Source organism: Pseudopodoces humilis, chromosome 1, assembly GCF_049639895.1.
Source record: "Pseudopodoces humilis isolate 2021_Gansu_Grassland_sample_001 chromosome 1, ASM4963989v1, whole genome shotgun sequence".
Taxonomy (NCBI): domain Eukaryota; kingdom Metazoa; phylum Chordata; class Aves; order Passeriformes; family Paridae; genus Pseudopodoces; species Pseudopodoces humilis.
In genome coordinates, this window is record NC_142200.1 from 113,129,521 (window position 1) to 113,190,468 (window position 60,948).

At 39.1% G+C, this 60,948-nt stretch overlaps 1 long non-coding RNA gene across 1 annotated transcript; it reads right to left on the bottom strand.

Annotated features, from left to right (window-relative positions):
* Nucleotides 1-6,559: 6,559 nt before the first annotated feature.
* On the bottom strand, nt 6,560-58,937 carry LOC148185199 (uncharacterized). The gene is made up of 2 exons (XR_015773602.1): nt 58,709-58,937; nt 6,560-7,423 (listed from the first exon to the last, which is right to left on the bottom strand). It is a non-coding gene; the product is annotated as an uncharacterized LOC148185199 (long non-coding RNA).
* Nucleotides 58,938-60,948: the final 2,011 nt, after the last annotated feature.

Consider the following 60,948-nt stretch of genomic DNA (forward strand, 5'->3'; position numbering starts at 1 on the left):
TTCTGCTTTGTCTGTCTCTCTCCTCTCTTTCTGTTTCTTTCTATCACTCTTCCTCACATTCAATGCTAAATTAAATCCATATTACTGACTTCAACATATGCCCACATTTGCACCTTAATTTGGGCAGAGGCAGCTCTCAATAACCAGGTCATAAGATCTCTCCCCACAGAGGACAACATCCCCATAAGGAAAGCTGAGAAGCACATTCGCCTGCTCCAAATCAAAATCATGTGCCAGTCCAAAAAGTGTGGTCATCCTTTATCTAGTTGTTCTCCATCTCTGCATCACATTTTTTGTTAATTTTTATAATTTGCTTGATCTTTAATTCACTGTAGCAGGCAATGGTAATATCACCTTCCACAGACCAACAGCAACCTGCTCCAGAAGGTCTGTAACACTCCTGCAGATCAATATCACAAAAGCAGAACTGAGAAAACAGATCTTGAATGACCTGAGTTATACCCATATGTGTATTTGTCCTTCTTCTCACACTCACTTGAGGTTGCACAGCCCCTGCCGTGGCACCTCCATCTCCATCTGGTGTCCTCAGAGAAACCATTTCTCTGGAGCAGAGGATCTTGGGTTACCTATTTTGCTGCCAGCTGTATGAACGTACTTGTCCTGCTGCTCTTTTTGAAGTATCCAAATTGGTGTGTAGTTTCTGGTCCCCATCCTTTATATGTTGGCTACTTCTCTAGCTCAGTTAAATGCTGCTTTTCATGTCTAGAGAGAGCACATACTTAAAAAAAAAGCCCTTTGAGGAGCAGTAGTTTAAATGCAACTCTTTTTTATTTCTACTTTGATATCATTCCCCTATTCTTAGGCATTTCTACTCTCTCCATTACATAGTTAATCCAGAATTCAAACATGTAAGACAGCCCATGAAATTAAAAGCAATTTTCATGCATCAACCAACAGAAGTGGCTTTTTTTTATTTTTTCTAACATTTTGAGCTGAAAACAGCTAGAATGTAGGACCCTGATCAAATGGTGTTAAAAAATAATCCTCAAACCTCTGCTGAGGTATGGAGAAAAAACAAGAAAAGAAGACTTCAAAGACTAATAAACAAAAGATATCAGTGTAGCAGGAGCCATGTTTCCCTCTCCTGAGGTCAAATCTCATCTTAGTAAAGTTAATGGAAAAATCAGCATCAACTTCAATAGAATTTCTCCCCTGACTTGGCATGCTGTGGATGTGCCATGATATCAAGGCAGGATTAGACCCTTAGCACCAGCTCTTCTGTTGGCAGCCCTCAGCACTGCAGGTTACTGCAGCTACAGGAGATTATACTTTTCATTTTTTAGACTTTTAAAAATGCAAAATAAGTACAGTCCCAGCTGAAAAATTCACATGTGTGTATTGTGCTACATCCTGCGCTGTTTAATCACTCCTTAAGTATACTCTACAAGGAGCTGGAAACCACTAGCAAGATTTACTTTCTAACACAGGCTCTCTTTGAAAGCTTCCACCAGCTGACCATGGCACTTTTCCATTTCACCACTCATCATCAAGATAGTGTCAGAGAGCAAGTATCCCAGGATGTATCACAGAAGGACTATTTTTTCACGCTAGATCTCATTTTGAATCAGCATCTTTACCATGTAAGCCCTAAAGGAAAATAAATTTAATAAGAGCCATCTGTGACATAAAACTGCAGAAGAAATAATTAAGATTAGTAACAGACTTGGCTTCTGAATGAAGATATACAGTGCATAATGCAGGTTTGTGAAGCCACTTTATCTAAATGATTAGTAGCTCACTTTTTTGTTGATGGCATTTAGGGCATGAAAAATCATGCTGGTGTATTAACCATTTGATTAACAACTTGTGTGATTACAAAAGTAAAAAAAAGAAAGTACTATTAAGTTCTCTGCCTTAGAGAAAGACTATAAATTTCAGGCACAAAAGTACATTTAAGAGTTTTGATGTGATAAATGGACAGAGGCACATTTTCACATTCATGGAGTTTATCTAAATCTTGTTCTCTGGAGTCTAGAGAGACTCCAAAGTATATTTAGCTTTTCATTTTCCTTCCAGAAATTTCATTTCAGAAGCACCTTAGAACACCTATTTTTGGTCTTCACATATCATTGTAGGAATGCCAGTGATAATCTACTGACAAAGCCACTCAAGGATGCCCTGAAACTAAACTCAGCAGATGAGAAAGGGCGTACAAAGTTTCTTTTAGATCCTCATCCTCTGTAAAGCATAAGTCTCTGCTTTACAGTGAGTGCTTTCAAAGAGTTCATACCACCTTCACCAGTTCCAAAATATTTTATTATGAATAATTTTCTATGTGTATTGAGATATATTTTAGCGTTTATTAAGTTATACTTTCCACATGTTAAGCTGCCAATGAAATTCAATAGATGACATGGACTTCAGAAGTTGATAAGGGTCTGCAAGTTTTTGCTTACAGATCTTCTCCATTCTTTGGGAAGGTTCAGAAAGTGTCTGCCCTTCAAATGTCCTGTTATCAGACAATAATATACTCCATAATTTTATGCTCCAGAAACTTCTGGAAGCAGTATTGAACAAAAAACCTTGCAATTGACTTTTAAGAATTATAGAATTACAGTATTGTTTTACACAAGAAAAATGAAGGTTATTCTTCAAGGCCATGTAATTTCATCCTACACTGTATGAAAATACTGTAATCAACATTGGCACCCCAAAAAGAATGGATGAACATTTTTTTCTGTTGCATAAAGCATCTCACTCAAATTGATCAAACATTACAAGCTACACATGGATTTCATGCTACTTAAGAAGCTCAATTATTTAAACAGCTCCAAATCCAATAGCCTACTAGGTGCCTGCAGGTTCTCATTCATATTTGTATTAACTCATATTTAGAGCTGGGATGAAATACAAACTGTTCAAATCCAGGAAAGTCATTCCAGAATAACTCCTCTATATTCAAATAATGTTCAAATAATGTTCAAATAATGTTCATCTGAAAGTAACACAAAACTTCTCCTCTGCTTTATTTTATCATTTACACTTGTACCTTAAGTATCTAAAGGTTTTAACTCAAGGCTGGTGCTGTTGCCTAGTATCAGTAAAACCAGGAGGGAAAGAAGTTGATGCAGACTCTGTAGGATGGCAGATACATAAATTAAGCTACATTTCAGCAGTTCTGTACTTTGGAATGATCACCTGCCATGCGAATGAAGTACTGCTAAAGCAAACTTGAAAGATCACATGGCAAATATTTATGCCTAATGAATATGTAACTAAGGAGAAATATCTAAACTTGATACCCAACAAGATTATCCTGAAAAGCATCTCCTTCAATAAAATTTTAAAAATCACTATCATATCAATTTCAATATTCTGTTATGCCATCACCCAGCATTAGCAACAGGAAAAAAAATATAAGGCAATTACAGATTCAGTATTACATTTTCTCTGAGGGTTTTTTTTTCTTATTTTGTTATTGCAATATTTTCACTGTATGTCTAGTAATCAGCCTCTTTTGCAGCAGTTTTGTTTGGATGAACAGTATTTATGTAGTGCTCTGAGTTCTCTTTTAGACACACAGTGTCATCCAAGACAAAGTACTCCAGGCTGTATCTTAGGAGACCATGGGTTTTACCACTGACCATTGTCTCTCTCTGTCCCCATTTTCCTTGTCTCCATGGTCAGAAGGTCAAAATATTTGGAGAGAAGCTGTCACATTTTGTGTGTCCTCCTCTCACTAGGCTCTGCAGTAATAGCAATCTATGTAGTAAAAACTTGTTCTTTCCCCTGAATTACTAGCACCTGAGTGCAAGATTGTGTTTCCAGGGAGCAGCCAATTCAAGATTAAGCTTTTAAGAATTAAAAAGGGCTTTTTATGTCACTACTCTATAAAGTATGAACACTTGCGCTCTGTCAAGGTGTAAGTGCAGTATATGGCATCCTGCTCTTATTTAATCACTTTTAGATTCATTCTCTTTTAACATACCCTTACCAACTATATCACGTTTTATTTTCCATGGTGTAACAGTTTGCACAATCTCTCACAACAGCACCTGCCTTGCACCTATCCCAGTAGAGCATTTACACCTGGTTTCCCCAAGATGGTTTATAGCACCCTTATTTCAAAATGAATCACCCAAGCTGGTTTTTGCAAAAGAGATTGACAAGACAGAAAAATTCATTAGGTGAAGATCTATGAGCTTTGAACTGCAGTTGCCCAACTCAAAAGCACGACAGCTGTGTATTTGCACTGAAGCCTGTGGCACTTCTAGGAAGTTTGTCCTTGGCATTAGTCATTCTCTTGTTGATCCTTAGGCAGGATCCTTGTTAGACCAGCTAATCTGTGCTATCCTTTTACCTCATCTCCCTGGAAACACACAGACTGAAAATGAAGGGAAATACCCCAACTGCAGATGAAGGCAGGTTTGAATAATATTGCCTCAGAATATGTCTGTCAATATATGGACTGTTTTGAGATACCAGATACCCTGAGCACTCTTTGGTTTTAAAGGAGCCTGGGTGCTTGATAATTCTCAAGATCATAGCAAAAAATTAGATTTGTTTTAATTTGTCCACTCTATGCATTAACATCTACCTGTTCACTCCCTCTGCCTTCATGCAGAGTATAGAATTAGAGTATAAAGTAGAATATCTTGAGTTGAAAGAGACCCACAAAGATCACTGAAGTCCAACTCCTGGCCCTGCACAGGATATCCCTAACAATCACACCACGTACCTGAGAGCATTGTCCAAATGCTTCTTGAACTCAGACAGGTTTGGTTCTGTGACCACTTCCCCAGGGAGCCTGTTCCAGTGCCCGCTCACCCTCTGGGTGAAGAATCACTTCCTAACATCCAACCTGAACCTCTCCTGACACAGCTTATTTCCACAGCAAATGGAATTTCATCTGGTCCCAGCTTTGAAAAACACTACCATGTTCTCTGACAGAATGGCACCAAGAAGAATCCCAATGAAAACCACAACTTTGAGCAGCTCTTGATATTTTGTCCTCTTAGAATCTGGGATTGATCTTAACCATGCTAGTTCCTCAACAGTATTAATAATTTTCATTCCCATTCCATTCCAATAACACAAGCTTAAAAAAAAATCCAATACTTGAACCTCTGCATTCCTACCATTCCAAGAACTAGCAACAGAGAATATAAATACACTGAAATCAAAAGGATTTTACCTACAGCAGAGGTCAGGGTTGGGGGATATTACGATTTTGGCTTTTTTTAAGCTCTATTTCTCATCACCCAAAGGTGTGTATCTGTATCCAGCAGACATACCTACCCCTTTTTGCAGATCTTAATCCTCCTCTCTTTTCGCACTGGTCAGCTGGTGCTTCCTCTTGTGCAATTGAATTTGGCAGGTGTAAGGGCACTTGTTTATGCTGTGCACAAGCTGGGGAATGCTATTTTGACAGCTGATAGTCCAGCAGCATCTATGGAGGTTTTTAAAAGCACATAGAAAGCTTCATTATTTACAAAGTTTTACAGCTGGGATGCACAAATCACCCATGGCCAATTTGTCAAAAGGATATTTGACTGCACTTTTAGGTATCCACCTTGTGTAGACTTTGCACAGAGAAAGGTATTTTGTCTCATCTTGCTATTTTGGGAACTTTAAAGTTCATGTTCTTTCATTACCCTTCTGTGCTTGATTTTCTTTTTCATTGGGTGGTTTGAGGAAGGGGGTGTAGATTGTTGGGGGTTTTGTTTTGTTTGGCCATTTCATATGCTTTGGTCACTGCAGTGGATGCAAGATGAAATCTGGGTTTTCCTCAGCTCTATTTGGCATCAGAAGACAGTCACAGAGAGGCCATGATCCTCTGAACATGTCAAGGATGTTGCGTATTATTTCAGCCTTTCTTTTTGTTTTTGCAAACCCACAGTTTTTCCAAGGTTCTAGCAGCACAGTATAATTTATATTACGTTTAAGGTGTCTTTCCCCTTGATCATTATCATTTCAGATGATGCTACTTCTTTCTCTTCTTCCTCCTTCCCAGTCAAATGGTATTTTATGTTGAGATATGTGCAGCTGCTCATGTTTTCACTTTCCCAACATCTCCATTTCTCTCACCTCCCTTAGCTTAGAGAAACATTAGGGCCTGATTTTTATCCAACACCCACAGCCTATATACAAATTTTCAGGATGCAAGGGCTGTTCAGCTGCTCTGAACCATCAGGCCCTACCTGCATATTTATGTTGGGCTCACTGATTGAGGAGCAGAACACCTGCACCAGGCTGGTGGTGTCAATTCTGATTCTTTTATTTCCAGTCTGAGATTATGTGATGGTTTTAATCAGTGTTTCTGGGAACCTCAGTAGTCATCGTGGAACTCTGTCCCTCATGAATCCAGAGAGAAACTCAAAAATACCATGCAGGTGTCAAGGCAGGTCAAAAATCTATTCCAAAATTCTTTGTTTGATGAAGTATTAATTTAAGCCGTTTCTTTGCATACGGAGGACACAACCCATGGTGCTTAAGACTCGCAGTAATGCAAAACTTCAAAGTGATTTTTCACTTTGTTCTCCATGCCAGTGGAAAGTATACAAGGTCTCTATTATAGAAACTGGGAAAATATTCATACTGAGTGGTGACTTAGTTTATTTAATGTTCACTTAAAATAAGCCCATAATACTTATGTAATCAAGTGTTCCATAAATACTCAGGCAAGCTAAGAATCTGACAAGAATGTTCACTGGCTTCTTCTGAAGGGTCTATTATTTCTCATTCACATAAATCCTCCCCAGAAGCCTGATACGCATCCAACCAGGAAACTGAAGCATGCTGTCTAATGCACAGAACCATCTGAAATGTTGAGTATGGTATATTCATAACAAATTAGGCATATATTTTGTACAAACACACAATATAAACCTAATACTATTCACATAAATTACTTGGAAATTAATTTTGGGCAGAGAAGATGTCAGGTTTGTAATATGTTTGCAGACAACTTGTAAACAGAAAGTTCATCAGATATTTAGTTGCTCAGTTCAGTTTTGTCTTAAAGAAAATATCATATTTTCTTCTCTGTAGGGCTCTTACTGGATACAAATAGGTCTCACAAGTTTGATCTAACAGCAAAATAAACCATGGGAGAATGAAGGACCTTCAGCAGTTACCTTAACAACATGATAATGGCACAAACACAGCAGTGATGTTTCTGGCATTTGTTATTTTGTGAGGTTTTCATCTTCCTTGAAATGAAGAACCCAGTGGGAAACAATAAGCAAAGGTTTCTTGTGGACAAACAATCACTGCTGCCAGTGGAGAGGAGCCTCACTGTGCCTCGCAGAGGTGTGCATCGGTCTCGCGCATTCCAGCCTTGTGATCTGTCTTGCCCTGGTCCTTCCATTCTTCCATTCTCTCAGCCTCTTCTCCTGGGGCTTCTGCTGCCAAAAAACAGCTTTTGGGAGTTGCCAGAGTAGTCATCCCTCATTACCTGGGGCTGCACTCAGGGAAGAGAAAAAAAGTGTTTTATTGCATCCTCCTTCTTCATTGGGAAGGCAGGAGGTAGGAGAGCTGGGAAGGGCTGCTCTCCTAGAGTGTTGCAAAGTTGTGCTGAGACCTGGCCCATGTCTAATGTTTGCTTACATCTGTTGTGCTGGGGCTAGGAACATCTTCAGCCAAATATTTCAAATGTAAATGTTTAGACTATGGACCATAAACCATATTATATGGAAATGTTTGTTCTCTAGATTTATTTATTTTTGCTGCTGCTAATTAAAATGCGAAGAATATGATGTTTTAGAGGGATGGGGGGGGTTTATCCTGTTTTGTAGTACAGAAGGCCATTTTTCTCTAATTCTCTGTTTGATCTGTAGATAATGGATTGTATGTGTGACTGTATATGTTCTGGCTCAGTTGTGTGTTCCGAACCACATCTGGTTTAAATCATAATTCTTGTAAAAAAAAAAAATTAAAAAAATTAATTTTTTTATTCTCTGAGCTTATGTTATATAAACTTCAACCTATGGCTTTATACATCCAGGAACTCAATTTATTTCCTCCCTGTGTCTCATGTGAGGAACAGACCTGCAGAAATAAATGCAGATTGAGTGGGAGGTAAATGCAATCATTCAACAACCATCCCACCACGATGGAAGAGAAGCTACATATTGGCAAAATATAACATCTTTCTTTCTTCCTATTTTTCTAAGTCAAACAGACACTATTCCCCACTCACAAATAGTGAGACTGACTCTCTGACTTCTCTTGGGGTGGGAACTGCTTCATTGATCATGATGCTCCTGATTATCTCCATCCTAGCTGTGCTGGGAGGACTCCAGAGACAGGCAGGGCAGAAGTGCAAACTCCTCATCCTGCCTCAGTAATATTATACTTTTTGTACTACTATGTGTAAAGAATAAATTTTAAAAAAAGAAATTAGTAAACAAATTACATTCCTGTGGAAGAAGCAATTATTTTTTCAGTTGATTTAAGCTAAGATGGGACTTCATTGTGAACACTGCCATTCCTATTTCAGTTGCTGTTTCTTTTTGTATTGATTTTTTGTAGACTTTTTGATTATTAGCAATTAGTGACACTTGCCTGGCAGCAATGAACATTAAAACAGGTATTTTTTAAAATAAGGTGGGTGGGTACAAATTGTAAAAATCATCCATGAAGAACCCAGGCCAGGTTTTAATGGAGTATAGAAAGACTTCTGAAAATCTGTATAAATCAACTGAGTTTGATCACAGCAGTAAATGTTATTTATTTTTCTGTCCCCCAATATGAAATTCATGAGCAGCCAAGGGCCTCATGGGAAGAAACACTCTCCTCCAAGGAGTGTTCTACCAGGTCATGTCATTTGCCTGAGCGACATCTCCAGGCAAAGCCTTTCCTGCAAATTGGCTCCGTGTTACACTGGGCTGGATATCAAGCTCTGAGATTTTCAAAACAGGGAAAGTAACCTGGATATGGCTGTAGAAACATTTCTAGGTACAGAAAACCTGATAAATCCTACAGGGAGAAAATCCCATGGAATCCCAGTGATAAGTGAGCTGGATTGAGACCAGGATTTAGATGTCTACATGTGACCAGACACCAGTTCAGACCTCTTAATCTGTTTACCAGATCAGAACCCTGATCCACCTCCCTCAGCTCCTACCTCTTGAGAGGGACTAAAATTGAGTAACCAACTCCATGGAATACAAGAATAAATTTGCTTAATGTGCTTTAGAAAGCCACAAATGCATTTACCACTGCACAGGAGATTTAGATAAAATATCCCTTGAAGGTATTTTTGAGAATGGATGTTAATACTCCAGCACATTTTAGACTTGTGGTCACTTAAGTTATACAGAAAAGTTTGTTTATGCAGAAGGAAGAGGCTTGTGAAGGAAATGGAGTATCTAACTGTGATGATAGCTAGAGGAAGGAGCCTGCAGCACAGCTGATTGTCACCGTGCAGTGCAATACTCTGCTACCTGATTAGATGGGCAAGGTAGCCATCAGCAGCCTTTTGCTGCACTGTGCCACTGATTGCAAATGGAACAACTCAAAACCTCAAACTGCTCCAACTTGCCACTGATTATCTGTTATCTGCTGTTAAGAGGGGGTTGATTGTTATCACGTACGCTGAAAGAGGCACATAAACAGTAGGTTGACCTGCATATGGTGTTTTTTCTGCTGCATCACAGAATATCCTGAGTTTGAAAGGACTCACCAGGATCATTGAAGTCCAGCTCCTGGGCCTGCACAGGACAACCCCAAGAGTCACACCATGTGCCTGAAAACGTTGTCCAAACACTTCTTGAATTCTGTCAGGCTTGGTGCTGTGACCACTTCCCTGGGAGCCTGTTCCAATGCCCAAATATCCTCTGGGTGAAAAAACTTCCTCTAATAACCAGCCTAAACCTCTCCTTACACAGTGCTATGCCATTCCTTCAGGGTCTGTCACTGGTCATGAGAGAGATCAGTGCCTGCTCCTCTTCTTACCATCATGAGGAAGCTATAGACTGTGATGACTCCCTTCAGTCTCACTTTTCTCCAGGCTGAACATATCAAGTGACCCCAGCTGTTCCTCATAAGGCTTCTTCTTTAGATCCTTCACCACCTTCATAGATCTCTTTTGGATACCCTCTAGTAGCTTAATATCTTTTTTGTATTATAGCTCCCAGAACTGCCCCCAGCACTTGAGGTGAGGCTGCTCCAGAGCAGAGCAGAGCAGAGCGGGACAATCCCCTCCATTGCCCAGCTGGTGCTGCTGTACCTGATGCCCCCCAGGACAGGATTGGCCCTCCTGGCTGCCAGGGCACTGCTGGCTCATGTTCATCCTTTTGTCAACCAGGACCCTCAGGTCCCTTTCTGCAGCTTTACTCTCCAGCCTCTCATTCTCCAGTCTGTACATACACCCAGGGTTGACCTGTTCCAGGTGCAGAATTCTCCACTTGCCTTTGTTGAACTTCATACTGTTCATGTTCACGATTGCCCAGCCCTCTAATTTGCCAAGGCCTTTTTCTGGCTTTGAGGGAGTCAACAGCTCCTGCCAATTTAGTACTGTCAAACTTGCTTAGAATCCCTTCCAGCCCTGCTTCCAAGTCATCTATGAAGATGTAGAGGAACAAAGGGTTGAGGATGGAGCCCTGTGGAGCACCGCTAGTGACAGGTTACCAGTCTGATGTCACCCCACTGACTACAATCCCACCTGTGAGCCAGTTTCTCACCTGAGATTTATCTGTAGCACACTTGTTCATTCTGCCTCACCAGGAGTCCTGTGAAGCATCAGGAGAAACACATGACCCTTCTGCCAGGGAAACTTCACTTGCCAGGTGAGGAACCTTTCCTTGGCATCTTACTGGAAGATAGAGGTGAGCTCAGGAGATCCATAGGACAGGAGAGCACAACAGGGCACAGGAGAAGGCATCAGCAACTCTTGGAGCTTGCAGAGAATGTTCCATGACAGGCTCCAGGGTAGCTTGAATGCTTGGCTGCCTTTTGACAGCTTGGGGACATGCCTGAGTATGCAGGGAAAGACCCACAGGATTCATAGAATACAGATGAACTGAACTTGTTATGCCTTTTGGTGGCTTGCAGGCTGAAGCAGTCCTGCTGAAAGCATTTGTTTTTATCCTTTATCTCTAGTCAGGGGGCTTTGAGAAATGCTCAGAGCAAAGTGCATCCAATTCTCTTCCCAATTCCTCACCCTAGCCCTAGAGCTTCTGCACCATGTTGCTGCCCTGGAGACCATTAAACTCTCATAGCTCAAAGATTTATTTCCTGAATCTCACATCATCTCATCTCTCTTTATATCTCTGTCTTAGAGATTTCTCTCTCTCTCTTAGAGATTTCAGCTATAGACAGTTGCAGCTGAGCTGTACTGCTCCACAAGTTGCCATTTGTCTACAAAGCTGCGAAACCATCCAAATGCTCACTCCTACCTTTGAGCAGAGCCACAAGACCTTGAGACTTGAGCCATTCCTAGGGCCACAAGAAGTATAACATTTTGAGGTAATGTGAAACTCAGCTGACAAATCAAACAGCTTGTAATTGTCTGCCCATACCCATCAGCAAAGTTACATTGGTATTGTCTTTATTTTGGATGAAATCTTTCATATTATTTAAAAACTAGCAAATAAAAACTAGTAACTTACAGTGTCAAGGGGACAGGCTCAAATGCTTTACAAGCAAGGTCCAGAAGCCCAGCAGAATACCCTGTCAGATCTAGGCTGGCAAGGTCAGTCCAGAAACTACTGTTCTGTGTTTGACTTCAGCTTTGGAATGAGGGAGACAGCTGTAAAACTAGGGTGGGAGGTAGTTATAACTTCAGTGCATTGCCTGGAAAAAAAGGCTGGGAACCTTGTTTGAAGCCAGCTGTGCTCCCCCTGCAAGCACCACCACTAGCTGTGCAAGAGTTACTGTGGGCCAGCTGTAAAGCTCCTCCACATCAGCTGCCTAATCCCCAAGGGCACAGAAAATAGTTACTCAGCATACACATATCTTCCACTGTCAGCCAGGAGAGGGAGTTCAGAGAAAGAGGGAAAAGAAAAATCCCAAAAAAACCACAGCTTTCAAAACTGTGTCTACAGCAAGAAATCCAAGGCAGCTCTCCTGAAAGGATTCCCAGCAGGGAGCATGGAAGGGGAGAAGCAGTGAGTGCAATAAAGCAGCAAAGTCAGACCCCAGTGCTGCAGCCATGGTAAATGCCAAAGGACAGCAGCTCTGGAGCACCTGCATGGGAAAGGCACATTCTGTGGTGCTGCTCTTCAATGTTTGACAAAATGTTGGGAAGAAATAGAAAGAAATAATTTTTCTTTTTTTGAAAAAAGAAAAAGACACAGTGTGGCCTTAGAAAACACGTGTGGTAGAAACTGGTGGCAGGCAGTCTTTCATTTTAGAAAGATAGAAGAAAAGAAATGTGTGTGAGTTTCTGCTAGTGTTCATAAATAAAACACACCATATGTAGATGCATAGCCTGTAAATACTAGATCAGAACATATTGTGAAGTGAGCCAAATTCTTTGTTTCTGTCAAAAATTTATACTCAACCAACTCAACAAAATGGAGCATCAACCTTGCTTATGTGGACCCCTGCAGAATTTGCAGTGGAGCTGACGCCCCAGAAAATTGGTTTGCCCTCCTTCTATACTTTCCATCACTTCCACAGAAGCAATTTTTGAACCTACAAGGCTCAGTAGACCATAAATTAAAAAACACTGCCCCAGAAAACCTGATCACAATCTAAAGCCTGCTGTGCCAAGCGTTTCCAAACACCAGAGGTCATACCCCACCTCAAAAGGCTTTGCAATAAATAAATGAGATGGAGGGTGAGTAGACACATGAAGCAGGAAGAGCTGAGATGAAACTCCACTTGCCTGAGGTCATATGGGTCACTAGCAGAGTTTCTGTTTGCTTTGATGGTGTGCAACTTCCCTTGGAGTTATAAAAGCCCATTTCTGTCCTGGGGCAGCAGCTGAACTGAGGTAAAGTGGGTGAGATTCACCAGGCAGAGGCAGCACTGTGGATTTCAGGAGATTTCCATCTCTCTCTGCCCAACCCTTCCAGGTTCAACACACGCATGCCAGGCACTGACCACACCTGCCACATCAATTTAAAAGAAGTTTTGTGTCTTCTGGCGTCTCCTGTTTTCACATCAGCGGCCCTTGAGGAACAACATCAGACAATGCAGCTTCCCATGAGCACTATCAGAGCATTGCACTGTTGTAAGACGTACCCATGCCGAAAGGAGAGACACGGAGACAGAAAATGAATTTTCTGCTGCTGCCAGATCTAATAGAGATCCTAATAGAGAAAGGCACTCCAAATACCTAGGACTAGCTGGACATGCTGTCTTTTCTCCAGCTCAACAACTCTATAGGAGACAGCAATGCAATTTAGTAGAAACTGAAGTAGATTATGCCATGTCCTGCAGAGATGTCTTTGCATCTCTTAAAGCCATATTTCTGGCTTTAAAATGTTTTCTTTAGTTTCCTCAGAATTATGTGTACGTGCAAGCTATGGAAATATTTATAGAAGTATTTCCGTATGTACTTAAAAGGCCAAATCATATGCAAATTATATAAAGATGTCACCTGTGTAATGTCATTTTGGACTATCCCAATGTGAGAAATTCACACAGAATCATCAGCTGTGGCAGACCCATGCAGAGGTGAGCTTGCATCTCAGAGCAGGGATCCAGCAGAGTTGTATGAAGAGTTAGCTCAAGCAGCAGCAAATAGTACCTGGTAGTAGGCTGCATTCAGGGATGCAGTGATATTACTCTGGAAATCACTTGAATATCACTTGAAACAAACTGAACAAGAGAAGTAAAATTTAGAAAGGTTCCTGAAACAGCAGACAGAAGAAACAATTAAAGACAGAAAATATTTTCCCATTTCCAGTGAGAGGGAGTCAGTTGCCAGAGCAAAGCCAGGGTACCATCCTGAGAGTGACGTCCACACAGCCACCCTGGGATGAAAGAGGGAGAGTCACTGCCTTTACCCTTCGTCCTCTGTATTTCTCTGACTGCTGAGGACAGTCAGTAAGTGAAGCAGGCAGTGATCCCAGAGCAAGAATTTATTGTGGCCTCTGTCCAGCCTTTTCTGGTTTTGATTTACAGTCAGAGCCCTTTTTGGATTCTGCATCTCAGTATAGCTCACTCACACACTTGATAATATATTCAGTCATCGAGCAGTTACCTGAGACAGCTCCGTTCCAGTGGAAATTAAGCTAAAATGTAACTGTGTTACATGATATATTGACTCAGAGGGATGCAAAGTACAACTTTTTTACTTTTATTTGATGTGCTTGTGTTGGGGGGAGTTTTTTTCAATGAGAGTATGAAAAACTGGATCATGCTCTTTCAAGGTACTCACAGAAAAAATCAAATATTTTACTTGTAGTACAAAACATACGGATGCTTTTGTGCATTTTTAAGCTTGTGGCATTCAACTAATGGAACAATTTTGTTAAAACTTAATGCCAGAAATAATTTTCCAGCTTATTGTTTTAGGAACACAGAGATTTATACTTACTGATGACCATGAAATTTAGCAGAGTTTTAGCAGTTACTTTTAAAATTAAGCAGACTGCTAAAAATTGCCAGTTTTCTCTATATTTATAAACATACTATTTCCCAGTCTGTTTTCTGGTACTTTTCTTTGAATAGAATGTTAGAAATTGTGCTTAATTTTATAAAACTAGATTCTTTGTGAAAGATGTGGTATTAGAGAGACCTTCCTTTTTTCTGTAAACATTAAAGGGTACATCTGACCAGAAATAAACTGTGGAATTACATACAAAATATCACAAAAGTATGACTTGAATGTATATTAGTTGACAAAGAAGCTATTTACCATAAAATATCCATGGACATAAATATATTTTGCTGTAGGAACCCTACCAGAGAGTCCACAAGAGAGTAGGAGCAGCTGAAAGAACCTTACTGGTTGGCATCTTGGTTATTTTTACAGTTCACAGTAATTTTTTTTACAATCCACTAATAACTCAAATATAATAAAAATTGCTATAAATATGATATTAGCTGATGAAGAGGAAAACCTGCAGCAGAAATATGTCAAATATTTTACAAATGAATGTCAAAGAAAATTAGAACATTGCTCACAAGTTGTTATATTAATAAGCCACGAACATTTTGGCACAAGAAAGCGGTAACATGGGCTTTGCAGATAATACTGTAAACTTTTTCAGTTCTTTTAGGACAATGCATGAGAATAAACCTGTTTGTTTTGTGGGCTGGATGGTCTCTGATTCTGTACTTCCTGCACTCAGAGAGCAAAAGCAGCAGAGCTGAATAGCTGCACACAGCACACCCATGGGAGACATCAAATAAAACCAACTCAAACCAGTGTGTTGCAGATCTATAAAAGCACAGTCATAAACAAGTTTTCTTCTGTTAAAACTGAAGATGTTGACCATTGTTTCTGGAATTAGCTGTGATAGTCAGTGTATTTGAGCAAAATTAAGAGCAGGTTAATACATTCATGTTACCAAACTCGTTAAATAACAAGTACCCTGGTAACTAAGCCAAATAAAGTTAACTGCTCATAGGAATAGATCACTCACTTTTTTTTTTTTTTTTATGTTGCTATCTATATTATTAACTCTCACATATTAAGATAAATAGATTGTAAGCCTAACTATATAGAGAGATCTGTTAAAGCTTATTTTCACATATTTAAATTTTTTCCACAGTGGAATTAGTAATCTGATTTAGTTGAATCTGCTACCCTGGTAACACACAGAAAAATGGTGAAGTTTCTGCCTTTGCCTTCTTAAAATAAAAAAATATGTATTCTCACTTAAGTGGGAGATAAAAATACTATTTATGTAAATGTTCAGTCATTGTTCAGATACAATACTGCAAAAGTTTGTACCCCATACTTTACACAGTTTTAATTTCAAGTATTGAATATTAAATACTTACAGTGAATGGTTATTAGAATTTGATAAAAACAACTTCAACAAAAATAATTCAAACATCTTTTTTATTTTTTTCCCCCCTAAATCTGTGTTTAAAGTCAAAATGAAGAATTTTGCATAGTCCTCTTGCACAGACATCTGTGCAAACCTGTTAAAGATTGTCCTCCTGCCTGGATTTTACAGAATGATTTCATATGGCTATGATCAATGTGTATTAAACAGTGAGAAGATATCTCTTAGAGCTCTAACCATATTTATTGTGGATATCTCTTGTCTCTTATCCTGTATTTGGATTTGGTATAATTTGAGGGAGGTTTTAACTTATGGCTACCCAAATCCACTCCACCACAGATTCTGTGTTTATAAGTTATTGATTATGTTTTGATTTTCCTTTTGACATTTGGACTCTATCCATCCCAGGCATGTGTGAGGTATGATTATTAGTGCTGCATATTTTCCAATATTTCACCAAAAAAAATTATAAAATATTCGTTGTTGTTCCAAAATCCCTCACATTTCAATGCTTCTTTATAAGGGACTGATGGTTTTCAATAATCCCTCACAGCCCATCCTTCATTTAAAAAATACAGAAGTTTTGTAATAAGTAACAAGGATAGCCTCTTGATACATGGAAGAAAAGAATTTCTAGGACTTTCCTAATAAAATGAGAACTGCTAATATAAACATTATCACTGGGTAAATTTTATTTCAGCGATCTGTGGGCCAGATAAACTTCAAAGATCAATGTCAGTGACAGAGAGAGGCTGAAGACTGCCTGAGAATGGACACTACTCAAGTCACTAACAGGTCTGCTTGCGAGGACGTGTCGTGATTCAGCAAACAACAAATTTGGTTTCAAAGCTGCCTGTGCAAGATGAGGAATGCACCTCACATGAGGCAAAGCACGAATCCATCTAAGGACACATCCTCCAAGTGCAAATGCATTCAAAGACTATCAAAGGTTAAGCCTTTTTTATGGGGTGCTCTATGGCTGAGAGTGCCTCCAGCAAGCCAGAAGGAGGCAGATATAAAATCCTCAAAGTCAGCACTGACTGCCATGTGTCCTGCCTAAGTCAAAAGAAATGCAGACTTGTGCCCACAATCAAGTGAAATTCATCCTGCTGCATCCCAGCTGCCAGAGCTGGTACTAATCATCATGGAACACTGGTTCCAGAAGAGCAGCCCTCTGTAGGGTATGTTAACAAAGCAAACACAGCACAAACAAAGCACCAGGTCCCAAAATTTGCTTCTCCTATGAAAAACGTGGAGCTACAGACAGATCCCACTATTACAAGCGTGACACTTCTTTCCATTAAGAGAATTTTCTACATAATTTTAAGGAAATGTAATTAATTAAATTCCTAATTTAAATTAAGTAATTATTGGGGCAGCTCATTTGTTAGTATTTCTAGAATTAATGTATTCCTGTGGTAATTTTAGGAAAAAAATTTATGGTAAGTTATTAAGAGGAATTGCATAATCAGAAAATTGTTTAAGTGTTGCTTTGTAACACAGTATTTCTGGCATCAGTATCACAATGAAAGGAAGACTGAGAATTCCTGTATGGTTTGGCTATTATACAAAAAAGTAATTTATTCTCTTTTATAGACAACAACATTCCTGGCTTCAGCCAACAGACAAAGCAATTGAAGTATACTACTGAAAATTTACTGCAACAGTTGATTTGGCTATTACTGCAATTCTTGCCTAAAAAAACACAAAAAGCAAACCCAACCTGTTTTATGATAATTCAGAAGCAGAAAAAACAAAAACAAATAACAAACCAACAAAATGACACAAAACATACAAAAAACCTACACACAAACAAACAAACCAACCCTCCACAGCAATGCAGGTCAGCTCTTCCTTTCAGCTAAAATGAAACTACAAGTCAGGAAAGCAATGCTTTATGGAATGCGGGTGACATACGAGCCTGATTATCAGATCTTTCCATTAGGGAATAGAGCAGCATCTTCTAGAGGTACAGAATCCATATTCTAAATTGATTTGTGAACATGCCTTATTCTCTTCCACTATTTACTTCAGTAGATGGGAATATTATTACCAGGTCTATGTGATTTTCTCAGCAGATTTGCAAATTTGAGCACAATATCAAAATACAGAATACTGTACATCATATTTAACAATTCTCAGAGCTACAGAGGACAACAAGAAATGAGCAATTATGAATAAAAGTTACACCTCTTATTTTACATCTGAGAACATAAGAAGCTCTGAGTATCTGAAGATTCTATTTCATAACCAATTTATACAGCATTTCAAGGATGGTTTCTTGATTTCACCTTACATTATGCTTTTTTTTTCCAGCATACATTTTTGTAAACCCATTTCACTTTCAATAATCTCTAAGGATTCCCTGGGGGACTCCATGAAAGAAAATCCAAGCTCTTTGAAGTCCCTGGCTGATAGAAGTCCAGCCACTTCAGAACTGGGAGATGACCTGCTGTTTCATATACAAAGTAAGATCAGTTCTCCAAAAACTTTTATTTCAAGGTACCTTGATGAGTCATGCTGGAATCCAAGTATAAATTTCTGTGTAACAGGAGGGAAAATTCACAGGCATCAAACAGATGCTTTGGCATTTGCTGTAAACTGTGCAAAACTGCACTATTCCAGAATGCATCTTAATTTCAACACATTTTTCACTATCAATAACACTCTCCCTTCCCACTTATCAGTGCCTAGAACACTCAAGTCAAATTTTGAGTGGTCTCTCTTGCTTTCACAGGAAACAAGCAGGTTTTATATACTCATGGGTAAGGGCAAAAGGCTCATCAAAGCCTGCATTAGATGTTTCATCACTATTACTTCTCAAGCTGGGAGAAAAAGGAAGTTACAAAAAGACACAGCAGAACTCCACCATAAGAACAATAGTCCCTCTCAACAGGGAGGAAGCTTCCTAACAATAAACATTAAAGATTGTTCCAAAGTTGTGGCAAAGACAGACACAAAGAATATTGTTGTAAAGATAAATTATGTATTTCAAACTCTACTTCTTACTTTCTTGTGACCAAAAAATGCAAATATGGGTTCAGGAAGTAAATGTATTTAATTGTGGTAGGCAAAGTGCAACATCCATGTCTGTGGAAAAAAGAATACCAGACAAACCATTCTTGATTGCTGCCTTCTGTGCAAGGGATAAACGTGACTTCTAATCATCACTGATGGGGAAGGGTTTGGTACTGAGAGATCTGAGCTGCCTAACTGATGAGATATCAGATGAAATGAAGCATTTCCTGCTCAGGAGACCAACCTATGCACCAAGGAATACTCAGGCTATATAAAGTGCACAAAGATTTGAAACACAACAGGAGCTCTGCTCAGCACTGTGATTACTCGATAGTGCTCAGCAGAGCATGGAAACTTGCTCAGAAGCCTTTTTCCTTGGCAGTAGAGATCCAGCTAAATACAGAACTGCTTAAACTGCCAGTCACTACCTTGATGTTGGCTTCTACATAAGCAATGAGGTGGTTCCTTGCTCAGAGGTTTTTGTTATTTACAGTTGTTTGATCACTTCCTTAGGATCCTGGTCACAGAGAGAACCCATGATACAATCCCTTTCTCAGAGAGCTCACAGTCCCGATGGATTTTGGCATCTTTACTTTGATGTATGGAAACTCCTTGGACCGATCCTGTAAAAAGATGTTTATATTGCCACAGCAGAGATTGTAAGCAAGATATAAGGTGAAAAAAAGTTCTCTAGGAATCAACTGTTGAATTTCTATTTCATTCCTTTCTCTCTTCATACAATTAAAACACAGATGTACTGACTTGTCCAGAGACCACCTCCTTCAGCACCAAAAAAAAGCCTTTGAGGAAGCTCAAACCATCCAGAGAAACCAAGAACTAGCAGTTCTGCTGTATGTCCTTGTGGGCTACTTGCCTGAATCTGAGTGCTGCTGCTGCACTCTCTGCAGTGACTATAACACTGTTCTCTGCAGATGATGGAAAACGAGTCTAAAATTGTAGTTGAAGATAAATTCCCCAGGGGTCCAAGTTTGTTCAGATCTGTCTAATGCATTTTTCACTTAAGCAGTTTAATATGCAAATAAAAGCAGGGTGCTATTTAAGCACAAATTACTTTGGATTCCTTAAAGCAGATGTGCCATGCCAACATGAAAGTTTGAAATAGAAACTGAATAACTCTGCTAAGTAGGATCCAAGGGGGGATCCAGCAACAAAGAAGCACAGACTTGCTTTTTAGTTCAACACTGCAAAGGGAACTTTTTGATCCACTGACAGCCAGACCCAGCAGGACTCGGGGCCAGTTACAAAAAAAGTACAATACTTCCTGGAAACTCACTTTTATATTCTTCATATGCTGGAGACAGCATGGGCAAGCCTGTCTGCATAATTTACAGCAGCTGTCCTGTTCAGTCACAGCCTCACAGGACCAGAACAGCAGCTGGAAATTGATGTTCAGGAAGACTGTAGCAGCACAGGGAGCAAAAGGAACTGGCTGTTCAGATTACTTTTATGAAGACTGAGCACTGAAGTTTTATTTCCTTGTAAACAGGAAACAAAACAAAAATAGAAAGATGATATCTGAGGTAAACAGTTTCTGGAAACACATGTTAAAAATGCTGGGCTGTGTGATAGAGTATTGTATTGGGAACCATGCAACAGGGCACTGCAAGACATCAGATTGTCACAGCCATGGCTGTCAGAAACAGCACAATAGGATCCAAACAATACAGGAAGTAGGAATGTGAGTGGTTTTCAGCTGGAAGAGGTTGGCCAAAATGCAGTAAGGGTAAAAAAGCAGCAAACAGTGACCTCAGCAAGCCAGAGATGACAATAACTTTGCTTAGAGAATATTTCCAAGGCATACAGTGAAAATCTGGCATTAAAGACAGAGGATCTGTGGAGCAGCTCCTTCAGGCCCAGCCTACAAAGGGACACCAATACTTCAGCCCCTCTATAAAATCTACATTTCTGCACCCCAGGTACCTCTCAGTGGCTAAGGATTGCTCACTTCTGAATAAGTAATTCCTGAGCTTCTTCAGTCAGCTGCTGCCAGTGGCTCCCAGACCAAAGAGCTTGCAGGTGGCAAGCACAGCTGGGCTTGTCATGTTAATGTGATTGGTTTTGCATCTCTTTCTGGATGGAGCCACTTGATCTCCCCAATTCTGGGTGACTTGAGCAGCAGCTCCCTAATCACTGCTGACATTGCTCAAAGGCACCCGTTTTGTATTTGAGCCACAGCGCACTCTGTTGAGTGATAAAAACAAAGATTTTGCCTGTGCCAAGAGCAAGAGCTCTGACAGTAGCATTTATATTTCCCCTCAGCCACTGGAGGCTCCCCCCTGAGCAGGAATCACCCTTTCAGCACTGGTGCCTCTATCTGAGCAACTAAAACACATCTCCAGATCTTCAAGCACGCCACGCTGGAGACACTGGTCCAAGGTCTTCCATGGACATCTAGATAACAGGGGCTTTGAGAGAGTTTTACATTATAACCAATTAAGTTAATATTGCCTGCTAAATGCCCTTACACCCTAGCTAATGAGTGTTCGCATTGCAAGGCTTAATTCAGTTTTCACTCTACTTTTTGAGTTCTGCCTGAATGCCTCTATTAAATTATTGCTCTGCTAGTTCAATAGCAAGCAGCAAAAGTAAGGTAGTGTAAAGTTTTAAGTCAAATTTCAAAGAGAGGGCAAGAACTGTTCTTCTGTAAATCCACATAATAAATTCTAGTGGAAGCACAGCATATTAGTACTTCTCAGGATAATGGTTTCTAAAGAAATTCTGTACTGGTCATTTTAAATAGAAGAGGAATCCAAATTCCTCACCAGCTTGCACTTCTGCTCTATTATGTCAAGCTGCATTTATGTCCCACTGCTCCAACTATTCAATTTATCAAACAATGTTCTTCAATGTAGCCTATTCTATGTAAATATCAAAATGTTTAATTATTCTATTATATAGAGCATTTCTGTAAAGCAGCAGGTATTTTATATTAACTCACAAGAGATAAAAAAAACACAGTTAAGTACCCCAAAATACCAGTCACAATTTAAGCATCAGATTTTCAGTGAAACTCAGCTAGCTCACCAGCTCTCAGATACAAATCTAAAGCTTTAAGAAATGAGACCGTTTTCCTTTGGAAAGTTCTCACAAGGTGCTGAATATTCAGGGCTGCCTGAGGTAGCCAGCCACTTGAGATGACCTTTCCTCCTTAGGTGAAACCCTTGATCTGTAGCAGGATTTGCACTAAGGGAACAAGGACTGAGCACATAAAAAAAATATATGAGCCTCTGTTTATATACTGCTTTTTTTTACAGCACAGTTCAACTCTGTCACCATCCACAATAACTCCTCCACTGTTAAGCTCAGTGGAATATTTATCTTATTCTCCACTGCATGAAAGACTGTTTGAAGCCTGAACAGCTAATAAAACTTTGAGCCTTTATTAAGCAACACTCAGTTCTTCCCTCAGGTATGTAAGCATAGGCAAAAATCATTCCTGTTTCAGGATGGAAATAAAGCTGCCAAGTTACTTACAGCTATCGGCACCGTCTCTTCACCCAGACTGCAGCAATGAGTGTGTTGGACACACACATTAAATAGGGCTTAAATCTACTTCCTCCCTTGTTTTTTCTACATCAACAAAATTAAGTAGTGGACATTAGCTTTCCAAAATCAAAAGTAAACACAAAAGTGAGAGTTTAAATTTTGATCTTTGCTCTTACCTGTAATTTTAGGAAAGATGGCACTCTATTTCTTGTCCCACTCCTATTTATTAGCAAAAGGTTATTCATTTGACATCACTAGCAAAAAAATGTATTTCTTTTTTTTTACCACTGGTCTCTAGGCTTCTTATAGTTCTGGCATCAAGTGGGGAAAAAAAAAAAACATTTTATTCCACAAAGATTTTTACTCAGTCATGAAGTTTTGACTCTGCTATTAAACATCATTATTTCATAGGAACCAGCACCTAAAGCTATTTTCTTCCAGAGGTGGCTGCTTTTTCTCCTAGGAAAGACACAGTTTATGATATATAAACACAGGTACAGACTTTAACTTAGGACAAAGACAACCAGAAAGGATACAACTTGCATCCTTAGACGTACTGCTGTTTTCTTCAGAGGGAGTGATAGCCTTGTATGAGAAACAACAAAGAACAGATAGTATTAACTGGAGGAGTTACTGAAGTCATTTTGTTTTCCATCTCTGCTGCATACTGAGCACAACATGACTCCCTCAAATGGCTAACTTCTGCACACCAAGTCTAAATATTGCCACCCCGTGGTCTGACAGCACTGTCTGACAGCCCTGCAAACAGGGAGACAAAACATTTCTAGGCTGGGCACTGCACATTCCAGTCCCTACACACTGTTTCTATTCTATATCCAGTTTTGTTTTCTTCAGAGTCAAGGCAGAAAAAGAAATGGTTCCCTGATGACCCCACTTCCCTCCTTGAACTTGTTTTTTTTCCCCAGGTGCCACACCCTGATTTATCCCTCCTGCGGCCCAGCATGAAGACAGACACGTGAAGCAGCAGAAGTCAGCAGTAAATATGCAGCCATAATAAAACTTTCACTGCAACATCACACAGCAAGTGCAAATTCCCTTTTGAGGGGATGGACAGCAAAGGCAGGGAAAATCCCTCCAAGCCTTATTCCTTGCCATGCCAGCATGATTTCCACCGGATTTCATGTGCGAAGCAGTTTCGACCACAAACATGTGGAGCTACACTCATTTCTTTGTGATGGAGGAGGGAAGAATTAGCCACAGCCTTAAAGCTTTAGGGATCTGTTCTGGCTGTACAGCTCAGCAAGTGCAAAGCAAGTGCAAATAAGCAAGTGGAGAGCGCCTGACCCTGCAGGGGCATTAAGTTCGAAGGCCTCTCTTCTTGTAAGTCTTCTGTCCAGTGCCACAGTAAAACATGTTTCATGGACAACTGACATGAAATTCAGCAAAGACATTTTATATTCTTACTTTTGCAGAAATGTCAGAGAGCCAGAGCAGCTGGTGGGGTCCCAGACCTGGAAGGGACCACCAGGATTGCCTGGTCTAAACTCAGTCCTCAGTTAATGGCTGAGTGGATCAAAATATCTTTTCAAGGAGAAAACTTCCAACATCTCAGGAAGGATGGACTCCACTGTTTTACAAGCTGCTCCAGCCACTTTTAGTGTTTTGCCCACTTTGATCTGCATCTAGAAACACCTCCCAACTGAGGGATGTTTTTTATACCTCAGCTTGCTAGACTGGGGAGTGTTACAAAGCCTCCATTTTCCATACAGCTGCTTACAGAAAGTTCAAGCCTCTCCGTAGTTCTCCCTATTTGAGTAGGCTCCTCCCGTACCTCAAAGCCACGGGACACTGGGCAGGAAGCCCCAGCTAAGCTGCTCCATCAGACACCATTAGAACATAGCAGCAGCTGCCCCAAGGAGCCAGACCCGAGTTACAGCCAGAAAGTGGTCCTGGGCATCATTCAGGGGTACTGTCATGTGCTTCAAAGGGCATGGGGTAGTCCACCCATTCTAACATTAGGTTGTTTCCCAGCCTCTAGGGGATTACGGCTTAACCACTGAAGTTAATTATCCTTCCCTACTGCTTGACAGTCTTTTCAAAGTTATAGATGTTATTACTGAAAACTCCAGATAGTCTCAATCTTTATACAGAGGTCTGATGTCCTAACTTTCTTACTCTTGGCAATAACAGTAGCCTGTGACAGAGTAATGTGCCTGTTGTAAAACAGATGTTTTAGCACAGCAATGATATTGCCATATATCCATATCTCCTAATGGGCCATTATTTTTGTAGAGGGACTAGGCTGCACTAGCAAAGCAATAGTTATGTTTCTGAGAGGTGACATGTTAAAGGCTGCTGGAAAAGTCCAGAGAAGGGCAACAGAGACCCCTGGGAGCACAAGAGAACAGATGCCAGAACTACAGTACAGCCCAAGTGTTGATCACCAGCCACAAATGATCTGCTACTGTTCACTGATTAAATCCACTTCTGAGAGCAGCATAGAACCAGTTCTAGGACTAGAAAACATAGAGACTTGTGTTACAATTTATTGCAGTTGCCCAAGATTGGTAGCCTAGGCAAAGCTGTCTTCAGATTATCTATGACTGCAATGAAAGCAACTGGCTGTGCAGGATAAATCTTTTGGAATAGAGCAATCCGTTACATTGTATTGATAGGGAGAGATGATTTCTTAATTATTAAAGGGGAAAAATCATCTCTATTGCTTTTGCTCATATTTTACTGCTTGTGCTTGGTCTGGTACCCACTCCTCCCCCTTGATGCCTTATTGTAATTGGTATAGAATAAAATACCAGAAAATTGCTCTTAAATTATTTTTTTAACTCCTCGCTCCAAATGGTTGTCCCTTTGGTCTCCTGATAACAGAATGGGACAACAATTGCCTTATTTTCTGTCTGCTATCATGGTCACCCTTTTTTTTCTTTTGAAAGGAAGCAATTTTTAATTCACAAGCAGACGCAGAGATTCCAGAATTCTAAAGGATAAACCAACTGAACAAAAATCAAAAGAACCTTTAAATTTGTTTATTCCAAATTCTTTATCTTTTCCTGAACACTTCTTAAACATCCTGTGGAGGTAAGAATGGCCAGTGCAATTTCAGAACAACCTAGATCTCATCTGGATCTGATCCCACCACTTCTTACTTTAAGAGCATGGGAATGCATCTTTATTGCTGGCTGCCTCATACAATGTGATTTCTAACATTTTATTCATTGTCCTGGAACTTTGAGTTCTCTCTATAGATGTCTAGGTTCCTTCTGGGCTGACAGATGTAATTTACAGCCCTTTAAACTCTTTAATAAGTTTCTAGTAAGGTGGAGTTTTGCTACCCAGAGTCCTTTAGCTCACAGCCAAAGTAGCAAAGATTGTGGTGGGAGGGAAAGCAAGAGCTGAAATCTGCCATCTTACCAGAGACAGGCAGGAAAGCTAAAGCTCAGGAAACAGGATGATCTTGACACAGTATTTCTTGTAGCTGCAGTGCGTAGGGGGGATTGAAGGCACCTACGCACCATGGAAGAGAAATAGTGACCCACAAAGCAACTGTTATTAATAACCTACCAGCAAAAGGAAGGCTTCAGAAAAGCTCCCTTGTATTGTCTCCAAAATTTCTTATGGATAAACAGCTTTTCAAAAGCCCTCAACTGGCTGCTCATAAGCAGAACTCATGCTGAAAAGAGATGGTCTCTCGCCAGTCCTGTGCTAATTAAGGCTGTTGATGTTCTGCTTGAATGGATGACAGCATGTCTTCCTGGGAATCCAGCAAACCTGGGAAGCAACTGCAGGTACCTGAATTTCATTTTGGCCTCACTGTGCTATTCTTGCTGCTTGGAGCAAAAGCCTGGTAACATTGCTATAAACTTTACCTGAAGGATGAGCACTCCTGTGCCCCTGTTGAAATTTGGCAAAAGCAAGACGCATTTTTCAAGGTGGGAATGCACCACTGCTGTTTCAGTAATGTTCCTTGACAACCCAAACCAGGCCTTGGAGATTCAAAAGTATTTGATAAAATATTTCTGCCCCTTTGGGGAATCTTCTTCTATAGCCATCAAAATGCTGTAAGGCACCCTGGGAAAATCGATGGGAAAGCTCTTGACAGCCTTCCTCCCTGTGATTCCTAGTCCAAATTTCTTCCCCCAGGAGGCTGGGACTCTGTAAACAGACATCTGACTTACAGCTTCAAAGCACATCTCTTTATCCATCTTATTTCTTCTTAAGAACAGTGCAAAGTGAAAGAAAGGAAGCCTAGATTTTTGCTACTGGAATATAAATATAAATCATTCAGTTGGTTTTATGAGTTCCAAAAGCTGATCCACTACTTGAATAGCTCTGCAAAAGTCAGTGTGAAGGTGGAGATTTTGAAAGGAGGCTTTTAGAATTATTTTTTGCAGAGGCTTCCAAAATCTAAGACACCATTCTCTGTTTGAATGTCTCAGCCAGATCACATGAATAACCATTTCATTAACCCTTAATCACCAATAGAAAACCTGTTTAGCTTTTTTCTGTTTTTCAAATGAGGGTTCCAATGAAAGTTATGGAAAAAAAAGGTCTTTGAGTTGAAAAATCCTTCCTTCTCCCTTCCCCACAGAGTCCAAATGTTGCAAAACATGGATTTTCAGGCAAATGACCAGGTTTCTATCCAGGAGAGGTCAATATAGGACATATGAGTGGCAAATTACATTATATAATCTGGAAAATCCTGTTTTTATGTTACAGCCTGGCCTATACTTCAACACCAATATCAACTTTGGCTTAGCAGGTTTTGCTGCTGATCTCACATCTTTTTCAATAAAACAGTCTGAAATGACATAACAGATGATAAAATAGAATCTTAAACTTGAAAGTCAAAAAGATTTCCCTATGCTGAAAAATCAAACCCTCAGAAGTCCAGCTGCTGGCTCAGAGACAATGTCACTCAACTGTCCCCAGCCAAAATCTTCCCAACATCAACGACATGCAGCCTAACTCCCAAAGTAAGTTGCTCCTGTAAGTGATTTTCCATGAGGAAAGCTAAAGGAGGATAGGAGTAGGATTATTGTCCTCAAAGCCACCCACCTGCAGAGTCTCTTGCAGTTCACTCAGCAAGTGAGAACTTGGCATCACAAAGCTGCCGAGAGTAGAGCTCTGAGCGGCCTCAGGAGTGGCCAAACCTGCAGTGGCACTCTCCAGTCTGGGTAAATCCAGCTCCAGGCACTGGGTAGGCTCCTTCTTGCCATGAGCAGTAGTACACAGCTGATGCCCTAGCAGAGTACTTGAGCTGGGACAGCTTTCAGCACATCCTCCTCCTCTCTGCAACCTTCACATCCCAGGGAGCACCTTGTGCAGTGGCTTTCCAGTCTTGCCAAGTTTTTTCCCAAGCCTCCTCTGCAAACTGACCGAGATCTAATGGAAAATGAACAAGTTGCAGTGTAGATGGGTGGGTATGTCCCTGCAGTGTCTTACCACCCTTATCACTGTGCTATCTCAGCTGCAATTCTAATCCTTTTAAAATTTTTGCTTATAAGCCCAGACCTTAGGATGCACATATTAAAAACCAAACAAACACACAAACAAACAAAAAACCCCCAAGCCTGCTGGAAGGGAACAAAATAAACCCCAAGACTTCTGGATGTCAGACTAGCCTGTCATTTCACAGTTTAATGATCCCATTTTAAGGGGATAAAAAAATCTGCTTCAAAAAACATACCCGAACAATTCCCCAGAGTTTAACAGACAGGTTCAAATTAACTGCTTGTGCAAAATTCTTGTCACCGGTTAGCAAAGCTAGGAATGAATTTGTGGACACATAAATAAGCTTTAAAAGAGATTTAAAAAGCAGAGGTGAACATGCTCCAAGTGCCAAGAGACACTGCAAGTCACAGATTTTACTGGTGTAATAGTCCATAAAGTCAATATAATTATTTTAAACTAGTAAGAGTACTTATTGTAACTCATGGTTTTTGTGAAAAAGGATCCCAGGATGAAGATGATTGTTAGCATTCATCTTGTGCCCACCCAACAATAATTCCAGCCTCTATTATTGCAAAACCAGAAGCCTGGGAGCTGAAACAGAAAAAATATGAGAGATGAAATGTGCATTAAAGGCTCTTCAAGTCCATTTTATTTCTGTGACTCGCAGATGTATGCTTACTGCTTGCTTTCTCTGCCCAGGAGGCAGACACTTTATGTATGACTACTTTGTATATGGAAAATTCAGAATGGTATCTTATACCCCTGGATTTAAATCTAGTAAAAATATTCCTGTAATATACACTAGCTGGTAACAAACACAAAGCCAGATTCTTTCCATGGGTTCTGAGAAATGAAGAGTGTAATACACATTACATTATTTATTAGGAAGGCATCATATAATTTTTTGTTCCTCCTGTATAAATATTATAATACAAAGTTTTACAAAGCTGCCTTATAACAATTTTTTTTAAAGGAAAAGCAATTCCTGCCTTTGGAATTTAAAAAAAAAAAATTCACAGACAAAACCCAGACACTGCAGAATGAAGTGAATGAAGAGTGAAGCCATGTCCTGGATAAATGGAGCCTCCATTGGCAAAAAAGGAAATTCCTATTACATCAAAAAATAAAAAATAAATACAAAAATTTAAAAAAAAAATCTCAAAAAAATTAAAAACACCACTAAGCAATACCAGCTACAGATGAATGTTACACCCATTTTGCCAAGCAGCTGAAGGTCACAAGTCCAGCCCAGCAGCAGCACTTAACTCTAATGGATACTATTTGTCTCACGCAAGGATGGTGTCATCCCACTGAAGAATGAAACCCATGCTGGGAAAGTCAGCCCATGCAGTGGACTCTGCCTAATCATTTCCATTTAAATGCACATTCTATGCAGGCACGAGTCTGCTCAGCTGGCTGCCCTTAACTGCAGTATCCGTGATGTGCAGAGCTGGCATCCAGGATTGCCCTTAGAAGGCAGCTCAAGCAGTGGGATCATCTTCAAGGCAGCTAAAACCATTCTCCAACCCAATAAGAATAGCTTCCTCTCAGGTTTATCCTCTTAGAGTGGCTCCTAAGCTACATATGCCCCTCGTAAGCATGTGAAATCACTCATCCTTTTCTCTCTAGCATCCCAAAGTACACATACTGTACTCCAAATTTCAACATTTCTCTGCCCCTCCCTTTTTGAACACCAGGAAACCACAAGGGGTCAGTTAGCTGTGTCTGAAGTAAAGTGTGCTCCTAAGTGTTTGTAGCTGTATGTTCATGCCTCCCACTACCACTCTTAAAAAGACTTGCTATTCAGGCATAAAAAAAAAAAATAAAAAAAAGAAAAAGATTACTTTTCATTGTGTTTAAAGAGATTACATGTGGGAACTTATGATCCTGGGAACTAGACACATAGAAGTGTTTTAGCTGTAAGTACACTGAACAGACATATCAGGGCAAGCAAAAAGTTCTGGCTTCCAGAAGTGCATTGGGATGAGGCCCTAAAAAAAGCCTTTTCATCCAAGTTTTCATGTAAGAGAGAAGTTTTTATCTCCAGATCTTTTTTAATCTATGTAATTTTCACCTCAGTAAATTGTTTTTGCCATGCTCTAGGATTACATTCTCACCCATAGAAAAGATATCCAAATGCCTGCATCCTAACTTCTCCTTACTTTCTTGTGATCTCACATGCTGAGCATGCCCACCACTATCGTCATTTAGGAAAACCCAAATGTATTTTAGGTAAATGTTTACTAATATTTTGTTCCCAGTTTGTCAATAAGAAATTTTCCAATTAATTCTATTCTTCATTCACATCCTTGTACAAAGAAAAGCTACAAAGAAAACCACAATAAGTAGCAACATTTTACCTGGGTCCCCCAACATGAGAAGGATGTGAATGTGCTGAAGCAAGCCCAGAGGAGGATCACAAAAATAATCCAAGGGCTGGAGCACTGCTTCTGTGAGGACAGGCTAGGCCTGGGGGTTGTTCAGCCTGGAGAAGAAAAGGATCCATGGAGAGTTTATGAAGAGATCCTACAAGAAAGCTGGAGAGGGACTTCTTACAAAAGCATGTAGTGATAGAGGTGAGGCCTTCAAATGGAAAGAGGGCAGCTTTAGACTACATACCAGGAAGAAATTCTTCACTGTGAAGGTGGTGAGACACCTTGAGTTGCCCAGAGAAGCTGTGGATGCCTCACCCCTGTCAGTGTTCAAGGCCATGTTGGATGGGGCTCTGAGCAACCTGGTCTAGTGAGAGGTGTCCCTGCCCTTGGCAGGGAGTTGGAACTGGATGAGCTTTAAGATCCTTTCCAACCCAAACCTTTCTATGATTCTATGACATTTCATTGTGAGGGAGGAAGAAATAAAGCTGTCTTCTCCTCTCTTGTATATGCAAGCATTAACTTAGAGATCCAGCAGTGAACACAGGAACATGAGCCACCTGAGCACATCTTTTGAGAAGGAATCATGGTCTTAGGCATTAAAGTATCATTTCTGAAGGAAATAAGATGAAGTTCTGGTAGCATTGTGTCCTAGCAACAGAATTTTGCACAGCCAATGCAATGCAATGCAGTAGCAAAAGAGGTCTTAGGTCCAACAGTTTCATTACTGGAAGACATAAAATTATTTCAAAATAGCTTAGGTTCAACTGTTCTCTAATAAGTTGAAGTACTTATATATTCACACTACTTTCAGAATTGCAGTATCCAGGCTATTCTTAATTACCTACAGTTCACTGCTTTTCTAATTTATGTTAGCATAGATAGTCTTTCTGCAAATTTTTGGTTATAACTTGCACATTTATTTTTGACTGGAGTGAAACTGAAATGTCTGAGTACTCAGAAATCCATACATTTCTAAAGCTCCTGGAGTTTGCCATATTATTGTAATTTCTGGATGTCAAAGAGCATGTATGCTATTTTAATTTATAGCTCAGCTCCTTCTTCAGAAAAAAAAGTAAATAAAAGGGCCGTTTCTAACTCTATTTTGAAAGACAAACAAACAAAAAAAAAGAAGTTAAGGTAGAATCCTCTAAGCCAGAGAACCAAGAAACCACAGAAATAAGAACTTTGTTGCACCACTGCACACTATTCTTCTTTGAAAATTGTAGGACAATGAAGAAAGGAAAGTTCAATGTATAAAAAGAATAATGTATAGAAAATCCAACAAAGTATATCAAAGTAATGTGAATTAATTAAAAATTTAGAGTGGGGACAGAGTGTGTGACTCATCTGTATGCTATGAGACATTTAAAACAAGCAATGATCTTGGGTCAGCAGCAAAGAAAGATGCTGAGGCATCAGGCACTCCAGGCCAGAAGCTGTCTGACCTTCTCACCAGACACTCCCTGCAGGCAGCGTGCAGCTCAGGGAGCCCCACCCAGCATGAGGGGCTGACCTGCACTGAGCTCAGAACACTTGGTGCCACAGGGCCACACATGCCCCCCTCTCTGGAAAAATACCTCAGATACACATTCCTGCCTGTACTCACTTTATAGGACAAAATATTCCATGTGGATAAAACCTTTCTCAAGATCTATAGGAGATAGAGATACATAGATACCAATACTCATATATATATACACCATGCACAGACCCCAGCATGTATGTATAGCTATATGTGTATGTGTTGAAAAATAATTTTTGTGTTTATCTTTTTCCTTCAGGAGAATTGTTTTGGGGTTTTTCTTGGTAAAACTTTAGGTATCAGAGTAACAAAAGTACTTTTATCACAGGGTCCTCTTTCTCACGACAGCAGAAAAGGCAAATGTGCAGATTTTTTTGGAATTGTTCCACAGCTGTAAAATGTTCTCAGTTCCTAAAAAATAGCTAGTAATAGCTTATAGTTGAAAATTAATGAATTATCTAATTTAGTTAATTAACTGAATAAATCAATGACTATGTAGAGCATGTTGTAAGAAAAATTCTGAAAAAAACTCTTATTTTGAGATTAAACCACTTTGCTTAGCCATGTAGATTTAATGTGGTGCAGACCTGAAAAAATATTACAACTAATTATATACGTGCAGTGCCACAGAAACAATGGGAACTTAAGAGTATGATTGATAAGTGGCTAGATAGTAGGCTAATACATATGCATAGTTCATCAAAGGTCTAACAATGGCCACACAATATAAGTCTTCTACGGTAAGAGGAAAATAATCAGAGACAGAATTTAAAGTTGCATCGTATCTAAAGAATGCCTAATGCTGCCAGCTGCAGGAGCCTGAGTTCATGCTCAGTGGATAAGTTAATTAACCAATTTAATACATCATGATGGACGCATTAGGAAAGATAATCGCTGAGAGGAGGCTGAGGAGAAAGTGTCTGGGCTTATAAAGAAGAGCAGCAGTTCTGGATTTGGGGAGCCTGGGCTCTACCTGGTGAAGCCCCAGGCGGGCTGCTTAGTCCTGGGTACACAGCCTGGCATCTCTGACCCAACATATTACCCGGGTTAGAAATACCCTGCTGGGCCCTGAGCCTGGGCAAGGCACAGTGGGGCTGATCCCAGAATTGAGAAAAACAGACTGGAAACAGGCAGCAGTGGCGAGTGGTTGCCATTGCATGAAGGAGATGCCTCAGTCAGGTGAGGCCCATGGAAGCCTGCAGATATAGGGCAACCAGAAGTATCCTGTGAAACACAGTGCACAGACGCTGCCAGGCAAAATAAACAACCTGCATGTGTAACAATCATGCAGAAAATCCTCCAAAACCTCTTACCACCAGTACATCTTCCAGGATTTTTTTAGCTGTTGGAGAAAGCTGCCATCAGCAGCCAAAATATTGTACAAGAAAAAAAAAATTATAAAAACTAGATATGAGGTGTCAGAACAGCAGCCATAAACTCTCTTCCAGAGATCCATGGATTTTCAGCCATCATCTGATCCAGTTCAAACCAGATGAAAACTGAGATGGTTGAAAGGAAAGAAGTTAGAAGATGTGACTGACTTGCAGTCACTTGGAAACAAAAGACTGAATGCCAGTTGAAAGAAGACAGTAAGTAATGCTGTATTACCTTAAATACAGAAAATAATAAAGAAGTAGACAATAAAACCTTCACACAGCTAATTTTTGAAGAAAGGAGAGTAAAAGGCTGCCAAAGGAGAGTGGCAAAGGTTAGAATGTTTTGAGGAGTAAGAAATTAGCACATCTATAAACATGACCTATTGCAAAAAGCAGGTATTGCAGATGTCACTTTTTTTTTGAACCGCAGTCAATCTTAAGCAGCATGTGTAAAGAAACCGCAGACATAAATATTCACACAGCCCTGGTGCCTGAATTTCTTTCTTATCAGGGAGTAACCCTGCCTTGAACTGCACACATTTAGCAGAGTCATATAACAACTGAACAGCACTGCAGATCAATCATGGATACAGACATATCTTTCTTCCATGGTTCCACAGTCTTAAAAAAAATTAGTCCCCTGCAGTTGCTTAATGATAAGGCTTCCTAAACTGTTAAATCTCTGAGACAGAGTAAGATGTAGGCTTAAACATGCTCCAGAAAAATAATTAACAGGTTTTAAAATATTATTTTGTTTTCTCTCTCCCAGCTTTTGCAGCAGATTTCTGAAGATTTCTGGTCAAAATTATAAAATCCCTTGCCAGCTGGAAGAGGTATTTAATCTTAAAATAGTCAATAATATTAAACTTACTTTGGAAAAGCTGATTTTTTTTTTCCAAAAAGCAGACAGCAATCTCTAAGTTAATTCATATAAGAACTCCAAATGGATTATAAAAGGAAACTGAGTACCTTCTAGAAGAAGCCAGGCATGTTCTATCCTGGAATAGATTAGGTATGTTTTTATTAAAAGCAGTGGAATGTGCAAATTGTTTCTCACTTTTGAGTAAGTTTTATCATCCTGCCAATGGAGTGGAGCAACAGACTGAAAGCATCATGAAAACAAGTGACTACTAGTTATGGTGGGAGAATTAAAGCAATATCAAAATCTTGACATGCAAGAGTTATTTAATACTCAAGAAGTATTTCTTCAACGCTGCAGCTGAAACCATGCAAGCAGTACTTACACAGAAACAGAGAATGAATGCTGCAAGATCATGGTCCTAGTCCAGTTCTTTTATGTTAAGCCTACACCACTAAGCAGCTTAAACCCCTTCATGGTGTCAGTTTTTATGATATTGATATTCCCCTAAAACAGACAAGACAAACGAGAGGATGTGGGAGCTCTTCCATGCCATTTTTATCCATCTAAAATTCTCATTAAAAGCCAGGAGATGTGTAAGGAAAGTGAAGTCACTGTGTCACAACTACCATCTCATGAGGAAAAGCCTCTCCAAAATGCAAGCACGAGACGAAGCAAGCCCCTTCCAAACTCTTGGTCTGTCCATACTTGCAAATTGATTTGTACAAAGTAAGTCTGAGGCCAGCAGGGAAACAACAGCTAAGGAAATCAATGATGAAGAGCAAAACTTAGGCAGGGTCCAAGCCCAGTAGTGCTACTTGCAGACAGCTGAGATCGCTCCCTGCAATGCTCAGCCCTCCCACGAGCAAACACGATGGCTCTGCTCCAAGCACAGAACTTGGCCCTTCCTCACAAAGGTTCCCTCAGCTTTTGTTCACCTTATCAAAAAGTTGGAACAAAATTGAGGAATATTTATTTATTTATTCTACTGCATATCACAAAAAAAAAAGGAGTTTCTCTCCATGACCCTACTCAGTGGCACCTTTGTACCCCTCCATACAGTTTCTGAAACAGAAGCCCATTAGCATAACCCAACCTGACTCATCAAAGGCAAAATAACATCACAAGACTATTTTTTTTAATGGGAACATACATGAATACAAGTCTTCTAAACACTGGGATGCAGCTGCTGCTCTTATATCCTTATTTAACAGTACATATAAAGGATGGATGTAAGTTAGTTAATAAGATCAATGTTATCCTAAAATAGAAGCAGAAGGAATTGAAGCAGAAGGAATGCTTTCACCTGCTGTCAAATAAGGCCTGTATGAAGCTATTGTACAACCACATCACCAGGCAGTGGTTATGTTCCCTTCCACACACTCCAGCTTAGCTGAAACAATATGCCTGAATCTTTATGCATCTATATGGCTAAAATATCAAAACTAAAATCAATATAAACCTAGCAATTGTATTATCCTGAGGCTTATGGATCAAGAACTAAAAAAGTGAATATAATCTTAAATTATTTAAGAACCATATTCCTTACAGAAAGAAAGATGACTTTACTTCTTTGCATGAATGTTATTAAAATCATTGACAACAAATTACAACAAAAAAACCCAATAAAAATATGAAAATGTTGCCATTTTCAATTATTTCTAATTTTAGCTTAAATTAAGAATCAAAGTTGCTGCCAAATTTAAAATCAAATCAAGGGTCTAAACTCTGCGAAGAATCAGGAGTAAATTACAGAAATTATTAAATCAACAGCATTTCTTCAAGAAATAATCAGTTTGCAAATTCTAGAAAGTAACAACCAATTTACAGAATGTCCAGCTGAAGCCAGAGTAATTTAAAGTGCATTCAAACAGCAGTGAAGCAGAGTTATCTAATCTGCAATCTCAGGCTACTTGAGCTTCCTTCTGGGAAAGCTGCTTCTTGGTGAGTGCAGGTTTACACATTATGGATCTAAGGCTCCTAGAAATTCCAATATAGAGCCCAAAAGTTAAGGTACCTGAGGCCACATTTTCAGAATTATTTCTATTTGCAAACTTGTCTTTTTTATTCTTTTACCAATATGCGTTTTAGAGGAGCTCACAAAGCTCTCAAATGCACTAATGGCCTAAAGTTAAAATTGGGATATCTCTCCTGCTAATAAAATACAAGCAACAAATATGAAATTAAGATAAAAATTACACTTAACATTATTGGGGATTCATAAATGCATCAGCTCAGTTTCCTGGCCTCTCATGTGTAAGTGCTGGGGCAGTATCAGGGACCAAAGCACCCTTAGTGATGGCACAGAGCTGTGAGGCCCCAAGATGGGTTACAAGCTGCAGTTTTTTGTTAGCATTCTTCTTTTCAAGATTGCCCAAAAGAGGATTTTAGGAAGCCTTGTTTGGGTTTTTTGCCACAAACTTCCCTTTCTTCTTGAATTTTGTTTGTTGAGCCTTGCAAAGCTTCCCATTAAGGTCCTTAGGCAAACAAGTCAGCACACAGGCATTCACCACAATCAAATTCTGTTCATCAGCTCAACTAGGGAAAGAAATTTATCTGACCATTTTTAAATTTAATGTAATGTCACCAACCACAAAGCCTGAAAGCTTAGAGCTTTTAGAATTTTCTAGATTACCTTTGGATATGATTCAGGATTGGCATAATTACATGAATACTTTTAAGTTACATTCTCCCACTAATATATGGAAATCGTAATTTTTTAAAAGATATTTTTATCAATAATCAAAAAGTGTCTAGCCTATATAAAAACAATAAAAATAAACATTAAAGCTTGTGACAGCTTAGCAGGAACATTCCCATGTTAGAACACAAGTTTTCATTTCAAATAGGATTGTAGGTCCAAAAAAAGCTACAATCCGATGTTTTATTTTGTCAGTTCTGTTCAAAATATTGCGAAATAAACCTCAGTAAGAATATGAACTCTTTTCTTTAGATTCCTTCCATTTCTCTAAGGGGTATCAGGGGAATTCTGCATTTGCTGTTGAACGACACAGGAAAGAGCTGCCTGTTGGCAGATGGTTGTCTCAGAACAAAAACAAGTCAGTGATTTTAGGCAAACTGCAGATATGAATTTATGGACATGAGGATAACAGCAACAATATGCCGTTGTGAAAGTGAGTTACATGCTCAGGTTTATTGTTCCTCATCTTGTCAGAGTAATTTAAAAGTAAATCAATAATGATAAGTGATCCCCAGCTGCCAATTAACAATGCATCGTATATGTCTTTTAAACACTGTAATAAAGATGATTCAGGGAATGGATTTTGAGAGCGAGTGAGGAGTAGCTCAGATATCATTTAGAGATTGATATCCACTTGGAAAGGGATTCCTGAAATAATACAAATACACTGGAAACATGGAAAATTACAGGTAAGGGAAATGGACACTACCTAAAAGGCTGAGAAGTCTTTGTGGAAGGAATTGTCACAGAAACTTCTTCCGTTCAAACGAAGAAAGGGCTCTCTCTTGTTTAATGACTCAAGGAGATCATATTTGTAAATGCAGAGCAGAAAGAGATGTATACAGCTTTATGATCTCCTAGGCAAGGTCAGGCAGTTTTAGACAGTTGATCCTGTTTCTTCTCCCAAGCCCCCACTGTTGCCAGGGAAGTCAGACAGGGGAGTGAATCACGGATTGACAACCTCTGGTCTTGGGGCTGAGGAGAAGCAAGAAACTCCAAGACACAGCAATGTCGGGCAAGCTGCAGGCACTGACCCAGCAGCTCTCAGGCACAGCAAAGCAGAAGAGCTGTGACTTGGCACCATCACCCATAACTAATAGTTGTAAAGCACACTGGGGCTTGGCCGGGCCTTTAAGCCTGACCACGATAAACAGTTTAAATACAGCCAATTTTCTTCAGGGCTTTGGATTCCCTTCAGAGCTCAGTTAGTTATTTCCTGACATTTGGTATTCAAGCCATTTATTTCATGTGAAAAATAATGGTTTACCTATTTTTTTAAGTTAAAAATCCCGTAATTGATCTAGTCTCCTTTTAAGTAACAGTTCAATAAGAAGATTTTTGATCTAGATTCAGCTTCAGCCCAGCCCCACCTCATCTTTCTCTTTGACCTGATCAGGATTTATCCCACTCCCACAGACCCTCCACAAGCACTCCAGGAACCAAAGCATGGACCTTGAGAAGAGGTCCTCTCCTTCCTCCTAGTTCTCACTGCTCCCTGCTGCAGGAGGGGAAAGGAAGAAAAAAAAACCAAAACCAACAAAAATTCCCGCAACTAACCCACAACTAAGTTTAACTGTGCCAAAAACAGGACAAAAATAAACCCTGCATTTCTGAGCTTTGGCTATGGCTTCAGTTGCTCCAGGGTAACATGACCAAATGAAAGTTGAGAAGAAGCAGCACTTTGGCATGAAGTCCATAAAATTTAACTGCAAATTATTTAAGGGGAGGCTGTCAGGTGTGGGTGCAGTGTGGGTCTTAATTGAGATTGAACAAATGTTGCAGAATCCTTCAGAAGCTGGTAAAAGAAGAAAAAAGAGCAAGGCTTACACTCAAATGCAGCAAGACACCCTTGTTTCATCCATAAAATGAGTAAATCTGAATCTGAGTTAGAGATGAAATATATTATATGTTTATATTTACCACAATTGAATAAAGCCTTTAATATTACCATTTCCAAGGCTGCAATGAACACTGCTGAGGGCCTTTAAGAAAATCATATTATGCCATGGAGAACAGCACAATGATCATATCCTCAAGTTAATAGAATACAACCACTGCCTACGCATAATACCATAAATTAACTTTTATATATATGTATCCAATAGGCTTCTCCTTAGCAGCCTGACATTTCCAATCCTGATGATGTAAGCTAGTATGTCATTCTCTCCTTCAAGTGGTCAGCTAACAGAGTGTTTTTCCTGCATCATTCTAACATTATAGCATTTTAGATTTACAGGGAGGGGGGACAGAGGGTGGAAGAAAAGGGCAGTGACTCCACTCAAAACGAATCGCAGCTAACATTCTCCCAGCAGTACTAAACTGAATTAAGCTGGTTTGCCTAAAACAAGCAGACATCGGTGACATTTTAGGCCAGGGAATTAGATTTCAGAGTAGCCATGAAAGCATTTATTAAATTCATGAAATGTTAATCTCCTAATAGTAATATATAACCTAATTTCATTTGTATGAATTAGCCATGAATCACAATAGTAATAGAACCACTAAATCAGACAGAGGCTATGTTCTGTAGCACTGGGTAATTTCTTTATTATTTTTCTTGCTCTGAAAATGTAGCTTGAACATGCAAACGAAACAACAGTCAAGTACTTGAAAATCTTCCCTGTGCACTTTTGGTGAAGGATAACAAGATTCAACTAAATCTCGTTTTAGATTCCATAGCCATACAATAGTGACCTGTGCTGGTAGTTCAAGCACCAAACTCCAAGGAAGCAGTAGGAACCAGAGCTGGGAGTTGGAAGCAGAGGAGGCTTGTGGGTGCCTTCCAGTTCAGGAGATTCCATGGTTCTAGGATTCAATGACTAAACCTCAGACCCCAAGAGATTCCTTTCGAAACAGAAATTTCACCAATCTGAAGGTCATCTTTAGTACTTCAGGACTGTCATGAATTTAGACTCAAGAAGTACCTCATTAAGCGAACTCATATTGCAACTTTAGCTTTGTGACGCCTTCATAGAAAAGGTAACAGGATGTTATAGAAAGTAAACACATAATGCACAAGTCTAATAAAATTCAATATCACTAAGTGAACCTTAAACAAGACACAGTATGGAAAGAGAACAAGATCTTGACTGTTCTGCTGAAATTAATGGGCACTGTGTAGCTAAAGCCCCATGGATCTCATTGTAAATATGCCTATTACATTGTTTTACAGCAGCCTGCAAGAACAAGACTTAGTCACCAAGGCTTCAAACTAACTTAACTACAGTTAGTCCTGAGCAGGAAGGAAGCAGAAAGTCTGATATTTAACATAATGGGCTGATAAAGTCAGCAATAACAGACACACCAAATTGTCCTTCCTGAGGACAAGAAGAAAAGTTCTGTCCCTAGTTCACACATAACCCAGGTGGAGAGGTTGAACCTGGCAGCATCCCTTGAGCTGAGGGGACCACACTGCTCACGTGGCAGGGGAAGAAAGAGCAATGGTGGCTCCAATAGGCTCATTGCCAAAAGGTGTTTTGTGAGCATGGCCAGAATGAAGAGTGTGAGGAAGGGAAGGTGTCATTTTCCAAGCCAGATACAAGCCCTCCTTGCAAGATATTTACCAAATTATATATAAAGTTATACATGTTGCTTTTCTGTGTCAAGAAAGACAGCTCAGTCACCTAAGTAAAGATCAGTAATTGCTGTCTTCTGGCGGAATGGATAACACATCACGATTCCAAGTCCACTGTTTTCTCTACATACTATCAACACCCTCCTATTTCTAACCTTATAAAAACAGAAAATTGGTTTGCAGCATACACAGTGACACTGCCCTTCAAACAATAGATGAAAAGGGATAAGTTTATGTACAAGTCATTGGTACATATAACTACAATTCATAAAGACCTTAAACCAATCCAAGTTCAACTAACAAACATCTGTACAACGTCCAATGATGTAAAAAGGGCATGATGACAGGAATAACCTTTTCCTGTCAGGAACTGCACAGAGTCCTAGACCATCTAATACTTAATTGTTGCCTTCATACCCCTTCCCATGTGCTCCTAAAGGAAATACTATAAATTTAATATTAGTGGCCTTGGTCACTTCTTGAATTTTAAGATATTGATATTTCTTTACTTTTTCTGTTGTTCTGTCTTCCAAATATGTCGATTTAATCTCATATCTAACTATATCTACTACAAAGGCCTGATTTTCCTTAACAAATACCATATCTGGTTTACACAGTTCACTTTATTCATTTTTAAACATTGCTTCCTGGAATACTACCGTTCTTTTCCTAAGCTTCATTCACCTAGATGTCACATAGTTGGTTATGTTTCTTAATCTTAGCATCTTGTACCATGGGGCAGTATGCAAGAATATGTGCACAGCTGCCATTCTCCAGCTGGCAGTATCTGCATTATTTGAGTCTGTTGCCTATCCCTAATCTGAAACTCTCTGGCTGGGTAGGCACTAGCTCTCAGCTGTTCCTCTTTAATGAGTTTTCTATAGGGAATTCCTCTAATGTTCAATCCAGCTGTTACTAATATTCTTCTCAAAGCTAAAAATTTCCCAGCCTTGGGTAACAAGCTAGGTCCAAATTATTAATTCTTAGTTTTTCCAGTTACAGGATTTCAGAAAAATTACCTTTGCAATGGTTATCTGCCATTCCAAGTCCAGTTCCTCACCACATAATTCCTCTGATATAACCAGGACTTCTTCTGGGTTTCAAACTGATGGAAAATTTGAAAATATTTGAAAGATAAAATCCTTATGACCTCCTGCTGCAATTCACAGTCTTTCAAACCCTTTCTCAATGCCATCCTGCTCAACAACTGCTTTTGATGTCTCATCGAAAGACAGCACAATTCTGCGCACTCTTAAAGCTGGCCACACTAGGGATCAGTCCTGAGATCAGTCTGGTAACACTTAAACAGCCACATCACATGCTGTGCTATGACTTGGCAGGTACTTTCCAATAGATGTAACCCTTCCTTGACAGCAGGTCAAATTGCAAGTCTAGGGTTTCCAGGAACAAGGGTTATGCTTTACCTGGCAGGCCAAACTGATGTAATCACAGAATAGTATATCATTTCAGGATATCAGCTGTATAAAATCTCCCAAACAGAGCCTTTCCAATCTGCTGCAACCACCCCTTTATCTTTTCCAGTAGTTCTGGGTTTGATATTCCAGTCTATGGGTCAATACATAGTCCAGGTACTTTTCAGTGCTAGCAGGTTCAATCATATTGAGGGGGTGCTGTTTACTGCCCATGTAGGACAGTAATTGATTACATGAGTCCTTAGTGGTCTTGATGTAAATTCTGCCTCCTTTTATGTCTTGAGGCCAGTTAGCTCAAGAAGACCTCCCCAGTTTCATTATTTTTTCTGCATAGGATTCCTACACAGGATCCATTCAACAGAAGCAAGTTGTGTGCAAAGATCACAGTTGTTTATTTTTCAAGCAATATTGAAACCCACACCCTTCTTCATCCAAGTTATACACTTACAGCATCCACAGATGAGTTAAACAAAATTGGAGGCATCTGATCATCCTGTTTTGTACCACTCCAAATCCCAACATCATCCAGCCATTCATTCTTCAGGTCAGTGTAATACTGATGTTCTCAGTATATATATGAATATATCTTCATATAATGTTATCATTTTCACAGCCTTCTGTTCAAGAACTGTGATAATGTGAGAATGCCTTTCAGTGTCAAGGCATTTTGCTAAATCAACCAACACCACTTCCAGTGACCAATATTCCTTCATGTTTCAAACTAACAGTTGTAATTCTTTCAAGTTTTCTAAATGTCCTGATGATCTCATAAATCCCCTTGGCCTTGGATTACTGGAGAGCCCAAGAACCTAGCCAGAAGATTCAGTGATCAGCTTTGCATTTATAAAGCAAGACTTTTTACCTTAATACACTGATGCTCAAACTTCCTTCAGGAGTTTAGACATTTGCCAAATTTTCAAATCAGATATTACATCTACCCTACATCAATTTTTTTTCTGGTCATATCCAGTAGAGCATTCAGAAATATTCTTAGCTTTAAGCACAGGTGTAAAGTGCAATTGCTAAATCAGGAGTCTTGACTTTACATGAATTTCCACATGAGCCTTCTGTAAATGTTAGTAAGCACAGGTTATTTTTGAAAGGCATATTAAGGAAGTTACATTTAAGGATAAATAAGAAAGCTTTTTTTAAATTATTTTTACCTAATATACCCTTTTTTGGAACAGAAATGCAAAATATATGTATTTTAACAGCTTTTAAGAACAGTCTTTATTCTTGGAGCTATTGACAAAAATGTTGGTTGCTGCATCCATCTAATGTGTCTTTTATATAATGCAGTTCTTGAGGCAGTGCTTCAAAAAGAATTGCTTTCTCTGTTGAGTATCAGATTCAATTAGCTCCTTCAGAAAAGCAATCAATAGCCCACCTGATTTAAGAAAGTTGCTATGCAATGCTTTTATATAATGGCAGCAATCCTTTTAGTTTTGGGAATCCAGCACTGTCTCCATCGGTGCCATGCTCCAGCTCCTGAATTATATGTCCCTGAGTAAAGACAAGGAGGGAAGAAGGGAGGGAGGGAAAGAGGAAGGAGAAGGAAGGAGTCTAAGCTGTACCAGACAGAGCTGCTTCTCAATAGCCCTCTAAAAATCCACTGGGCATTTCTGATGGATACAGGGGTTCTTGCCTCACTCACTTCTAAGGGTACATCTGTAGGCAGCAGGCATGCACTCTCTGCCAATAATCATGGACCGTAGGCATGTTCAGTCAGGAACCTCTTGGCACCTAATCTGAGCACCAAACAAATCAGGCTGAATAACCCCCTGATTATGGGCATAAAAAAGCAGAAGGATCAAAAATTATTAGATATTAAAGATTCTGGCCCCAGTCCTGAAGCAGGATATTAATCATTACTCATTAACATGGTGTCCCCATACTGAACAGCACATGTTTGGCTAGTTAATTTTGGAACTGCTGTGATGTTTTGAGAGCTAAAAAGAACATACATAAAACCTGCAATAAAATAATGGTACTGTTGCTGGTTATGTGTACAAGCCAAGAGTGAGAGAGCATTCATAGACACAATTGAGGGGCTTGCTATTCAAAGATATGCTACTGTAATAAAACTTCTCTAACTTCAGTTGACAGAATGCCATAGTTCTGCAACATTGCATAAATGCTAATCATCCAAATGGACAAACAGTAATGCTAAAGCAATCTGTATACTAAAACACAAAATATTGTCCAAATTAATCTGTATGAAGAAAAGGTGACTGCATTTGAGTAAGCTAATGCTGATTTGTTGGGGTTTTTTAATAGAAGTTATATAGCAAATACAGTCTTGAAATTATTAAAATGCAAAATAACGTAAGCATTGTGTACTCCATGGCTTTGAAGGAATTTTGATAAACAGAAGATATTTATGGCAGTCATTTGCATAAAAGCAGAAATATGGCCAACAGTTCTAAATGGCACTACAAGTAAAACCAGAAAGCAAAAAATAAGAGATTGATTCAGTGCAGTTTTTCCCAAACATTTTCAGGATTTTTCTTCATTCAGAAATTCACTTGAGAATCCATAGATTAAACCACAATATTTAGTGGTCTTTGGGTTAAAACCCCCATTGTGATATTCAGTAATACACCAGGGATAATGATAAAACCAACTAATATGTGAGAAAAAAAAATCTCATCATCACTGGGCTGTGTATTACAATACTTGTACACAGACTGTACAACAGACTGGTCAGTTGAGCACAGTCCCTGGCTGAAAAGCTCAACCCATCTGCTACAGTGCCAGAGCTTGGCAGGGGAGAGTGTCAGATAGAAATCAAGAGGCAGTAATTTCTTAAACCATACAAGCTCAGTCACAGGAGCACACTGGGTTGTGGTCTGAAGTCTAAAACATTTAAACATCTGAAATACTGTGTTGACTGATGACCACTGTTCCAAAGTAATTATTAAAAAGGACTCTTAACAGTGGCCAAAGTAACTTGCAAAGGAGCGAGGTAGAGAGAGAGAAGCATATCTTACAAAAGAGAACTGTGAGAAAAATCAGAGGAACAGCTGATTTTGACTACAGTGATGTCAGACCAGAGCATGCCTATAGGAAGCTTCAAGAAAAAAAGGATACCACGGCATGAGAAAGCTTTGGGAGTAAGGAAAGTAAGGAAACACCCAAGTATTGCTGCCTATTAACAAGTGCTCATTTTTATGCAAAAGTCTTAAAAAGAAAGATAATCCATATCCATACACATAATTTTGTACTTGCATTTTCTAGAGAGAGCTCACCAGAACAGAGTACAGCAAATAAGTTGTTCTTCAGTATTCTACCCACCAGTACATACATTTCAACAACAGTAACCTCCCTTCAGGACATAAATTTCCTCCCACTCTGAGAATGGCCAGCTATGTCCCATGAGTATCAATACACACCACATGGCATCTGTTCTCATTTCAGACTGTAGTTAAACACTACATATTTGTTAAAAAGGCAAATATCTCAGTGATAGGCAAAGGAGAATAATAATGCCTGTCCTGAGTATTGGAGATACTGAAGTGTGAAAGGCAAATGGCAACATATGAATAGAGTATAAAGTAGAAGTTGACAGACTACATCACTCATTTTAGTGTCCTAAGGCATGTCTTGGAGGGATATGTAGTATGGCAACCTTGAGTCAAAGCTAAAGCTTTGTCTGATGGGGCTTGAAATAATGATCATTTGTTTTCATTTCTTTTTACAGAACAACTTAACTATCTTAAAACCAGGAACAAATGTAAGAAAAAAAACCACCAATTATTCATGTCTAAATATATTTGACAACTTATCAAGATACTCCAGTCTCCTTTCCTTATTGTCAGCTGTAAACATCAAACCTGCCATCGATCTTCTATAGGAAACTATAGGTTGTCTTCTATTAAAATTACATACCACCCTTCCTTCTGTTCTCTCAAAGTTGTTTCTAAAATAACTCTAAATAATCCTGATGTTTCCAAAATTCCTTAGAGATATATATTTCACACAAAGCTCCTTTATCCTTCAATAATGTCTCTGGAATAACCATTTATCTTCTAACACCATAATCCACCACCCTTTCTCCAATAACTAGTTCATCTGCAGCTGGGGATTACCAGTGTGTATAATTCCATGTTAACTTATTTCTAACAACAGAGTCAGATTTTCTCAAGTAAGATTTCTTTTAGAAAAAGCTTTAGTCTCTTTTCCGATCAGGAGATCCCTGCCAGTGTGGAGGATGTTTGAATTCCTGATGTGTTTTAAATGACCACAGTAATCTTTGCATGGAATTGCTAATTGTAGCCATTGTGTCAGGATGTTAAATGTTCTCATCCCAAAAAAATTCCATGCTGTGAAACCTTCCAGGACACTAAATGTATAATGCTGTAAATGAATCAATATGGAGAAAAGATAAAATATTAAGAATATATTTAGAAATAATTTGACTGGTCTTAGCATAAGCTCCCACTGAATTTGATTCTCACAGAACTCTCAATAACTGCATCACAAATAAATATTTCTGTATTTCGCAGGTGAGGGTTTCAAACTATCAAAAATATTTTTACTTCATCAGAGTAACCTGTCCTGCCAAATTCTTAGGAACTCAGTACAACAGTAGGATTTCATTTGATTTATTTTTGTATTCAATAATACTCTAAGCACAGGAAGTCTGCAGTCCTGATGTTCAAGCTCTAGACTTTGTTCATGTTGTAAGCACTATCTTAGATAAAAAGGCCATTGGTAGGATTTTGTTTGTCCAAAACATTTTGGTAATCCCAATTCTAAATTGTTACACATAAAACATGGAAGCAAATTAAAACATTTTGTTTCACTCATCCCAAAGGTTTAAATAGTTTCATGTCAAAGAGGAGCACAATCTAAAAAGGTAAGGGGAAATGCACCACTTTCTCACATCGCTTTCTCCACAGTTACACACTGAGACATGTCCTTGAAGAGCTTGAAATAAGCCAAAATCCAATCATCCTCAAGACCTGAATTAGATATTCCTTTTCTGTCATCTGCATCACCAAATTTACTATATACCCATTTTGGGTCCTTTAATAAAATATTTAAACTGGTAGTAAAGAAGGGGAAGTGTTTTTCCAAACACAGCAGCAGAATTTTTTCCTATGTTTTTAAAGCAGAAGATAGTGCTCTTCAAATAGCTGAACCTTAAGCAGGATATTGCCTAATTCTCGATCCTCAGTATATTAACTATTTCAAAGCAACCAGTACCAGCCACTTGAGACAACAAATATCTGGAACAGCACCTCCTTACATTCATTCTCTGTATTTTATTTAACAGCCACAGTCCATTATATTGCCTATGGTTTTGACTCAAAAAAACCCAACTCCTAAGCTGTACTTAAGTTTTGGCAGAAGATAATTTCAAATACTATTTATTCAAATGAAGACAAAATTATATTAAACTAAAGCGGTTGAATTGTTATGTGTCTAATGCATGATTATAAGTTCACATAAAACTGGTATGGAGTACATCATGAAAAAGTAAAACTGTTGCATATGGAAAAGTTTATGTTTTTTTGTATAAAAGAGAAAAATGCCTACTTTTTCTTTTTCTTTATGTGATAATTATCCAAGTCTTGCAGGCATGCAAGCAACTAACAACATAAATCAGCTGTGGCAACAAATCAGCTGTGATTATGCCAGCTAGAAGTGTGACTATATGGAGTAAATTTGGGTAGTGAAAACAATCAGGTTTTTCTCCAAAAGGTGTATGCACTTGGATATAAACTCTCCCCAGACCTGTGAGAGAGTGTAAAATAAGGTCTTGGTCCCTCATCTTTAAATATACAACACTTTTCAAAAGACTACTGGTTTTGCCTTTCACTTTCCATTGTAACTATGTTCTCTCTGACTAAATTTACCACCCCATTTTGCAAAACGTAAACCTCACTCCATCTTCCAAAGGCAGGGACATGTTGCACTGCACCCCAATGGAAGGAGGAACACTGTGTTGATTTGGTCTCACTCAGTGCCTCTTCCGTCTCCAAAGGAAGAGTTATGTGCAGTATGTCAGGAAAAAAGGAGTGCAGAAGTAGGCAAGCAACTTCACCAATCCAAACAATAACTTTAAGTTCATCTAAAAGGTAGGTGCAAAACTTATTTCCTTTGATGCCTCAGTGATGGAACCCACAGCCAGGTTTAGACAACCTCACACTACAAAGTTTTGCAGCTTTTGCTAGGGATTCCTTTCATTATAAAAAAGACAACAGCGGAAAAGATCTATCAATTTCAAAACTGCTAGGACACCAGCAATCCAGGCTTTCTAGGGGTGATATAAAGACAAATGTTTTCACATGTGCTGGCACATACAACAACACTAAAGAATTATGATGCTCACTGCAGATTAATTTCCAGTGGACATTTCTAAAGAAAATTTCTGACTTAGGAGATTTTAAAATTAGTTCCTATGTATCATCAATAAGACTTCATCTGTTTCCTGACAGATAAAGGTTACAGAGGTTAATAAATAAATCTTTCTGATTTTAGAAAGAATCTTTGCCATCTCATCAAGTAATATTAAAGATAGCAATGATACTTGAATTGAAATGCAGGCATCTTTTTATCATGCAGTTCTTCGGACTCCTTTGCAATTCACTGCATCTTGAATAATGATAGTTCATAATATTAAAGCACACTTAGCCTCAAGAAAAAATCCTAAGCATCAGAAAGTGTGGATACATCACACAAGGTATTTAGATCAAGACCAGTGAAACCTGTAAGCCATAGTTATAGATCTTTGAGGGAGAATTTGCAATCACACATGGAAAACTGAGATCAGAAAATAATGAATAGAAGAAAAATTGTCTGAGTTATTTCAGTATCCACTTTTTTTTTTTTTCAAACAGTCTGAGCTGTTAGAAGTAAGAAAATATTTTCTTCATTTATGAATTGCAAAACATAAGTCAAGTCATACTAACAACAGTATGCATCAAATAAACTGAACATTCTTGCCATGGAAACTTGGAAAGTCTCCAACAAAACTTTCTCTTTTGCTTAGAATGAAATGTAGAATAGGATATTAAATATAATTTTTCAGTATATGCCCTAAAATCAGTCCCAGAAGTAAACCCCTGATTGCAACAAGAGTTTTCATAGGAACTTTTCACTGTAACCCAATGCAATATTAATTTAATTTTGTTGACCAACATGCAGTCAGTGCTAAAATTCCTACTTCATATGCTCATGAGTTCAGCATTTATTTCTACTTTCATTAAGAATTCTGCAGAAGCGGTACCACGAACACAATTTTTCCTTGCTATGAGTGCACTAGAAAGCTCTCTTTTTACATTATAAAAGTTTCTCAGTAAACAAGCAGTTCTACATGCAGGCACTGACAAGATTTTTCTCAGTATTTCTTGTTAAAAACCTCTCTTTTCCATTGCTTATGGCTTCCACCACTCAGGAAAAAGTCCTCCTCTATTTTCCTCAACATAAATATTTTCCAGAAGGTTTGAACCAGACTTAAAACTTCTTGGAGGAATAAAGTTTTTCATTTAAAAAAAAATCATTAAAAACATAGCACTTTTCCACTTATTTGAAGCTCAAAGTGAGTCAGATCTCCATAAGAAGCTCATCAATATTAGAAAAGACTGCCCACGGTGAAAAGGAATATAATTTATCCCCTTATTACCTGTATCCATTAACACAAGCAATCATTTAAGTGGTTCTAACTTCCTTTAGTTAGCCAGAATGATCCCTAAACCTGACATGAGCTTCATGCTGAAGGAACTCCTTTCTAAGTGTCATGCTCCCCTTCCAACATGTTTCAGAAATGAGCCTTTTCAGAAAAGCCTATGAGAGCTCTGGAAAAACCAGAATATTAAGTCTCTGCAAAGTAGGTAACTTTTGAGAAAGCAGAATTGGCAAGTTCTTACAGAGAGTGGAGAAATTCCAATATTGGCTGCAATTTTATTCTTTTGGAGCACTGAAATTCTTCACATTTAACTTAATTTGACACTCACAGGCTGACTGAAGTCACAATAGAGTAACTCAACCTAAGTCAGCCAGTAAAATGCAGGTTAGGAGCTAAACTATTCCCTTTACTCCTGTGCTTCAGGACTCCTCCATTAGAAGCTTGGAAAGTTCAGCATCAAATGTATGCTCGCAACTTTGTTACTAGAAATAACATTTTTGCATATTAGAAATCTCTTGATTCCTACAGAAAGCCCAGATGAAAGTGAGGAACAAGACATACTATTACTCAGATTTTCAGGGGCACCAGTGACTTGGGCTGCATGAGTTAGGAGTTCTCTCCCACCAAAATGTAAGCATTTCTTTCAGGACTACTATCAATAAGGGGCAGGTTTGAAGATGTCAAGTAGAAACCTTCTGAAAGGGAGTTGGAAAGATGCAACTCTGCATTATCACCAGATTGTCATGGCTACTTTTATCTTTGATTTAAAAATAAAGGAACTATGGTACATTAGTGAAGTGACAAATCAGATATTCAAAACCCAAGGAAATGCTAAAACTGAAGTTTGCCTTATAAAATGAGGTTTATAGTACCTCAGTATGTCTCAAGGTGGCTGTAAGAATGTTTGTGAAACACACAGATACAATAATGACAAATGCCATAGAAAAGGTCAGAGGAAATTAATACTTCTTTCTTCAGAGCTGGGTTTGAATAGGATGTTACCCAACATGGCAATAAAGACCAGCACTGCATACTGAACACTGAGGCAGTAAAACAACATTGAGTAGCTGCCCATTAAAGGCAGGATATATCCCACCTAAATTTAGCAGTCCACTCTATGTAGTCAGGCAGACTCTGCTCTTGCTGAAGAGATGCAGACATCTCCAGCAGCAACTCATGATCCCAAGATAGTCTTCTGAGATGAGCAGGAAGAATAACCATCCAGAGCTCCTTCTATTTCCCCTTTGACTCAAGACAAGAATTAGACATCAGGTTTAAGCTATGTGCCTAACTGGTAAGCAGTTAAACTGAGAAGAAATTTATCTGCCATAAATAAGCACCATATATCCCACGTATTAAAGAATTAAAGTAACAAAAACAAACCAAACCAACCTAGTATATAACCTGGTAATTGCAATGGTTTTTATGACATGTGTGCAAAGGGCACTTCTAATGCATATGAAAATCTTCTGGTTTTTAAAGACCAATTTTGCAGACCCTAGCGTGCATCTTCTTGTACAGAGTGAAAGCGCATTTGCATGCTAATTAATTGGAAATACAGAAACTACATGAAACCTCTCTTTCATACTGTTTCTGTGCTTCACCAGTTCAGATTTCCTCATGTTCTGTATGACAGGAGAGAATCTCACTACATGCATATTTAATTTTTCTTCCACCATCTTCCATGCTACATTAGGAGGTTTTCATATTCTAGTCACTAAATTCCATCATGCTAAGAATTGCACAAAGAAAACGCAGTACCTGATAGTTCCTCACCAGACTCATCTACATGGAAATGGTAGTTATTCCTGCTTTTGCTCCAAGAATGTTCCAAACTGATTATTCCAAACTAAAACAGACACCATAAGATGTGATGGGATCATTTCCTCATAATAAAGAGGAAATAATTCCTCTTTCATTAGAGAGCTCTGCTCTAAGAAAAGCAGGATTACTCTTTAACTTTCCAAATGTCCATATTTTCCTTAAAAAGGGAGATGTTAGTTTCCTACAATAAAACATGCTTCTGAGGCAAATAAGATGACTCATCCACCCTCAGATATTTCAGTTTGCCAAGGAAGACTTTAAAAAAGTAATTCCATATTGAAACAAAATCAAAGTAGATTTTGAGTCAGCAGTTTGGCCAGGAAAAATGGTACACCAGGTAGGGTTATGCTATATGATGTCTGCTCCTAACTACAAAGAAATAATTGAAGCAAACCTCTGGAACAAAGCAGACATCTCTACCACCCTTCTGAGAAAGTATGATTGCTTTGTAATACAGTGAAATCGATCATTTTCAGGAGCATCTGAATCACCCTGACGTGGCATAAGTGGTGCTGCTCCAGGGAGCAGACTCATACACAGCTGCTGGCATTTCACACACTACCACGGCTTTATGTGGCTGCCTACCCACTCAGAGGCAAACGGGGATACTCAGGAGAAAAAGAGCTTGTCTGAAGCACAAATCTGACATGTTGCTCAGGAAAGGAGGGACTGCTTAAACCCCTGCCATCACCCTTCCCCTGGAGCTTGGAATCTGACTGCAAAGTTTGTCACCAGCCATCCAAAGAGCAAGTACGTGCTTAAAAGACTGAGATTATGGCACTAAAGTGTTTCAGCTCCTACATAATCAAAATTTTTTGTTTGGAGCTCCTCTAACTGGAAACTGCCAAACTTGTGAAAACAGCATCTACCTCAAGTGAAATGAGCATTAAAATGCAGTCAGACCCCCACTGTCTGAAAACCAGATCCTTAATCTCTAGCTCCAGTGATTCACAAGACTTTCCAATTCCTATTAGAAATAAAACCAAATAGCACAGCATGAAGTTGATAAAGCTGATGGGATCTACAAGTCTGATATTTCACAGCTTTCTGAAAATAGAAACAAATTGACAGAGGCAGTACATTTTCCAATCACTGCTCATGAACCAAAAACTTTCAATCACTGGTTATTTAAGTTTCACACAGACATGCACTGTATTTCTAGGATATTCCCCAGAGATTAACTAACCTTTCCCTGAAAACAAAACTAATACACACGCACAGCAAAATTTGCCCATCAGATAGCAACCAATGGATTTAATTCCATATTAATAAGACCACTGTCAAATATACTTCACACCTGTCTACTGAACTTTCTGATGTGTGTAATAGTGCTATTCAAGGTTAATAGATCATATTTACGTCCTGCATGAAAGCAGGAACATGACGAAAAGCCAGTTCCTCTTGCAACGCCTTTCAAAATTTAGAGACTTATTTCTGTTTTATTCAAGTCAAAACCAAAACTCTGAAAGAATTTTTTCAAGACCCACATAAGTCTGTTTTCAGATTAAACCTCAAACTGCATAGCAGGCTTGTCTGGATTAGGATGAGGAGCTTTTGTAACCACACTGAAGGTGAGTGCCGTAGTCTGGGGTTTTGAAGATCCAGTCAAGTTTCTGTGCTGATTCAAAGCAGGCTTTTGGAGAAGCAAAATATTAATTCCAGTTGAGAGCTGAGAGATAAACTGCATCTTCAAATCTTAGTGCAGTGTCACAAACACCATATCTTCTAGAAAAATGAAAAATAAATAATACTTTTCCTCCACCATTCACCTCCACCCAAAAAATATATCCAAAGTTGTTAGAAATCCTTGAAAATACACAGGTTCTCTAAAAAAGCATGTTCTCCCCCCAAATCCTTAAAAACTTCCACCTAGCTCTATAAAAAGCCTATAAAATATATCAGCACAAAATCAAGTGAGTTAATCAAGATGATCAAAGAAAGTAAGAGTGTGCCAGTGGAGAAGCTGCACTGAAATTTACATTTTCTTTAGAGATATGCAGGAAATCTGCTCATTTCAATTTAACAGATGCCAGAGGAATTAGTAAAAACAACCAGCAAAATGACCATAAGACTCATAGCTCAAAATTTTGAAAATTCCAGCAAGGAACATGTAACAGGATCCACAAGCATCTAATCAGTGTGGGATCACATGGAATCTTGCATCAAGATGCTTTTCATGTTTGCTTGTGAATCAGAAGGAATATCCCAAAGGCACAGAGCCGGCTAGTAAATTTGGAGCAAAACATGGTAAGGCATTGCCAGGCCAGAGAAGACAGAGCAGGAGGAAGACACACAACAAGGTCAAAGTAGCATCTGTTGGGCCAGAGAGACCTAAAGTCCATTGCAGAGGTAATCTGCGTACAAGTTAGGAATCAGAAGGACAAGCAGACAGATTTTCTGCAGTTCTTTGACCAATGCTTAGCCCCAAAAGATACCAAAGTAATAATCCAACATTACATTCATTTAGCTTACATAAAACCTAACCAGAAATAAATATTGTTTTATCCATATGGGATATGCTCTAGGGCAGACACTGTCTTAGTATTAATCCAAAGAAAAATTATTTTTCTTGAGAACATGACAAAATATTGATGTGATCAGAAATTGGAGATTCCCTTCCATTATGAAACTCTTACTACGAACATTTGTTTCCATCTCAGGGCAGATGCTGCAGTACTTGCAACTTTTACTGAATGTGAAATTGTCCCCTCCTCCCTTTCAAATCTCAAGGTGTCAAAACATGTTGGAGCTCAAGCCTGAATTGCTTCCACTTTATGTAAAGCCTCCAGGGCTATGGAGCTAATGATGGATCTCTCACAGCCTGGACCTTTCCAGCAGACTGCTTCCCATGAGTGCTGCAGTCACGACACTACTGTGATGCACAGGACACCTAAACACAGGACAAAGCACAGCCTTATTTTGCACAGGGAGGCCAGAACACTTTGAAGGGGCTATATGTGCCTTTTCACAGTATTTCAGGCAGATAAACTTACAGATGAATTAAAAATCTTTTCTCAGCAAAAAGAAAAAATCAATGTTTCAGCCTACCAACAATTTTCCTATTGAATATTTCATTTTTGTAGAAACTGAATGCCAGGCACTCAGATTTACAATGTTTCCCAAATATTAGTATATAGTTTCTGCTTTAATTAACCCAGTGGTTCCAGTTAGTGCATAACACACCAAGTGCAATATCAGAAATCACAGTATGGAAATGCTGGCACGTTTGAATGCAGTGAGAACTTCACCAGAATTTTATTTGATGCACAGTTTGAAAAATCAAATAAAATCCATTTAAAAAATAAGAAGGGAATAGGCACTATTGGAGACAGGGGTAACGATTCATCTGATTCTATGTCATTTTTATAATCCTAGCTTTTGAGCTTCTGTGGCCTTATATTGATTTTCTCTGTTCTTTCTCTACTTTTTTCTTTTTAAATTATGGAAAGTGAACACATTTAATATAAAACAGATTTTGCTTTATTTTTTCAGGTAAGCCTGTTAAAAGTAGAAAATACTTCATCTACTGCACACAGAAAAAGCATAACATTAAGCATTTGACATTAAATCTTGGTAGATAAATATCGTCTCTATTTAATTATCTGTTAAAAATTGATGGAAGGGTAGCATCAGCTTCTGAAATCCCCAGCAGCAGAACTCCCACTGATATCAGTGGGCCTAGGATTTCACTTAGAAATTACCTTTTTTTTTTTTTTTTCTTTTTGAACAAGCAGCATTTCTTTGTGCAATAATTGGCAGCTATTATTTTCAGTTTGGCAGATCCCAAGCTGCATGGGTCTTTGGGAAATTTATGCCTCCTAACATGCCTTGCTAAATTTAAACCTGTTGCATAATATGCAGATTTATTCTGATGCATGTAATGCAGCTAAGAATATCTGAGGTTCAAGGGAAACTAATACACATGCAGACTAAAAAGGAGTGTTTAAATGCATTTGGGCTTTCCCATGTGGAATAAAAAGCGTTGACTCCATTTAGTCAAGCTATACCTTTTCACAATCACTTCAGTGAACATACATTTAATTAATGTGACGAATGTAAATGGTAAAAAGCACCACCAACATTAAAAAGAGGAAAACAAGAAAAGGCAGACTTGCTTTTTGATTCCATTAAACCATCCCTTCAGTCCTAGATCTGGGGATACCCTGTTCTAAAACAATTCTGAGGAAAGATGAAGCCTGCTTTTTCCTCCAAAATTACAAACCGGATGACTTATTTCTACAATGTCCTTCTGTATTCCATTTTTTTTTTTTTCCCCACACTACACATAAGAAACAGACCTCTTTTTCTCTTTCATCTTGGAGACTGAAAAACCTTTCTTTTAATTCTACTTCTTTTTAGAAGTAGAATTCTTTTTTACTTTTAATTTTAATTAAAAATTAAATTATTTCTTTTTTACTTTTAATTTTACTTCTGGTCTCAGCCTGAACACAAGAAAATACAGCACAGGTAGGTATGTCTACATCTTTTCAGAAAGTTAAATAGCAGCTTGATCCTATGTGAATTTTTTTTAAAAAAAAATTATTATCAATCATTACAAATAACACAGATAAAATTAGATTGGATGAAGTTTCATCTCTTTGGTCTTCATTTCTAATGCACATTCCAAAGTGAAAACTTCTAGAATCCTTGAAAGATTAGAATGGAGAATAGATAAACAACCACTGACAGTATTTGGGGTTTTTATTGGTTTGAGGGTTGAGGTTTTTATCACCTAACTGTTATCACCAAACCTCTTCTGGAGTAATTCCCTGATAATTCCTAACCTATAGACCAATTCCCAAGTCATTGTTCATGTTCCTGTTTCATCTTGAACTTGAGCCATCAAAATACCTTGAATACTAGCAGCCCAGACATGTTCTTAATTCACACAAAAATATTCCAGGCCCCTCATTCGAATATTATGCTTCACACAAACCACTTCTTACCGAACACATATTTAAAAAACTATCCTCCTGATTTTCAGTTTCAGACAAATAAAGGCTTCCTTTTGCTCTGTCAGGCCAGCATATCCACAAGCCTTCTGCACATGACATTTACTCTCACTTTCTATCAGGTATCCCAGGCTTATTGGAAACAGCACACTGGATGACAGCCCTAGTCTGCATTAATATAAAAGAGCCCCCAGTGAAAATGCCAAACAATTTATTGGTATCAAAAGCATGACATGGTTGGAAAAGGTAGGAGAAATTATAAAATTCTTTCTGTGTTCTGAACCATTCCTCGTATTTCAGTTCCCCATGATACTGATGCAGAGCTATTAAACCCTCTGATCTAGAAAGGATATCAGTTTGAGATTAGTACTCAACTACTCAATTTTGTGATACAACCTGATTCTGCTTGGAATAAACATAACACAACCACCAAATAAAATGCTCAAGATTATTTTTTAAAAAGAAAAGCCACAATATGAAAACTTTCAAACAAAAGTTCAGGATTCTTATGGCAGAAAACCTCTCCAGAGATTAAATATGAGTGTTTTGAAAAACATGAAAAAGTATATGGAAAGAAGTGGTGATTATTATTTATTGTTGCTATCATTATTACTCCGAACCAGAGAGAAGGTTGACAGGAAAAACTGAAAGAACTAAGTCCACAGCAACATAGGCAGTGATTGGGTCAAGATAAAAACCGGAGAAGAGGAAGAATACAATTTGAAACATAGTGAATAGCAAGAACTAAGCATTGAGGGAGAATTCAACTGTAATTATGGTGTTTGTTAAGAGCTTTATGAAGGTTTCTAGGCTTTATGTCTAGCATACCATTATATCCATGCCATGAGTAGTGTATATTACTGAACAAGAAGTTCTGACTAAGAGCAACATGGTCTAGCCATGGACAGAGCTGGATCCCAAGCAGTGAACATCTCACAGTTATTTCAGACACAGCTTTGCAGGGGAAGGAGACAAACCAAGGTGTATCAGCCCCTGGCTTAACTAATCAGCTGCTAAATGTAACTATGACCAAGCTCAAAATTAGCTACACTAGGAAACCTGGTGAAATGGTGACTTTGTCTCATAAACAACAGGGCTGTAGATAAGCCCTGAAAGAAACCACACAGCAGAAGTCCAGGTATAGAATACCCACTAAGGCACTAACAGGGAGTGGCTTAAGCTCAACATGACATCTCCAGGAAGGCTGCAGAGGCTATTAATATATTGCCTATTTTTCATAAGAATAAGGATGGAAGAAGCCTCCTGAACAGACACATAATCTACTCTTTACCTTTTTGGAATGTATTCCAGTTCCGGTTCTCGAGATCTGGAACAATTCAGCATTCCACTTATTCTCTGTTAATATTGTACTTCACTAACTCCCTTTGCTTTGCCCAAGATATTTGACTTCTGGTGCCTTTTTGTGTGTCTGACTCACCTTTTAAAAGAGTCAGTCAAGAAAACTTCTCTTTCAACAAGTCTCTTGTTAAACCACACCTTCCAGAAGACAAAGAAAACTCTCCTGAATCTCATGAAACAAGTGCTTATGAAAACAGCAGATACACAGCAAAATAGTGGAGATGTGACAAACAGAAGTTTTTCTCCAGTACCTGCTGTTACATTTTCTCTCAGTAGCAGCCCAGCTATCACAAAGCATTTTAAGAGAAGAATGTATCAAAGACAAAAATACATCATAAATAAAAAGCAATCCAAAGGAATTTCTTTTTTTCATATTCTACTATAAGGATTCCTATTTAATCATTACTTTATTCAGTTCTCCACACCTTGGTCTAAATCACCTTCACTTTCTTTATTTCCCTGGCCTCTTACATCAGAACAGACAAGTTAATGCTCTTTACTTCATCAAATAAGTATTTCTGACTTGTATAGCTAGCAAATAATTTAACTGATGACTAATAAGCAAAGATAAGAGAATCTATCACTAGAATAATCTTGGAACCCTCCATCTGTTATAGATAGTGTGTTTCTGTTCAAACAAATGCTGGGAATGAACAATTTATTTCTCTGTTTACTTCCTAACCCATACCCTGCATATTTCATAATGATGGAAAAGCCTACAGATGAGTAACTAACCCCAGAGACAGCAGAACATATATTCCAAGCTGTCTATAACTTCAGAGCCAAAGCATCAGCAAAAAAACCAAGAAATCAAATATCCTAAGGTGCTTTTGGTGAAGAGCAGCCAGTATTCTAAATTTCATTCTAACCCATCAGGGTAGAATACAGAAAATTTGAGGGTCCTAGTGACATTTTGTTTGAGTTGGAGAATCAATAGCTTTGGGAAGGCTCAATAGCATACTTAGGACCAACACTACCTCATCTTCTGAATGGCTCCACTATCAGTCCATTTGTTTAGATTTTGGGAAAAGGAACACATGTTCAGCACCTAGCACAGTGGTACTGGCCTTCTGGGTCCTTTGGCACTAACCTAAATTAAGTTACACTTTTAACAAAATGCAGAACCTGACACAAGTACTAATAGTTTCCTTAGATGTGGCTTACTTGCAGAAACTAACACAAAGAGCTAAGACCAGCTCTTCTCATATTTTATCAGGATATTTTGAAATTGCAAACAACATAAATTTATTGTGTTATTTTAATCAATCTGACTTACCTGTACATTGAAATCAGCCCCCTCTTAGCAAGAGTTCACTCATCTCCCTGATTAGATCTGCCATTTTTATAAATAGCAACAGAACCCATCAACCATCTGCCGATCTTCAGCCAAAGGCTAGGAAATAAACTGGGATTTGCCACCGATGCAGGACATACATACAGCACACTGGGGAGAGCAGGGGACTGGAATTAAGGCACACAGATAACTCACAGCACACAGGGGGAGCCCAGGTGCTGGATCTGAGCTTGAATAGGCTCCTGTGCAGTGGGCAGAGAGTATGTGGATGAGGGTCCCAGCTGAGGGCCCTCAGGGCAATTACAGCCTGCAGGTGCTCACAGGGTCCTGGCATTCACATAACCATGTGCATAGATGTGCAAAGGGTTGGTTAATGTTTAGAGTCAATAAAAAAGACATCATCGTGTCCTGGATGTATGGCTTCTTGCATTAGCTTAGAGGAGATAGGTTTGGGTTATGTGCTCTATAAATCAGGGAGAAAAACCCCACTTTGCTCTCTCAGCTGATTGAATTTTTTTTTTCTCTGAGATATGCAAGTCACTGTGCAAGCACACCTACAGCATCGGCAGTTTCTTAGAGCACTGGAGCTCTTGAACAGACTGACAGCCTAATTCCTGCTGAAGGCAGTAGCAGTTTCGTAATTTAGGGTAGGCAGTTTTTGAGCAAGAAAGTCATGAAAGGATCTGAAAGTCTTCTGAAGTTGACCTCCCTAATGTTCCTAGAGTTCACTGGCTGTTCAAAAAGCACCATCTTAGATAACTGTGAGTCAGCCTGGGGATATTCATAGAATCATAGAATGGTTTATGTTGGAAAAGATCTCTAAGATCATCCAGTCCAACTGTTAACCCAGCACTGCCAAATCCACAACTAAACCGTGTCCCCAAGTGCCACATCCATATATCTTCTAAATAACCTCTAGGAATAGTGGTTCTACCACTCCCCTTAGCATCCTGTTCCAATCCTTGTCAACCCTTTCCATTAAAAAAAAAAAATCTACTATCCAATCTCAACCTCCCCTGGGACAACTCAAGCCCATTTCTTACTTGTTACCTGGGAGAAGAGGATGACCTCAACCTTGCTACAACCCCTGCAGCTACAGCTGCAGAGAGCGATACCGTCTCCCCTGAGCCTCCTTTTCTCCAGGCTGAACAACCCCCAGTTCCCTCAGACATTCCTCACAGGACTTGTGCTCCAGACCCTTCCCCAGCTCCATTTCCTTTCTCTGGACACACTCCTGCCCCTCAATGTCATTCTTGTACTGAGGAGCCCAGAACTGAGCACAGGATTTGAGGTGTGGCCTCACCAGTGCCGAGCACAGGGGGACAGTCCCTGCCCTGCTCCTGCTGGCCACACCATTGCTGATAAAAGCCAGGATGCCATTGGCCTTCTTGGCCACCTGGTCTCTGCTGGCTCATGTTCAGCTGCTGTGGACCAGCTCCCTCAGGTTCTTTTCCACCAGGCAGCTTTTCAGCTGCTCCTCCCCAAGCCTGTAGCACCGCCTGGGGCTGTTGTGACTCGAGTGCAGGACCTGGCATTTGGCCTTGTACTATGGCCTCAGACAAAAGCAGCTCCTACGGGCAGGGGTCAGTCCTCTCACAGCCTCTCCTCTCAGCAGGGCCAGGCAGCCCCCACTACACCAGCCCCAAGCCAGCCCTGAGCCCCGAGGCCCACAGCCCTGGGACCTGGCACTTGTGCTAAAGAAACCATGGAAGTAAGTACCTCCCTCTGCCAGACCAATTCTGGAATGCAACCTCAAACACCTCAAGTATCTTTGGGACCAAATCCCTGAAATATTTTAGGTGTATTTTACCTGGTCCATTACAAAAAAGCATGAGGAAGGAACAATGACTGAATGACTGTCTTTATGTTCATTTTTTTTAAAATCTTCCCTTCTCTTTCCTATTTCTTTTAAACAGGTACTAAGCAATAAATGCTATCATTTGCCTATTAATGCATTTTAGGAATTTCTTTTGAAACAGTTCCCAGGAGAGTCTTCCTTTCTTTCAGTCTTGTAGGCCACCCCACACAGAATGAAGGTGTCTAGAGATGAAGCCAGAGGTGGAAAGGAACAAGAGCAGGAGCAATGTCTGAGTCACATTCAATATCCAGTGAAGCAGAGGGATTCTTAAGCTGTCTCAATTAATTTGCAATTTATAATGGGAAATAAGTAGTCCTAAAACACCCATGAAGAAGGCCCAAAACAAGACAAGTGAATCAGAGCA